Source organism: Rhyacophila brunnea, unplaced genomic scaffold (assembly GCF_057557595.1).
Source record: "Rhyacophila brunnea isolate RB1 unplaced genomic scaffold, BYU_Rbru_1.0 scaffold_24, whole genome shotgun sequence".
NCBI lineage: Eukaryota > Metazoa > Arthropoda > Insecta > Trichoptera > Rhyacophilidae > Rhyacophila > Rhyacophila brunnea.
This window is the reverse complement of record NW_028232904.1, coordinates 14789249-14861337: the sequence shown is the minus strand read 5'-3', so window position 1 is coordinate 14861337 and position 72089 is coordinate 14789249. Positions and strand designations below refer to the sequence as shown.

Below are 72089 nucleotides of genomic sequence, written 5' to 3'. Positions count from 1 at the left end.
AAAAGGTAAAAGAGGATAAGTTTTGATAAAATTGAGTTTTCATATTTCGACGCTTGTTCCCTATTACCTTTCAAACGCTGTCAACCGCAGGCTGTCCATGAATAAAAGGTAAAAGAGGATAAGTTTTGATAAAATTGAGTTTTCATATTTCGACGCTTGTTCCCTATTACCTTTCAAACGCTGTCAACCGCAGGCTGTTCATGAGTGAAAGGTAAACGAGGATAAGTTTTGATGAAATTGAGTTTTCATATTTCGACGCTTATTCCCTATTACCTTTCAAACGCTGTCAACCGCAGGCTGTCCATGAATGAAAGGTAAAAGAGGATAAGTTTTGATAAAATTGAGTTTTCATATTTCGACGCTTGTTCCCTATTACCTTTCAAACGCTGTCAACCGCAGGCTGTCCATGAATAAAAGGTAAAAGAGGATAAGTTTTGATAAAATTGAGTTTTCATATTTCGACGCTTGTTCCCTATTACCTTTCAAACGCTGTCAACCGCAGGCTGTCCATGAATAAAAGGTAAAAGAGGATAAGTTTTGATAAAATTGAGTTTTCATATTTCGACGCTTGTTCCCTATTACCTTTCAAACGCTGTCAACCGCAGGCTGTTCATGAGTGAAAGGTAAACGAGGATAAGTTTTGATGAAATTGAGTTTTTATATTTCGACGCTTATTCCCTATTACCTTTCAAACGCTGTCAACCGCAGGCTGTCCATGAATGAAAGGTAAAAGAGGATAAGTTTTGATAAAATTGAGTTTTCATATTTCGACGCTTGTTCCCTCTAACCTTTCAAACGCTGTCAACCGCAGGCTGTCCATGAATAAAAGGTAAAAGAGGATAAGTTTTGATAAAATTGAGTTTTCATATTTCGACGCTTGTTCCCTATTACCTTTCAAACGCTGTCAACCGCAGGCTGTTCATGAGTGAAAGGTAAACGAGGATAAGTTTTGATGAAATTGAGTTTTCATATTTCGACGCTTATTCCCTATTACCTTTCAAACGCTGTCAACCGCAGGCTGTCCATGAATGAAAGGTAAAAGAGGATAAGTTTTGATAAAATTGAGTTTTCATATTACGACGCTTGTTCCCTATTACCTTTCAAACGCTGTCAACCGCAGGCTGTCCATGAATAAAAGGTAAAAGAGGATAAGTTTTGATAAAATTGAGTTTTCATATTTCGACGCTTGTTCCCTATTACCTTTCAAACGCTGTCAACCGCAGGCTGTCCATGAATGAAAGGTAAAAGAGGATAAGTTTTGATAAAATTGAGTTATCATTCCACACAAGTATATTTCGCATATCTAAAATTTTTTTAATACTGTTATAAATATACATAAATAATAACTTACTTCGCATGCTTGTACGTTGGTTCTGTTTCGACATCTCCACAATCATTACATCTTCAAAACATTGTTTATATGCAAATATGAAAGCCTGCGGTTGACAGCGTTTGAAAAGTAATAGGGAACAAGCGTCGAAATATGAAATCTCAATTTTATCAAAACTTATCCTCTTTTACCTTTCATTCATGGACAGCCTGCGGTTGACAGCGTTTGAAAGGTATTAGGGAACAAGCGTCGAAATATGAAAACTCAATTTCATCAATCGATCATGACGATAAGAATGCCAAAACTATATCCGTCTTCTTTTCAGTGACGAAGGGTGGACGTAGGTCGTGCATATCGGGTATACATAGTGCATACTAAATTTTTTCAGTCAAACATAACATAAGTTTTCATTGAACTCTAAATTGCAATGTTTACTTAGTTTAACTAAGATTTTAAAATTCAATTAAATCCTACTGATCTAAGCGATATAATACTAAAAAAATATTCGACTATTAGCTGCTGTCTTTCTAATGATTTTTTATTACCACCTTTAAAATGCACGTTAATTACATCGATCGGCCGCCTGGTAATTACGCGCCAGGTGCGTCTTCAGCGTCCAAAGTATAAATAGGATGTATTCTTAATTCAACGAAAATAAATAAATACGACTGTAAACGAGTGCACCATTTTCGTCGGGTCGCGCATAGCACACCTGAACTATAATGGTTTGGAGAAGGCAGGGCTTAATTGAATTTTAAAAACTAACAGCACCATCTGCCTGTATTCTTAGTTCAATGAAAACAAATAATTATGACTGACAAAAAGTATAGTGCGCACTATTTATGTTGCATCTCAACAGCCTACCTCCACTTCTCGCCACTGCCATTAGACACAGAGATCCATAATTAAAGCTATTAGTAAAAAAAACTTCATCATTTGATATTAAAATATATAAGTAATAATATACTTACAAATAAACTATCACACACATATAATTATGTGTAAACTTACCTACATATGAAACGTAATATCTGCTTCTTACTTCTCAGTACGGCTATTATAATTTTCAGTTAGACCCCTTTTTCTGATTCTATTTTTGTGACCGAATTGCATAAGCGACACTAATTCTTAAATTGAGTCATATTTTTAAAAAGTATGAACACCACCACTTAGACACAATCTTCAGAACCTTATAAAAGTGCAAATTTTAAAAATCGAACCATTGGGTGATTTAGAATGATTTTTTTTCCAAAATTCTTAACTTTTGAACATTTTGTATTTTGTCGGTTATTCCCGATAGCCTTTCACACGCCGTCGACGTATGAAAGGCTTAAAGGAATAAGCGACAGTTTTGATGAAATGGAGTTCTATGTAATGGATGTTCTTTTTCATGTGTAAATAAAACTAGCTTAACGGTGCATAAAAAACATACAAACTATTAAATTTCCATATGTACCTATGTGATAGTTTAATACCTATTAAATGTGTTTTTAAATAAACAGTTCGGTTGTTTTTACAACGTTTTTCTTAGCTTGTATTCTTATTTGTCCGGTGATGCTTTGTCCGGTACAAATCTTGCAATCGATTTATAACTAATTTCCCGACTAGCTAGACATTTGAAACTTTTAGAATATATCAGAACACGATGCCAATGCATTCTTTTAATACTTTTAGCCCTTTAAGTAGAATTGAATTCATTTTCAGTTAATTCTGTTTTGTATGAAAAGTTATTTCGACACCATTATCGGTTGCTAGGGGTCTGGGGTCCTAGCAACTAAATTATTAATATATACGTGCCTTACTATTGAAATCATTATGACATATTGTCAAGTACTTACATTTTTTTTAAATCGTTTAAGCTAGTCAAGTCAAGTTGATATGTTTCAACAGAATTTAAAAACGTTGTATATAAAAAGTTCTTTTTTATCTTGTTATTATTTTTATATAGGTAATATTTTATCTTAACAAATCCAGTATTCTCAAAATATAAATTCATTTTAAATCAAAAATGATGCTTTAGGTAAGTAAGTAGGTACCTAGGTATATACCTAATTCATTTTGCTATTGTCAAAATATATTTTCCTTTCAAGGCTGTCCATGAATGAAAGGTAAAAGAGGATATGTTTTGATAAAATTGAGTTTTCATATTTCGACGCTTGTTCCCTATTACCTTTCAAACGCTGTCAACCGCAGGCTGTCCATGAATGAAAGGTAAAAGAGGATAAGTTTTGATAAAATTGAGTTTTTATATTTCGACGCTTGTACCCTATTACCTTTCAAACGCTGTCAACCGCAGGCTGTCTATGAATGAAAGGTAAACGAGGATAAGTTTTGATGAAATTGAGTTTTCATATTTTGACGCTTGTTCCCTATTACCTTTCAAACGCTGTCAACCGCAGGCTGTCCATGAATGAAAGGTAAAAGAGGATAAGTTTTGATAAAATTGAGTTTTCATATTTCGACGCTTGTTCCCTATAACCTTTCAAACGCTGTCAACCGCAGGCTGTCCATGAATGAATGGTAAAAGAGGATAAGTTTTGATAAAATTGAGTTATCATTCCACACAAGTATATTTCGAATATCTAAAATTTTTTTAATACTGTAATAAATATACATAAATAATTACTTACTTCGCATGCTTGTACGTTGGTTCTGTTTCGATATCTCCACAATCATAACCTCTTCAAAACATTGTTTATATGCAAATATGAACCACCAAACACAACACACAAAATTGCTAACTGGACAGTAGAAGACCAACACAACCCCATCTCAGACCACAACCCAACCACCTTTACTTGGAATAATACAATTAGCGTACTCTCACCCATGACCGACTCAACACGCATTTTTATAACAAATGAAAAAACCGACTGGAGAAAAATAAATGAATTGACAAGGGAAAACATGGCCGAGTTTAACATAGATAAACAGTTCCTTGAAAACATACATACAACTCCTGAACTCGACACTGCAGTGGAAACGGTCACCTCGGCAATCTCTATCGCATGCCATAAAATACTCCCACAAAAACGCAACATAATATCAGGAAAAATCCAATCTGGTGGAACGCTGAATTAACAAAAATGAAAAGAATAACTCTCAGATCAAAACGGAAATTACAGAACTCAAGTGACATCATGCGACCACAAAAGCTCACTGACTATATCGACAAAAGAGAAGCATACAAAACAGCCATTGAGGAAGCAAAAATTAAAAGCGCTAAATTATTTTATGAATCTCAGACGCCAATGACAGCATGGTCTTCGCTATACAAAATAACAAAAAAAACTAATGCCAGCAATATTCAATCGACACTTACTACAGAGGGAGTAAAGCACTCATCCGCAAAAGACTCTGCAAAAGCCCTAATGGAAAAATTCTTTCCATACGATGATCCAACAACAGATACACCGATTCAACACTACATCAGATACACATCAGACAACCATATTCCGGCCGGAGAGGATGATATCCAATTCACACTTACTGAGATTCTATCCGCCTTACAGAATATGACTCCAAAAAAGGCACCTGGACACGACAACCTCACATTAGATATCTGCCAAAATTTCGCAAAAAACTTCCCTGAAGAAATTCTACTACTATACAATAAATGTCTGACACTCGTTCACTTCCCGAAATCCTGGAAAATAGCGATCATTAAGGCCGTTCCTAAGCCTGGGAAAGATGCTATGGACACAAAATCGTACAGGCCTATCGGCCTCCTTCCCGTTTTCGGAAAAGTGCTAGAAAAACTAGCAATTCAGAGAGTGCACTGGCATCTTACAAAAAACAACAAATTGAGCACTAAACAGTTTGGCTTTACGCCTCAAACATCAACAGAACACGCACTAAACAAAGCCGTACACATAATCTCAACGCATCTCGAATTGAAAGAATCACTCATAGCAATTTCCCTAGACATTCAAGGTGCATTTGATAACGCATGGTGGCCACACATAAAAAACGCCCTTGCAATCAAGTCAACACCGCCTAACTTGTACAAACTGTTTTGCAGTTATCTACAAGATAGGGAAGTAAAACTAAAGTATGCAGACGAAGAAATAAAACAAGACCAAACCCAAGGTTGCATCCAAGGCTCAACTTGTGGCCCAACACTATGGAATATCGCCTTAGACAGTCTATTAACAATACTCTTACCCCACAATACACACATACAAGCCTTTGCTGACGATGTGTTAATATTGATAGCAGCAAAAGACACCGACGAACTGGAATTAAAAACCAATAGCGTGCTTCAAAAAGTAAACTCATGGGGTGAAGACGTAAAACTAACCTTCTCAGATAATAAGACAAATATAATGTTTATCAACAAAAGGAAAATACGAACACCAGAAATCCAGTGGAAAGGAAAACCGAAAGAGTTGGTCGATTCCTTTAAAATTCTTGGCATAATACTAGACAGGCACATCAATTGGGCGAAACACGTCGACTACATATGTAAGAAAGCAGCTCAAATGGGAAAATTCTTTTTAAAAACAGCAAGAGCCACTTGGGGGGCGTCTCCTGAAGTTTTAAAAATTATATATCATGGAGCTGTGGAGCCAACCTTAACTTACGCGGCATCGGTCTGGAATAAAGCAACTCACAGAAAGTCGATCCAAAAAAGACTGAATTCCGCGCAAAGACCTTTCGCAATATCAATTTGCAAGGGATATCGCACAATATCGCTAACGTCAGCACAAGCCCTGGCAGGAATAGCGCCAATAGATATAAAAATACAAGAACTTACAGGAATATACCAAGTTAAAACAAGCCACATACTTCCCCGACACTTAACTACAGACAGAACATACGAAAACAAAATACACTACACACAACTTCCACATCCTGGCAACAGACATCTAGAAAATATAGAACACATAGGAACAGTTGACGAAGACACTAAAACAAAATACCACATCACAGGATTGGAGATCTACACAGATGGCAGTCTAATCGATAACAAAGTAGGGGCAGCTTTTGTAGCCTACGAAAATGGAACATTAATAACACCCCGAAAATTTAAGCTCGAAAGCTTCTGCACTGTTTTCCAAGCAGAAATATTTGCTATCAGAGAATCTCTCGAGTGGACACTCAAAAGATTAAAGTTACACAGACACGACTATGTAAACATATTCTCAGATAGCCAATCCAGTCTGGTAGCTCTCCAAAACCCATCATCGACACACCCACTTGTAAGAGACATTTTAACACTGTCAACACAGCTTCGAATGATAGGAACAAACCCCAGATTCTTCTGGATAAGAAGTCACACAGGGATAGCCGAAAACGAGGAAGCTGATAAATACGCTAAACAAGCCACAACAGACAAAAGACCTTTAACCTATACACACTTCCCTCTGAGTTACGCAAAAATAAAACTAAACGAAGATACCATAGAGCTATGGAACCACAGATACACAACATCCGCCACAGGATCAATAACGCAGAAATTTATTCCAAACATAAACTGTGCCATCACTCTTGCCAGGAACTTAAAAATATCACACGAACTCACACAGATACTAACAGGCCACGGATCGGTGCGAGCTTATCTAAAAAGATTTAAATTGAGGGATGACGACTGTTGTCCATGTGACGGCAACACATCTCAAACTGTGTGGCATGTCATCAACGACTGCCCTATACTAGAAAGGGAGCGATGGACTCTCAGGACTCGATGTAGACAACATAATCACGAAATTGACCTCCAAAAGCCTCACGAAGCACTAAGCAATAGAACAACACAAGAACACTACACAAAATATTTAATCCTGGCCATAAAGAAAATTAAAGATATAAATGGAGGCACCTAATTAGCCCCAGATCAATGCAACTAACCCACCCAACCACCTTGTACGAAAAAGCAAGGGTATGGTTATTATTAAAAAAAAAAAAAAAAAAAAAAGAACCGATAGCAAGTGTTTACTTAAGTCAAATTGACATCTTACGCCAAACTAAAAATTACGAAATTTCCATAAACTAAACTTTATGTCGGTGTCATAAAGACGAAACGCCGCTTACGCCGAACTGTCCTTAATCAATCGGCATTAATGTCAGTCACACAGGCGTAAAAAGGTGTTCGCCTATATGAAACTAAAATTCCATATTGATTTGTAGATACGCCGAGTAATGTCTGGCAAACCGCTATACGTACGAGTTTCATCTTTGTACATATAATAGAACTGCGTTCTAGCAAGACAATGCAATATTTAACTCAAAACAGCCATTTTGTAATTTCGCCCTTATGATCCTAGAACCCCGATTTAATGTCAACGACACGCATACTCTTGCGCAGCCCTTATGAATGAGAGCTTGGCGCATGGAACTCAGAAATAGTAAAAGTTCTATGGCTTGGCGTAATAAGGAAATTTGTTTAGAGTCAATAAATCGGCGAACTATATTTCTGTAGACGATAAGAATGCCAAAACTATATCCGTCTTCTTTTCAGTGACGAAGGGTGGACGTAGGTCGTGCATATCGGGTATACATAGTTCATACTAAATTTTGTCAGTCAAACATAACATAAGTTTTCATTGAACTCTAAATTGCAATGTTTACTAAGTTTAACTAAAATTTTAAAATTCAATTAAATCCTACTGATCTAAGCGATATGATACTAAATAACGGTGCATAAAAAATATACAAACTATTAAATTTCCATATGTACCTATGTAATAGTTTAATACCTATTAAATGTGTTTTCAAATAAACAGTTCGGTTGTTTTTACAACGTTTTTCTTAGCTTGTATTCTTATTTGTCCGGTACAAATCTTGCAATCGATTTTTAACTAATTTCCCGACTAGCTAGACATTTAAAAGTTTTAGAATATATCAGAACACGATGCCAATGCATTCATTTAATACTTTTAGCTCTTTAAGTAGAATTGAATTCATTTTCAGTTAATTCTGTTTTGTATGAAAAGTTATTTCGACACCATTATCGGTTGCTAGGGGTCTGGGGTCCTAGCAACTAAAGTATTAATATAAACGTGCCTTACTATTGAAATCATTATGACATATTGTCAAGTACTTACAATTTTTTTTAAATCGTTTAAGCTAGTCAAGTCAAGTTGATATGGTTCAACAGAATTTAAAAACGTTGTATATATAAAGTTCTTTTTTATCTTGTAATTATTTTTATATAGGTAATATTTTATCCTAACAAATCCAGTATTCTCAAAATATAAATTCATTTTAAATCAAAAATGATGCTTTAGGTAAGTGAGTAGGTACCTAGGTACATACCTAATTCATTTTGCTATTGTCAAAATATATTTTCCTTTCAAGGCTGTCCATGAATGAAAGGTAAAAGAGGATAAGTTTTGATAAAATTGAGTTTTCATATTTCGACGCATGTTCCCTATTACCTTTCAAACGCTGTCAACCGCAGGCTGTCCATAAATGAAAGGTAAACGAGGATAAGTTTTGATGAAATTGAGTTTTCATATTTCGACGCTTATTCCCTATTACCTTTCAAACGCTGTCAACCGCAGGCTGTCCATGAATGAAAGGTAAAAGAGGATAAGTTTTGATAAAATTGAGTTTTCATATTTCGACGCTTGTTCCCTATTACCTTTCAAACGCTGTCAACCGCAGGCTGTCCATGAATGAAAGGTAAAAGAGAATAAGTTTTGATAAAATTGAGTTATCATTCCACACAAGTATATTTCGCATATCTAAAATTTTTTTAATACTGTTATAAATATACATAAATAATAACTTACTTCGCATGCTTGTACGTTGGTTCTGTTTCGACATCTCCACAATCATTACCTCTTTAAAACATTGTTTATATGCAAATATGACAGCCTGCGGTTGACAGTGTTTGAAAAGTAATAGGGAACAAGCGTCGAAATATGAAATCTCAATTTTATCAAAACTTATCCTCTTTTACCTTTCATTCATGAACAGCCTGCGGTTGACAGCGTTTGAAAGGTAATAGGGAACAAGCGTCAAAATATGAAAACTCAATTTTATCAAAACTTATCCTCTTTTACCTTTCATTCATGGACAGCCTGCGGTTGACAGCGTTTGAAAGGTAATAGGGAACAAGCGTCGAAATATGAAAACTCAATTTCATCAATCGATCATGACGATAAGAATGCCAAAACTATATCCGTCTTCTTTTCAGTGACGAAGGGTGGACGTAGGTCGTGCATATCGAGTAAACATAGTGCATACTCAATTTTGTCAGTCAAACATTACATAAGTTTTCATTGAACTCTAAATTGCAATGTTTACTAAGTTTAACTAAGATTTTAAAATTCAATTAAATCCTACTGATCTAAGCGATATAATACTAAAAAAATATTCGACTATTAGCTGCTGTCTTTCTAATGATTTTTTATTACCACCTTTAAAATGCACGTTAATCACATCGATCGGCCGCCTGGTCATTACGCGCCAGGTGCGTCTTCAGCGTCCAAAGTATTAATAGGATGTATTCTTAATTCAACGAAAATAAATAAATACGACTGTAAACGAGTGCACCATTTTCGTCGGGTCGCGCATAGCACACCTGAACTATAATGGTTTGGAGAAGGCAGGGCTGAATTGAATTTTAAAAACTAACAGCACCATCTGCCTGTATTCTTAGTTCAATGAAAACAAATAATTATGACTGACAAAAAGTATAGTGCGCACTATTTATGTTGCATCTCAACAGCCTACCTCCACTCCTCGCCACTGCCATTAGACACAGAGATCCATAATTAAAGCTATTAGTAAAAAAAACTTCATCATTTGATATTAAAATATATAAGTAATAATATACTTACAAATAAACTATCACACACATATAATTATGTGTAAACTTACCTACATATGAAACGTAATATCTGCTTCTTACTTCTCAGTACGGCGATTATAATTTTTAGTTAGACCCCTTTTTCTGATTCTATTTTTGTGACCGAATTGCATAAGCGACACTAATTCTTAAATTGAGTCATATTTTTAAAAAGTATGAACACCACCACTTAGACACAATCTTCAGGACCTTATAAAAGTGTAAATTTAAAAAATCGAACCATTGGGTGATTTAGAATGATTTTTTTTCCAAAATTCTTAACTTTTGAACATTTTGTATTTTGTCGGTTATTCCCGATAGCCTTTCACACGCCGTCGACGTATGAAAGGCTTAAAGGAATAAGCGACAGTTTTGATGAAATGGAGTTCTATGTAATGGATGTTCTTTTTCATGTGTAAATAAAACTAGCTTAACGGTGCATAAAAAACATACAAACTATTAAATTTCCATATGTACCTATGTGATAGTTTAATACCTATTAAATGTGTTTTTAAATAAACAGTTCGGTTGTTTTTACAACGTTTTTCTTAGCTTGTATTCTTATTTGTCCGGTGATGCTTTGTCCGGTACAAATCTTGCAATCGATTTTTAACTAATTTCCCGACTAGCTAGACATTTGAAACTTTTATAATATATCAGAACACGATGCCAATGCATTCTTTTAATACTTTTAGCCCTTTAAGTAGAATTAAATTCATTTTCAGTTAATTCTGTTTTGTATGAAAAGTTATCTCGACACCATTATCGGTTGCTGGGGGTCTGGGGTCCTAGCAACTAAATTATTAATATATACGTGCCTTACTATTGAAATCATTATGACATATTGTCAAGTACTTACAATTTTTTTTAAATCGTTTAAGCTAGTCAAGTCAAGTTGATATGGTTCAACAGAATTTAAAAACGTTGTATATATAAAGTTCTTTTTTTATCTTGTAATTATTTTTATATAGGTAATATTTTATCTTAACAAATCCAGTATTCTCAAAATATAAATTCATTTTAAATCAAAAATGATGCTTTAGGTAAGTAAGTAGGTACCTAGGTACATACCTAATTCATTTTGCTATTGTCAAAATATATTTTCCTTTCAAGGCTGTCCATGAATGAAAGGTAAAAGAGGATAAGTTTTGATAAAATTGAGTTTTCATATTTCGACGCTTGTTCCCTATTACCTTTCAAACGCTGTCAACCGCAGGCTGTCCATGAATGAAAGGTAAACGATGATAAGTTTTGATGAAATTGAGTTTTCATATTTCGACGCTTATTCCCTATTACCTTTCAAACGCTGTCAACCGCAGGCTGTCCATGAATGAAAGGTAAAAGAGGATAAGTTTTGATAAAATTGAGTTTTCATATTTCGACGCTTGTTCCCTATTACCTTTCAAACGCTATCAACCGCAGGCTGTCCATGAATGAAAGGTAAAAGAGAATAAGTTTTGATAAAATTGAGTTATCATTCCACACAAGTATATTTCGCATATCTAAATTTTTTTTAATACTGTTATAAATATACATAAATAATAACTTACTTCGCATGCTTGTACGTTGGTTCTGTTTCGACATCTCCACAATCATTACCTCTTCAAAACATTGTTTATATGCAAATATGACAGCCTGCGGTTGACAGCGTTTGAAAAGTAATAGGGAACAAGCGTCGAAATATGAAATCTCAATTTTATCAAAACTTATCCTCTTTTACCTTTCATTCATGAACAGCCTGCGGTTGACAGCGTTTGAAAGGTAATAGGGAACAAGCGTCAAAATATGAAAACTCAATTTTATCAAAACTTATCCTCTTTTACCTTTCATTCATGGACAGCCTGCGGTTGACAGCGTTTGAAAGGTAATAGGGAACAAGCGTCGAAATATGAAAACTCAATTTCATCAATCGATCATGACGATAAGAATGCCAAAACTATATCCGTCTTCTTTTCAGTGACGAAGGGTGGACGTAGGTCGTGCATATCGAGTATACATAGTGCATACTAAATTTTGTCAGTCAAACATAACATAAGTTTTCATTGAACTCTAAATTGCAATGTTTACTAAGTTTAACTAAGATTTTAAAATTCAATTAAATCCTACTGATCTAAGCGATATAATACTAAAAAAATATTCGACTATTAGCTGCTGTCTTTCTAATGATTTTTTATTACCACCTTTAAAATGCACGTTAATCACATCGATCGGCCGCCTGGTCATTACGCGCCAGGTGCGTCTTCAGCGTCCAAAGTATTAATAGGATGTATTCTTAATTCAACGAAAATAAATAAATACGACTGTAAACGAGTGCACCATTTTCGTCGGGTCGCGCATAGCACACCTGAACTATAATGGTTTGGAGAAGGCAGGGCTTAATTGAATTTTAAAAACTAACAGCACCATCTGCCTGTATTCTTAGTTCAATGAAAACAAATAATTATGACTGACAAAAAGTATAGTGCGCACTATTTATGTTGAATCTCAACAGCCTACCTCCACTCCTCGCCACTGCCATTAGACACAGAGATCCATAATTAAAGCTATTAGTAAAAAAAACTTCATCATTTGATATTAAAATATATAAGTAATAATATACTTACAAATAAACTATCACACACATATAATTATGTGTAAACTTACCTACATATGAAACGTAATATCTGCTTCTTACTTCTCAGTACGGCTATTATAATTTTCAGTTAGACCCCTTTTTCTGATTCTATTTTTGTGACCGAATTGCATAAGCGACACTAATTCTTAAATTGAGTCATATTTTTAAAAAGTATGAACACCACCACTTAGACACAATCTTCCGGACCTTATAAAAGTGCAAATTTTAAAAATCGAACCATTGGGTGATTTAGAATGATTTTTTTTCCAAAATTCTTAACTTTTGAACATTTTGTATTTTGTCGGTTATTCCCGATAGCCTTTCACACGCCGTCGACGTATGAAAGGCTTAAAGGAATAAGCGACAGTTTTGATGAAATGGAGTTCTATGTAATGGATGTTTTTTTCATGTGTAAATAAAACTAGCTTAACGGTGCATAAAAAACATACAAACTATTAAATTTCCATATGTACCTATGTGATAGTTTAATACCTATTAAATGTGTTTTTAAATAAACAGTTCGGTTGTTTTTACAACGTTTTTCTTAGCTTGTATTCTTATTTGTCCGGTGATGCTTTGTCCGGTACAAATCTTGCAATCGATTTTTAACTAATTTCCCGACTAGCTTGACATTTGAAACTTTTATAATATATCAGAACACGATGCCAATGCATTCTTTTAATACTTTTAGCCCTTTAAGTAGAATTGAATTCATTTTCAGTTAATTCTGTTTTGTATGAAAAGTTATTTCGACACCATTATCGGTTGCTAGGGGTCTGGGGTCCTAGCAACTAAATTATTAATATATACGTGCCTTACTATTGAAATCATTATGACATATTGTCAAGTACTTACAATTTTTTTTAAATCGTTTAAGCTAGTCAAGTCAAGTTGATATGGTTCAACAGAATTTAAAAACGTTGTATATATAAAGTTCTTTTTTATCTTGTAATTATTTTTATATAGGTAATATTTTATCTTAACAAATCCAGTATTCTCAAAATATAAATTCATTTTAAATCAAAAATGATGCTTTAGGTAAGTAAGTAGGTACCTAAGTACATACCTAATTCATTTTGCTATTGTCAAAATATATTTTCCTTTCAAGGCTGTCCATGAATGAAAGGTAAAAGAGGATAAGTTTTGATAAAATTGAGTTTTCATATTTCGACGCTTGTTCCCTATTACCTTTCAAACGCTGTCAACCGCAGGCTGTCCATGAATGAAAGGTAAACGAGGATAAGTTTTGATGAAATTGAGTTTTCATATTTCGACGCTTATTCCCTATTACCTTTCAAACGCTGTCAACCGCAGGCTGTCCATGAATGAAAGGTAAAAGAGGATAAGTTTTGATAAAATTGAGTTTTCATATTTCGACGCTTGTTCCCTATTACCTTTCAAACGCTGTCAACCGCAGGCTGTCCATGAATGAAAGGTAAAAGAGAATAAGTTTTGATAAAATTGAGTTATCATTCCACACAAGTATATTTCGCATATCTAAATTTTTTTTAATACTGTTATAAATATACATAAATAATAACTTACTTCGCATGCTTGTACGTTAGTTCTGTTTCGACATCTCCACAATCATTACCTCTTCAAAACATTGTTTATATGCAAATATGACAGCCTGCGGTTGACAGCGTTTGAAAAGTAATAGGGAACAAGCGTCGAAATATGAAATCTCAATTTTATCAAAACTTATCCTCTTTTACCTTTCTTTCATGAACAGCCTGCGGTTGACAGCGTTTGAAAGGTAATAGGGAACAAGCGTCAAAATATGAAAACTCAATTTTATCAAAACTTATCCTCTTTTACCTTTCATTCATGGACAGCCTGCGGTTGACAGCGTTTGAAAGGTAATAGGGAACAAGCGTCGAAATATGAAAACTCAATTTCATCAATCGATCATGACGATAAGAATGCCAAAACTATATCCGTCTTCTTTTCAGTGACGAAGGGTGGACGTAGGTCGTGCATATCGAGTATACATAGTGCATACTAAATTTTGTCAGTCAAACATAACATAAGTTTTCATTGAACTCTAAATTGCAATGTTTACTAAGTTTAACTAAGATTTTAAAATTCAATTAAATCCTACTGATCTAAGCGATATAATACTAAAAAAATATTCGACTATTAGCTGCTGTCTTTCTAATGATTTTTTATTACCACCTTTAAAATGTACGTTAATTACATCGATCGGCCGCCTGGTCATTACGCGCCAGGTGCGTCTTCAGCGTCCAAAGTATTAATAGGATGTATTCTTAATTCAACGAAAATAAATAAATACGACTGTTAACGAGTGCACCATTTTCGTCGGATCGCGCATAGCACACCTGAACTATAATGGTTTGGAGAAGGCAGGGCTTTATTGAATTTTAAAAACTAGCAGCACCATCTGCCTGTATTCTTAGTTCAATGAAAACAAATAATTATGACTGACAAAAAGTATAGTGCGCACTATTTATGTTGCATGTCAACAGCCTACCTCCACTCCTCGCCACTGCCATTAGACACAGAGATCCATAATTAAAGCTATTAGTAAAAAAAACTTCATCATTTGATATTAAAATATATAAGTAATAATATACTTACAAATAAACTATCACACACATATAATTATGTGTAAACTTACCTACATATGAAACGTAATATCTGCTTCTTACTTCTCAGTACGGCTATTATAATTTTTAGTTAGACCCCTTTTTCTGATTCTATTTTTGTGACCGAATTGCATAAGCGACACTAATTCTTAAATTGAGTCATATTTTTAAAAAAGTATGAACACCACCACTTAGTCACAATCTTCAGGACCTTATAAAAGTGCAAATTTTAAAAATCGAACCATTGGGTGATTTAGAATGATTTTTTTTCCAAAATTCTTAACTTTTGAACATTTTGTATTTTGTCGGTTATTCCCGATAGCCTTTCACACGCCGTCGACGTATGAAAGGCTTAAAGGAATAAGCGACAGTTTTGATGAAATGGAGTTCTATGTAATGGATGTTCTTTTTCATGTGTAAATAAAACTAGCTTAACGGTGCATAAAAAACATACAAACTATTAAATTTCCATATGTACCTATGTGATAGTTTAATACCTATTAAATGTGTTTTTAAATAAACAGTTCGGTTGTTTTTACAACGTTTTTCTTAGCTTGTATTCTTATTTGTCCGGTGATGCTTTGTCCGGTACAAATCTTGCAATCGATTTTTAACTAATTTCCCGACTAGCTAGACATTTGAAACTTTTAGAATATATCAGAACACGATGCCAATGCATTCTTTTAATACTTTTAGCCCTTTAAGTAGAATTGAATTCATTTTCAGTTAATTCTGTTTTGTATGAAAAGTTATTTCGACACCATTATCGGTTGCTAGGGGTCTGGGGTCCTAGCAACTAAATTATTAATATATACGTGCCTTACTATTGAAATCATTATGACATATTGTCAAGTACTTACAATTTTTTTAAAATCGTTTAAGCTAGTCAAGTCAAGTTGATATGGTTCAACAGAATTTAAAAACGTTGTATATATAAAGTTCTTTTTTATCTTGTAATTGTAGTGGCCGAATAATAACTATCAAATTCATCTATTGTTTATAAAAATATCAAGTTACTTTGCAGCGATACATTCCCACTGAATGTATTTTCTAGTAAACAACATACAGATCGTCAGCGAAATTAGAGACGGTGTAGTATTACATATAACAATACTTAATTAGTATTACGGCGTATTGAGCTAAGTAAACGTTTCCCATAGTATTTGCTTACAACTATAATAACATAATATCATAGCGCATTATAACATTACTATATTAGTTGAATAATCAGTTTTCTCGTAGTGTCATATTTTATAACAAATAATATTTCATTTCACTATTCGATTTAAAACGCTGATGCTTATACTTAGTCTAATGTAATTGTATACCTATTATATTTTATATTGTGTAAATTTTGTGTTGACGTGTTACTTTGGTATTGTATAAATAAGGGAAAACAATTCAACACAATGTCACTCAAATCAAGTCACTCGACTCAGAGTAATTAGCAAGTAACTATCATTGTATAAATACGCTGCTAAATAAATCTCACCATACGACATCGAAGACTTCGTTATTACTATCATCCTCTACCTACGCATCGACACCACACATCAGTGACCACCAACAGTGGCGACCAACAGCCAACAGTGGTGACCCCGACGTGATCTACTCTCTATACACACGCAACTTCGGATTCCATCCCTTACTTGAATCTTTGGTGGTCAAGCATTCAATAAATCGGCTTACGTCACCCTTGCCAAAGTGGTGACCCCGCGAAAAAAATAAACCGACTTTACGCCATCCCTTGCGACAGTGGTGAACCCGACGTTCCACGCAACCGCAAATTCAACATTCAAGACAATGCCGAGAGGATATGATGACACCTACAGCCCCGCCGCAACCAGTCACAGCGAACCTTCAAAGGCCGTCGGAGAAGTCAATAGAGTCGCTGTACGAATACCACCCTTTTGCCCAGAAGATCCGGAGATGTGGTTCTGCATGGCAGAAAGGAGCTTTACAGCATCAGGAGTCGTAACGGAGGAGACGAGGTTCGGGTACATCTTAGGAGCATTGGACCCACGGTACGCTTCCGAAGTGCGAGACATCATACTAAACCCACCAGACGACGGAGCATACAAACTCTTGAAAAAGGAATTGATTCGTCGCTTCAGCTCCACTCAAGAGCAAAAAACAAGACGTCTTCTAGAACACGAAGAGATGGGAGATCGAAAACCGTCACAGTTCCTACGACATTTAAGGACGCTTGCCGGTACCGCCATCTCCGATGAAGTTCTAAGAACTTTATGGATGGGTAGATTGCCACACACAATGCAGGTAGTGCTCGCCACCCAAAAGGACACAGATCTGGATAAAGTGGCGGACCTAGCTGATGCCATGGTAGAAGCCACAGAAAGACCGTCAATCTCGGAGGTTTCCATGGAAGCACTGATTGAGACTAGGATGCGGAAACTCACAGTCTCATTACAGGAGCAGATGACAAGTATACGAAACGAAATCGCCAGCATCCATAGCCGTGACTCACGCCCACGAGCAAAGAACTACGACCGTCGATTCAATAACCGCTCACGAAGCCGTACACGTTCATCCAGTCGCAACAGAGAAGATACCCAAGGCAAATGTTGGTACCATCATAGGTTCGGAGCAGCTGCACAGAAGTGCAGACAACCCTGCAGCCATCAAGAGGGAAACGCTCCGGGCAATCACTGATAGCGGCCAGCGAATACAGCCCGATGTCAAGCCGCTTATTTGTCACCGACCGCAACACGAAAACGCAATTTCTAGTAGACACAGGTGCCGATCTCTGTGTGTACCCACGTTCTAAGGTTCCAGGACGTCCAACAAAAACGACATACGAACTGTCAGCGGCAAACGGAACAGTAATCGCTACATACGGAAACCTTCCGCTGACATTAAACTTGGGCCTAAGACGAGACTTCACATGGAGGTTCGTCATTGCCGATGTTAGTAAGCCCATCATTGGAATTGACTTTTTAATCCATTTTGGATTGTTAGTCGATGCCAAGAATAGACGTCTGTTGGACCAAACCACTCATCTCACAACTTCCGGAAACCGCAGTACTGGAGAGGTTCTGTCGATCAAAACCGTTTCAGGCATGTCTGCGTATCACGACCTGTTGCAACAGTTTCCAGACCTCACACGTCCTGATGGCACAGTCAAAACGCCGCATCACACAACGAAACACCATATCGAAACAACACCGGGACCACCAGTGGCTGCTCGCCCAAGACGACTCGCCCCAGATAAATTACAGATTGCGAAGAGGGAGTTTCAGAATATGATGAGACTTGGAATCGCTCGACCATCAAGTAGCAGTTGGGCATCACCGTTACACCTGGTCGCCAAATCGAACGAACAATGGCGTCCATGTGGTGACTACCGAAGTCTGAACGCCAGAACCATACCAGATCGGTATCCGGTACGTCACATCCAAGATTTTTCCCAAGCTCTCCGCGGGAGGAAAGTATTTTCCACCATCGACCTAGTCCGAGCATACAATCAAATTCCAGTCGCCGAAGAAGACATACCGAAGACTGCCATTACGACACCTTTTGGCCTCTTCGAGTTCCCATATATGTCGTTTGGCCTCCAAAACGCAGCGCAAACTTTTCAAAGATTCATCGACGAAGTACTACAAGGCATGGACTTTTGCTATGCCTACATTGACGACATCTTGATCGCTTCAAACTCAGAAGAGGAACACCTCCAACACCTGAAAACGCTCTTTACACGTTTGCAGGAGTACGGAGTTGTGGTAAACTCAAGGAAATGTGACTTTGGTAACTCCACGGTCAAGTTCCTCGGATATCTCGTATCTGCGGATGGCATCTGTCCACTACCCGACAAGGTGGAAGCCATTCGGGAGTACAGCCGCCCAGAGAATGCCAAAAGCCTACGCCGATTTTTGGGTATTTTGAACTTCTATAGAAGGTTCATACCCAATGCTGCAGGTACTCAAGCACCTCTGCACACACTTCTCCAGGGTAAGGTAAAAGGCAAGCAGCCTATTCCATGGACTCCCGAGACTATCAAAGCATTTGAAGCATGCAAGAAAAGTTTAGCTGATGCAACACTACTAGCTCATCCGAAAAATGACGCACCTCTAGCTATCATCAGTGACGCCTCAGACACAAGTGTTGGCGCAGCACTCCACCAATTGATCGATGATCAATGGGAACCACTCGCGTTTTTCTCCAAGAAACTCAGCCCAGCCGAGCAGAAGTATGGAGCTTACGACCGTGAACTTCTAGCGATCTACATGGCAGTCAAGTATTTCCGACACATGGTAGAAGCCCGATCATTCGTCATATACACGGACCACAAGCCCATCACTTTTGCATTCAAGCAGAAAGCCGAGAAATGTACTCCACGACAGTTTCGGCATTTAGACTTCATCGGACAATTTTCAACCGACATCCGCCACATTTCTGGCAAGGATAATGTCGTTGCCGACGCTCTTTCCAGAGTAGAAGCGATTTCCGAAAATCCACTCGATTACGCAAGCCTGGCAGCTGATCAACAAAAAGATGAAGAGCTAAAGATATTCCTACGCGACGGATCTGCCTTACAACTCAAACAGGTGCAGATTCCGGAAGCTAACGTAGCTATCTTTTGTGACGTGTCTACTGCATATGCAAGACCTTTCATCACCAAGCCGTTCCGTGAAGCTGCATTCAATGCAATACACCGACTTTCACATCCTGGCATTACCGCAACCACGAAACTCGCAACACAGCGTTTTGTGTGGCCTTCTATCGAAAAAGACTGCAAGCAATGGGCTCGCAATTGCATTCAATGTCAGAAAAATAAAGTCACACGCCATGTCTCAGCACCATTAGGCACGTTTGTGCCACCGTCAACTAGATTTGAGCACGTCCACATCGACATCGTCATCCTACCACCGTCGGAGGGATATCGATACTGTTTAACATGTGTAGACCGCTTTACTAGATGGCCAGAAGCCTTCCCGTTGAAAGACCAAGAAGCAGAGACAGTAGCACGAGCATTTTACTCCGGATGGATCACGCGATTTGGAACTCCAGTACGAATTACTACGGACCAAGGAAGACAGTTTGAGTCACAGCTGTTCAGACAACTAAATCGTCTGGCAGGTACAACTCACATTCACACCACCGCATACCATCCCGCAGCAAATGGCATGGTCGAGAGATTACATCGACAAATGAAAGCAGCCATCAAATGCCATCAAAACACGCGTTGGACAGAGACACTGCCCACAGTCTTGATGGGAATCAGAGCAGCTTGGCGAGAAGATCTCAAAACTACCTCAGCCGAGCTGGTCTATGGCAAACCTCTACGGTTACCTGGCGAATTCTTAGGTTCAAAGCAACCCAACGACTGTGAACCAGCTAATTTTGTCAGATATCTCCGACAACATTTTTATGAATTGCAACCCGCCAAAACAACGCACCACGGCAGGAAACAATCATTTATATTCAAAGATTTGGATAAAACCACGCATGTGCTACTCCGAGATGATACTGTCAAAAGACCTTTACAGTCGCCATACACTGGCCCACACGAAGTAATCAGCAGGAATACTCGAACCTACGTCATTCGCGTTCGAGGCAAGGACATTACAGTCACTGTAGACCGCCTTAAACCTGCATACATCATGGCAGAAGAGGACGACAACTCATCAAAAGAGAAACCGACATTGAACGATCCAGTACCAGAAGACATCAGACAGCATGATAACGTTACACGTGCAGGCAGACGTGTACACTTCCCTGATCGTCTAGGCTACTGAAAAACATCCCAAAAGTGCATATTCCATAGTGCTACGGAACATATATCGTTATATCGTTTATACATGAGCGAATCATTTAGGTTAACACGTAATTAAATTCCATTGTTATATCCATTTTTTTTTCAACAACAAAAAACCCACTCAATTATATCATATAGTATCGAAATTAGTAAATTTCTGGAAAGGGGGTATGTAGTGGCCGAATAATAACTATCAAATTCATCTATTGTTTATAAAAATATCAAGTTACTTTGCAGCGATACATTCCCACTGAATGTATTTTCTAGTAAACAACATACAGATCGTCAGCGAAATTAGAGACGGTGTAGTATTACATATAACAATACTTAATTAGTATTACGGCGTATTGAGCTAAGTAAACGTTTCCCATAGTATTTGCTTACAACTATAATAACATAATATCATAGCGCATTATAACATTACTATATTAGTTGAATAATCAGTTTTCTCGTAGTGTCATATTTTATAACAAATAATATTTCATTTCACTATTCGATTTAAAACGCTGATGCTTATACTTAGTCTAATGTAATTGTATACCTATTATATTTTATATTGTGTAAATTTTGTGTTAACGTGTTACTTTGGTATTGTATAAATAAGGGAAAAACATTCAACACAATGTCACTCAAATCAAGTCACTCGACTCAGAGTAATTAGCAAGTAACTATCATTGTATAAATACGCTGCTAAATAAATCTCACCATACGACATCGAAGACTTCGTCATTACTATCATCCTCTACCTACGCATCGACACCACACATCAGTGACCACCAACAGTGGCGACCAACAGCCAACATTTTATATAGGTAATATATATATATAATATATAGGTAATATATATAACATTATATATATATAACATTTTATATAGGTAATATATATATAATATATAGGTAATATATAGGTATATTTTTATATAGGTAATATTTTATCTTAACAAATCCAGTATTCTCAAAATATAAATTCATTTTAAATCAAAAATGATGCTTTAGGTAAGTAAGTAGGTACCTAGGTACATACCTAATTCATTTTGCTATTGTCAAAATATATTTTCCTTTCAAGGCTGTCCATGAATGAAAGGTAAAAGAGGATAAGTTTTGATAAAATTGAGTTTTCATATTTTGACGCTTGTTCCCTATTACCTTTCAAACGCTGTCAACCGCAGGCTGTCCATGAATGAAAGGTAAACGAGGATAAGTTTTGATGAAATTGAGTTTTCATATTTCGACGCTTATTCCCTATTACCTTTCAAACGCTGTCAACCGCAGGCTGTCCATGAATGAAAGGTAAAAGAGGATAAGTTTTGATAAAATTGAGTTTTCATATTTCGACGCTTGTTCCCTATTACCTTTCAAACGCTGTCAACCGCAGGCTGTCCATGAATGAAAGGTAAAAGAGAATAAGTTTTGATAAAATTAAGTTATCATTCCACACAAGTATATTTCGCATATCTAAAATTTTTTTAATACTGTTATAAATATACATAAATAATAACTTACTTCGCATGCTTGTACGTTGGTTCTGTTTCGACATCTCCACAATCATTACCTCTTCAAAACATTGTTTATATGCAAATATGACAGCCTGCGGTTGACAGCGTTTGAAAAGTAATAGGGAACAAGCGTCGAAATATGAAATCTCAATTTTATCAAAACTTATCCTCTTTTACCTTTCATTCATGAACAGCCTGCGGTTGACAGCGTTTGAAAGGTAATAGGGAACAAGCGTCAAAATATGAAAACTCAATTTTATCAAAACGTATCCTCTTTTACCTTTCATTCATGGACAGCCTGCGGTTGACAGCGTTTGAAAGGTAATAGGGAACAAGCGTCGAAATATGAAAACTCAATTTCATCAATCGATCATGACGATAAGAATGCCAAAACTATATCCGTCTTCTTTTCAGTGACGAAGGGTGGACGTAGGTCGTGCATATCGAGTATACATAGTGCATACTAAATTTTGTCAGTCAAACATAACATAAGTTTTCATTGAACTCTAAATTGCAATGTTTACTAAGTTTAACTAAGATTTTAAAATTCAATTAAATCCTACTGATCTAAGCGATATAATACTAAAAAAATATTCGACTATTAGCTGCTGTCTTTCTAATGATTTTTTATTACCACCTTTAAAATGCACGTTAATTACATCGATCGGCCGCCTGGTCATTACGCGCCAGGTGCGTCTTCAGCGTCCAAAGTATTAATAGGATGTATTCTTAATTCAACGAAAATTAATAAATACGACTGTAAACGAGTGCACCATTTTCGTCGGGTCGCGCATAGCACACCTGAACTATAATGGTTTGGAGAAGGCAGGGCTTAATTGAATTTTAAAAACTAACAGCACCATCTGCCTGTATTCTTAGTTCAATGAAAACAAATAATTATGACTGACAAAAAGTATAGTGCGCACTATTTATGTTGCATGTCAACAGCCTACCTCCACTCCTCGCCACTGCCATTAGACACAGAGATCCATAATTAAAGCTATTAGTAAAAAAAACTTCATCATTTGATATTAAAATATATAAGTAATAATATACTTACAAATAAACTATCACACACATATAATTTTGTGTAAACTTACCTACATATGAAACGTAATATCTGCTTCTTACTTCTCAGTACGGCTATTATAACTTTTAGTTAGACCCCTTTTTCTGATTCTATTTTTGTGACCGAATTGCATAAGCGACACTAATTCTTAAATTGAGTCATATTTTTAAAAAGTATGAACACCACCACTTAGTCACAATCTTCAGGACCTTATAAAAGTGCAAATTTTAAAAATCGAACCATTGGGTGATTTAGAATGATTTTTTTTCCAAAATTCTTAACTTTTGAACATTTTGTATTTTGTCGGTTATTCCCGATAGCCTTTCACACGCCGTCGACGTATGAAAGGCTTAAAGGAATAAGCGACAGTTTTGATGAAATGGAGTTCTATGTAATGGATGTTCTTTTTCATGTGTAAATAAAACTAGCTTAACGGTGCATAAAAAACATACAAACTATTAAATTTCCATATGTACCTATGTGATAGTTTAATACCTATTAAATGTGTTTTTAAATAAACAGTTCGGTTGTTTTTACAACGTTTTTCTTAGCTTGTATTCTTATTTGTCCGGTGATGCTTTGTCCGGTACAAATCTTGCAATCGATTTTTAACTAATTTCCCGACTAGCTAGACATTTGAAACTTTTAGAATATATCAGAACACGATGCCAATGCATTCTTTTAATACTTTTAGCCCTTTAAGTAGAATTGAATTCATTTTCAGTTAATTCTGTTTTGTATGAAAAGTTATTTCGACACCATTATCGGTTGCTAGGGGTCTGGGGTCCTAGCAACTAAATTATTAATATATACGTGCCTTACTATTGAAATCATAATGACATATTGTCAAGTACTTACAATTTTTTTTAAATCGTTTAAGCTAGTCAAGTCAAGTTGATATGGTTCAACAGAATTTAAAAACGTTGTATATATAAAGTTCTTTTTTATCTTGTAATTATTTTTATATAGGTAATATTTTATCTTAACAAATCCAGTATTCTCAAAATATAAATTCATTTTAAATCAAAAATGATGCTTTAGGTAAGTAAGTAGGTACCTAGGTACATACCTAATTCATTTTGCTATTGTCAAAATATATTTTCCTTTCAAGGCTGTCCATGAATGAAAGGTAAAAGAGGATAAGTTTTGATAAAATTGAGTTTTCATATTTCGACGCTTGTTCCCTATTACCTTTCAAACGCTGTCAACCGCAGGCTGTCCATGAATGAAAGGTAAACGAGGATAAGTTTTGATGAAATTGAGTTTTCATATTTCGACGCTTATTCCCTATTACCTTTCAAACGCTGTCAACCGCAGGCTGTCCATGAATGAAAGGTAAAAGAGGATAAGTTTTGATAAAATTGAGTTTTCATATTTCGACGCTTGTTCCCTATTACCTTTCAAACGCTGTCAACCGCAGGCTGTCCATGAATGAAAGGTAAAAGAGAATAAGTTTTGATAAAATTGAGTTATCATTCCACACAAGTATATTTCGCATATCTAAAATTTTTTTAATACTGTTATAAATATACATAAATAATAACTTACTTCGCATGCTTGTACGTTGGTTCTGTTTCGACATCTCCACAATCATTACCTCTTCAAAACATTGTTTATATGCAAATATGACAGCCTGCGGTTGACAGCGTTTGAAAAGTAATAGGGAACAAGCGTCGAAATATGAAATCTCAATTTTATCAAAACTTATCCTCTTTTACCTTTCATTCATGAACAGCCTGCGGTTGACAGCGTTTGAAAGGTAATAGGGAACAAGCGTCAAAATATGAAAACTCAATTTCATCAATCGATCATGACGATAAGAATGCCAAAACTATATCCGTCTTCTTTTCAGTGACGAAGGGTGGACGTAGGTCGTGCATATCGAGTATACATAGTGCATACTAAATTTTGTCAGTCAAACATAACATAAGTTTTCATTGAACTCTAAATTGCAATGTTTACTAAGTTTAACTAAGATTTTAAAATTCAATTAAATCCTACTGATCTAAGCGATATAATACTAAAAAAATATTCGACTATTAGCTGCTGTCTTTCTAATGATTTTTTATTACCACCTTTAAAATGCACGTTAATTACATCGATCGGCCGCCTGGTCATTACGCGCCAGGTGCGTCTTCAGCGTCCAAAGTATTAATAGGATGTATTCTTAATTCAACGAAAATAAATAAATACGACTGTAAACGAGTGCACCATTTTCGTCGGGTCGCGCATAGCACACCTGAACTATAATGGTTTGGAGAAGGCAGGGCTTAATTGAATTTTAAAAACTAACAGCACCATCTGCCTGTATTCTTAGTTCAATGAAAACAAATAATTATGACTGACAAAAAGTATAGTGCGCACTATTTATGTTGCATGTCAACAGCCTACCTCCACTCCTCGCCACTGCCATTAGACACAGAGATCCATAATTAAAGCTATTAGTAAAAAAAACTTCATCATTTGATATTAAAATATATAAGTAATAATATACTTACAAATAAACTATCACACACATATAATTATGTGTAAACTTACCTACATATGAAACGTAATATCTGCTTCTTACTTCTCAGTACGGCTATTATAATTTTCAGTTAGACCCCTTTTTCTGATTCTATTTTTGTGACCGAATTGCATAAGCGACACTAATTCTTAAATTGAGTCATATTTTTAAAAAGTATGAACACTACCACTTAGACACAATCTTCAGGACCTTATAAAAGTGTAAATTTTAAAAATCGAACCATTGGGTGATTTAGAATGATTTTTTTTCCAAAATTCTTAACTTTTGAACATTTTGTATTTTGTCGGTTATTCCCGATAGCCTTTCACACGCCGTCGACGTATGAAAGGCTTAAAGGAATAAGCGACAGTTTTGATGAAATGGAGTTCTATGTAATGGATGTTCTTTTTCATGTGTAAATAAAACTAGCTTAACGGTGCATAAAAAACATACAAACTATTAAATTTCCATATGTACCTATGTGATAGTTTAATACCTATTAAATGTGTTTTTAAATAAACAGTTCGGTTGTTTTTACAACGTTTTTCTTAGCTTGTATTCTTATTTGTCCGGTGATGCTTTGTCCGGTACAAATCTTGCAATCGATTTTTAACTAATTTCCCGACTAGCTAGACATTTGAAACTTTTATAATATATCAGAACACGATGCCAATGCATTCTTTTAATACTTTTAGCCCTTTAAGTAGAATTGAATTCATTTTCAGTTAATTCTGTTTTGTATGAAAAGTTATTTCGACACCATTATCGGTTGCTAGGGGTCTGGGGTCCTAGCAACTAAATTATTAATATATACGTGCCTTACTATTGAAATCATTATGACATATTGTCAAGTACTTACAATTTTTTTTAAATCGTTTAAGCTAGTCAAGTCAAGTTGATATGGTTCAACAGAATTTAAAAACGTTGTATATATAAAGTTCTTTTTTATCTTGTAATTATTTTTATATAGGTAATATTTTATCTTAACAAATCCAGTATTCTCAAAATATAAATTCATTTTAAATCAAAAATGATGCTTTAGGTAAGTAAGTAGGTACCTAGGTACATACCTAATTCTTTTTGCTATTGTCAAAATATATTTTCCTTTCAAGGCTGTCCATGAATGAAAGGTAAAAGAGGATAAGTTTTGATAAAATTGAGTTTTCATATTTCGACGCTTGTTCCCTATTACCTTTCAAATGCTGTCAACCGCAGGCTGTCCATGAATGAAAGGTAAACGAGGATAAGTTTTGATGAAATTGAGTTTTCATATTTCGACGCTTATTCCCTATTACCTTTCAAACGCTGTCAACCGCAGGCTGTCCATGAATGAAAGGTAAAAGAGGATAAGTTTTGATAAAATTGAGTTTTCATATTTCGACGCTTGTTCCCTATTACCTTTCAAACGCTGTCAACCGCAGGCTGTCCATGAATGAAAGGTAAAAGAGAATAAGTTTTCATTGAACTCTAAATTGCAATGTTTACTAAGTTTAACTAAGATTTTAAAATTCAATTAAATCCCACTGATCTAAGCGATATAATACTAAAAAAATATTCGACTATTAGCTGCTGTCTTTCTAATGATTTTTTTATTACCACCTTTAAAATGCACGTTAATTACATCGATCGGCCGCCTGGTCATTACGCGCCAGGTGCGTCTTCAGCGTCCAAAGTATTAATATGATGTATTCTTAATTCAACGAAAATAAATAAATACGACTGTAAACGAGTGCACCATTTTCGTCGGGTCGCGCATAGCACACCTGAACTATAATGGTTTGGAGAAGGCAGGGCTTAATTGAATTTTAAAAACTAACAGCACCATCTGCCTGTATTCTTAGTTCAATGAAAACAAATAATTATGACTGACAAAAAGTATAGTGCGCACTATTTATGTTGCATGTCAACAGCCTACCTCCACTCCTCGCCACTGCCATTAGACACAGAGATCAATAATTAAAGCTATTAGTAAAAAAAACTTCATCATTTGATATTAAAATATATAAGTAATAATATACTTACAAATAAACTATCACACACATATAATTATGTGTAAACTTACCTACATATGAAACGAAATATCTGCTTCTTACTTCTCAGTACGGCTATTATAATTTTTAGTTAGACCCCTATTTCTGATTCTATTTTTGTGACCGAATTGCATAAGCGACACTAATTCTTAAATTGAGTCATATTTTTAAAAAGTATGAACACCACCACTTAGACACAATGTTCAGGACCTTATAAAAGTGCAAATTTTTAAAATCGAACCATTGGGTGATTTAGAATGATTTTTTTTCCAAAATTCTTAACTTTTGAACATTTTGTATTTTGTCGGTTATTCCCGATAGCCTTTCACACGCCGTCGACGTATGAAAGGCTTAAAGGAATAAGCGACAGTTTTGATGAAATGGAGTTCTATGTAATGGATGTTCTTTTTCATGTGTAAATAAAACTAGCTTAACGGTGCATAAAAAACATACAAACTATTAAATTTCCATATGTACCTATGTGATAGTTTAATACCTATTAAATGTGTTTTTAAATAAACAGTTCGGTTGTTTTTACAACGTTTTTCTTAGCTTGTATTCTTATTTGTCCGGTGATGCTTTGTCCGGTACAAATCTTGCAATCGATTTTTAACTAATTTCCCGACTAGCTAGACATTTGAAACTTTTAGAATATATCAGAACACGATGCCAATGCATTCTTTTAATACTTTTAGCCCTTTAAGTAGAATTGAATTCATTTTCAGTTAATTCTGTTTTGTATGAAAAGTTATTTCGACACCATTATCGGTTGCTAGGGGTCTGGGGTCCTAGCAACTAAATTATTAATATATACGTGCCTTACTATTGAAATCATTATGACATATTGTCAAGTACTTACAATTTTTTTTAAATCGTTTAAGCTAGTCAAGTCAAGTTGATATGGTTCAACAGAATTTAAAAACGTTGTATATATAAAGTTCTTTTTTATCTTGTAATTATTTTTATATAGGTAATATTTTATCTTAACAAATCCAGTATTCTCAAAATATAAATTCATTTTAAATCAAAAATGATGCTTTAGGTAAGTAAGTAGGTACCTAGGTACATACCTAATTCATTTTGCTATTGTCAAAATATATTTTCCTTTCAAGGCTGTCCATGAATGAAAGGTAAAAGAGGATAAGTTTTGATAAAATTGAGTTTTCATATTTCGACGCTTGTTCCCTATTACCTTTCAAACGCTGTCAACCGCAGGCTGTCCATGAATGAAAGGTAAACGAGGATAAGTTTTGATGAAATTGAGTTTTCATATTTCGACGCTTATTCCCTATTACCTTTCAAACGCTGTCAACCGCAGGCTGTCCATGAATGAAAGGTAAAAGAGGATAAGTTTTGATAAAATTGAGTTTTCATATTTCGACGCTTGTTCCCTATTACCTTTCAAACGCTGTCAACCGCAGGCTGTCCATGAATGAAAGGTAAAAGAGAATAAGTTTTGATAAAATTGAGTTATCATTCCACACAAGTATATTTCGCATATCTAAAATTTTTTTAATACTGTTATAAATATACATAAATAATAACTTACTTCGCATGCTTGTACGTTGGTTCTGTTTCGACATCTCCACAATCATTACCTCTTCAAAACATTGTTTATATGCAAATATGACAGCCTGCGGTTGACAGCGTTTGAAAAGTAATAGGGAACAAGCGTCGAAATATGAAATCTCAATTTTATCAAAACTTATCCTCTTTTACCTTTCATTCATGAACAGCCTGCGGTTGACAGCGTTTGAAAGGTAATAGGGAACAAGCGTCAAAATATGAAAACTCAATTTTATCAAAACGTATCCTCTTTTACCTTTCATTCATGGACAGCCTGCGGTTGACAGCGTTTGAAAGGTAATAGGGAACAAGCGTCGAAATATGAAAACTCAATTTCATCAATCAATCATGACGATAAGAATGCCAAAACTATATCCGTCTTCTTTTCAGTGACGAAGGGTGGACGTAGGTCGTGCATATCGAGTATACATAGTGCATACTAAATTTTGTCAGTCAAACATAACATAAGTTTTCATTGAACTCTAAATTGCAATGTTTACTAAGTTTAACTAAGATTTTAAAATTCAATTAAATCCTACTGATCTAAGCGATATAATACTAAAAAAATATTCGACTATTAGCTGCTGTCTTTCTAATGATTTTTTATTACCACCTTTAAAATGCACGTTAATTACATCGATCGGCCGCCTGGTCATTACGCGCCAGGTGCGTCTTCAGCGTCCAAAGTATTAATAGGATGTATTCTTAATTCAACGAAAATAAATAAATACGACTGTAAACGAGTGCACCATTTTCGTCGGGTCGCGCATAGCACACCTGAACTATAATGGTTTGGAGAAGGCAGGGCTTAATTGAATTTTAAAAACTAACAGCACCATCTGCCTGTATTCTTAGTTCAATGAAAACAAATAATTATGACTGACAAAAAGTATAGTGCGCACTATTTATGTTGCATCTCAACAGCCTACCTCCACTCCTCGCCACTGCCATTAGACACAGAGATCCATAATTAAAGCTATTAGTAAAAAAAACTTCATCATTTGATATTAAAATATATAAGTAATAATATACTTACAAATAAACTATCACACACATATAATTATGTGTAAACTTACCTACATATGAAACTTAATATCTGCTTCTTACTTCTCAGTACGGCGATTATAATTTTTAGTTAGACCCCTTTTTCTGATTCTATTTTTGTGACCGAATTGCATAAGCGACACTAATTCTTAAATTGAGTCATATTTTTAAAAAGTATGAACACCACCACTTAGACACAATCTTCAGGACCTTATAAAAGTGTAAATTTTAAAAATCGAACCATTGGGTGATTTAGAATGATTTTTTTTCCAAAATTCTTAACTTTTGAACATTTTGTATTTTGTCGGTTATTCCCGATAGCCTTTCACACGCCGTCGACGTATGAAAGGCTTAAAGGAATAAGCGACAGTTTTGATGAAATGGAGTTCTATGTAATGGATGTTCTTTTTCATGTGTAAATAAAACTAGCTTAACGGTGCATAAAAAACATACAAACTATTAAATTTCCATATGTACCTATGTGATAGTTTAATACCTATTAAATGTGTTTTTAAATAAACAGTTCGGTTGTTTTTACAACGTTTTTCTTAGCTTGTATTCTTATTTGTCCGGTGATGCTTTGTCCGGTACAAATCTTGCAATCGATTTTTAACTAATTTCCCGACTAGCTAGACATTTGAAACTTTTATAATATATCAGAACACGATGCCAATGCATTCTTTTAATACTTTTAGCCCTTTAAGTAGAATTGAATTCATTTTCAGTTAATTCTGTTTTGTATGAAAAGTTATTTCGACACCATTATCGGTTGCTAGGGGTCTGGGGTCCTAGCAACTAAATTATTAATATATACGTGCCTTACTATTGAAATCATTATGACATATTGTCAAGTACTTACAATTTTTTTTAAATCGTTTAAGCTAGTCAAGTCAAGTTGATATGGTTCAACAGAATTTAAAAACGTTGTATATATAAAGTTCTTTTTTATCTTGTAATTATTTTTATAAAGGTAATATTTTATCTTAACAAATCCAGTATTCTCAAAATATAAATTCATTTTAAATCAAAAATGATGCTTTAGGTAAGTAAGTAGGTACCTAGGTACATACCTAATTCATTTTGCTATTGTCAAAATATATTTTCCTTTCAAGGCTGTCCATGAATGAAAGGTAAAAGAGGATAAGTTTTGATAAAATTGAGTTTTCATATTTCGACGCTTGTTCCCTATTACCTTTCAAATGCTGTCAACCGCAGGCTGTCCATGAATGAAAGGTAAACGAGGATAAGTTTTGATGAAATTGAGTTTTCATATTTCGACGCTTATTCCCTATTACCTTTCAAACGCTGTCAACCGCAGGCTGTCCATGAATGAAAGGTAAAAGAGGATAAGTTTTGATAAAATTGAGTTTTCATATTTCGACGCTTGTTCCCTATTACCTTTCAAACGCTGTCAACCGCAGGCTGTCCATGAATGAAAGGTAAAAGAGAATAAGTTTTCATTGAACTCTAAATTGCAATGTTTACTAAGTTTAACTAAGATTTTAAAATTCAATTAAATCCCACTGATCTAAGCGATATAATACTAAAAAAATATTCGACTATTAGCTGCTGTCTTTCTAATGATTTTTTTATTACCACCTTTAAAATGCACGTTAATTACATCGATCGGCCGCCTGGTCATTACGCGCCAGGTGCGTCTTCAGCGTCCAAAGTATTAATAGGATGTATTCTTAATTCAACGAAAATAAATAAATACGACTGTAAACGAGTGCACCATTTTCGTCGGGTCGCGCATAGCACACCTAAACTATAATGGTTTGGAAAAGGCAGGGCTTAACTGAATTTTAAAAACTAACAGCACCATCTGCCTGTATTCTTAGTTCAATGAAAACAAATAATTATGACTGACAAAAAGTATAGTGCGCACTATTTATGTTGCATGTCAACAGCCTACCTCCACTCCTCGCCACTGCCATTAGACACAGAGATTCATAATTAAAGCTATTAGTAAAAAAAACTTCATCATTTGATATTAAAATATATAAGTAATAATATACTTACAAATAAACTATCACACACATATAATTATGTGTAAACTTACCTACATATGAAACGTAATATCTGCTTCTTACTTCTCAGTACGGCTATTATAATTTTTAGTTAGACCCCTATTTCTGATTCTATTTTTGTGACCGAATTGCATAAGCGACACTAATTCTTAAATTGAGTCATATTTTTAAAAAGTATGAACACCACCACTTAGACACAATCTTCAGAACCTTATAAAAGTGCAAATTTTTAAAATCGAACCATTGGGTGATTTAGAATGATTTTTTTTCCAAAATTCTTAACTTTTGAACATTTTGTATTTTGTCGGTTATTCCCGATAGCCTTTCACACGCCGTCGACGTATGAAAGGCTTAAAGGAATAAGCGACAGTTTTGATGAAATGGAGTTCTATGTAATGGATGTTCTTTTTCATGTGTAAATAAAACTAGCTTAACGGTGCATAAAAAACATACAAACTATTAAATTTCCATATGTACCTATGTGATAGTTTAATACCTATTAAATGTGTTTTTAAATAAACAGTTCGGTTGTTTTTACAACGTTTTTCTTAGCTTGTATTCTTATTTGTCCGGTGATGCTTTGTCCGGTACAAATCTTGCAATCGATTTTTAACTAATTTCCCGACTAGCTAGACATTTGAAACTTTTAGAATATATCAGAACACGATGCCAATGCATTCTTTTAATACTTTTAGCCCTTTAAGTAGAATTGAATTCATTTTCAGTTAATTCTGTTTTGTATGAAAAGTTATTTCGACACCATTATCGGTTGCTAGGGGTCTGGGGTCCTAGCAACTAAATTATTAATATATACGTGCCTTACTATTGAAATCATTATGACATATTGTCAAGTACTTACAATTTTTTTTAAATCGTTTAAGCTAGTCAAGTCAAGTTGATATGGTTCAACAGAATTTAAAAACGTTGTATATATAAAGTTCTTTTTTATCTTGTAATTATTTTTATATAGGTAATATTTTATCTTAACAAATCCAGTATTCTCAAAATATAAATTCATTTTAAATCAAAAATGATGCTTTAAGTAAGTAAGTAGGTACCTAGGTACATACCTAATTCATTTTGCTATTGTCAAAATATATTTTCCTTTCAAGGCTGTCCATGAATGAAAGATAAAAGAGGATAAGTTTTGATAAAATTGAGTTTTCATATTTCGACGCTTGTTCCCTATTACCTTTCAAATGCTGTCAACCGCAGGCTGTCCATGAATGAAAGGTAAACGAGGATAAGTTTTGATGAAATTGAGTTTTCATATTTCGACGCTTATTCCCTATTACCTTTCAAACGCTGTCAACCGCAGGCTGTCCATGAATGAAAGGTAAAAGAGGATAAGTTTTGATAAAATTGAGTTTTCATATTTCGACGCTTGTTCCCTATTACCTTTCAAACACTGTCAACCGCAGGCTGTCCATGAATGAAAGGTAAAAGAGAATAAGTTTTGATAAAATTGAGTTATCATTCCACACAAGTATATTTCGCATATCTAAAATTTTTTTAATACTGTTATAAATATACATAAATAATAACTTACTTCGCATGCTTGTACGTTGGTTCTGTTTCGACATCTCCACAATCATTACCTCTTCAAAACATTGTTTATATGCAAATATGACAGCCTGCGGTTGACAGCGTTTGAAAAGTAATAGGGAACAAGCGTCGAAATATGAAATCTCAATTTTATCAAAACTTATCCTCTTTTACCTTTCATTCATGAACAGCCTGCGGTTGACAGCGTTTGAAAGGTAATAGGGAACAAGCGTCAAAATATGAAAACTCAATTTTATCAAAACGTATCCTCTTTTACCTTTCATTCATGGACAGCCTGCGGTTGACAGCGTTTGAAAGGTAATAGGGAACAAGCGTCGAAATATGAAAACTCAATTTCATCAATCGATCATGACGATAAGAATGCCAAAACTATATCCGTCTTCTTTTCAGTGACGAAGGGTGGACGTAGGTCGTGCATATCGAGTATACATAGTGCATACTAAATTTTGTCAGTCAAACATAACATAAGTTTTCATTGAACTCTAAATTGCAATGTTTACTAAGTTTAACTAAGATTTTAAAATTCAATTAAATCCTACTGATCTAAGCGATATAATACTAAAAAAATATTCGACTATTAGCTGCTGTCTTTCTAATGATTTTTTATTACCACCTTTAAAATGCACGTTAATTACATCGATCGGCCGCCTGGTCATTACGCGCCAGGTGCGTCTTCAGCGTCCAAAGTATTAATAGGATGTATTCTTAATTCAACGAAAATAAATAAATACGACTGTAAACGAGTGCACCATTTTCGTCGGGTCGCGCATAGCACACCTGAACTATAATGGTTTGGAGAAGGCAGGGCTTAATTGAATTTTAAAAACTAACAGCACCATCTGCCTGTATTCTTAGTTCAATGAAAACAAATAATTATGACTGACAAAAAGTATAGTGCGCACTATTTATGTTGCATCTCAACAGCCTACCTCCACTCCTCGCCACTGCCATTAGACACAGAGATCCATAATTAAAGCTATTAGTAAAAAAAACTTCATCATTTGATATTAAAATATATAAGTAATAATATACTTACAAATAAACTATCACACACATATAATTATGTGTAAACTTACCTACATATGAAACGTAATATCTGCTTCTTACTTCTCAGTACGGCGATTATAATTTTTAGTTAGACCCCTTTTTCTGATTCTATTTTTGTGACCGAATTGCATAAGCGACACAAATTCTTAAATTGAGTCATATTTTTAAAAAGTATGAACACCACCACTTAGACACAATCTTCAGGACCTTATAAAAGTGTAAATTTTAAAAATCGAACCATTGGGTGATTTAGAATGATTTTTTTTCCAAAATTCTTAACTTTTGAACATTTTGTATTTTGTCGGTTATTCCCGATAGCCTTTCACACGCCGTCGACGTATGAAAGGCTTAAAGGAATAAGCGACAGTTTTGATGAAATGGAGTTCTATGTAATGGATGTTCTTTTTCATGTGTAAATAAAACTAGCTTAACGGTGCATAAAAAACATACAAACTATTAAATTTCCATATGTACCTATGTGATAGTTTAATACCTATTAAATGTGTTTTTAAATAAACAGTTCGGTTGTTTTTACAACGTTTTTCTTAGCTTGTATTCTTATTTGTCCGGTGATGCTTTGTCCGGTACAAATCTTGCAATCGATTTTTAACTAATTTCCCGACTAGCTAGACATTTGAAACTTTTATAATATATCAGAACACGATGCCAATGCATTCTTTTAATACTTTTAGCCCTTTAAGTAGAATTGAATTCATTTTCAGTTAATTCTGTTTTGTATGAAAAGTTATTTCGACACCATTATCGGTTGCTAGGGGTCTGGGGTCCTAGCAACTAAATTATTAATATATACGTGCCTTACTATTGAAATCATTATGACATATTGTCAAGTACTTACAATTTTTTTTAAATCGTTTAAGCTAGTCAAGTCAAGTTGATATGGTTCAACAGAATTTAAAAACGTTGTATATATAAAGTTCTTTTTTATCTTGTAATTATTTTTATATAGGTAATATTTTATCTTAACAAATCCAGTATTCTCAAAATATAAATTCATTTTAAATCAAAAATGATGCTTTAGGTAAGTAAGTAGGTACCAAGGTACATACCTAATTCATTTTGCTATTGTCAAAATATATTTTCCTTTCAAGGCTGTCCATGAATGAAAGGTAAAAGAGGATAAGTTTTGATAAAATTGAGTTTTCATATTTCGACGCTTGTTCCCTATTACCTTTCAAATGCTGTCAACCGCAGGCTGTCCATGAATGAAAGGTAAACGAGGATAAGTTTTGATGAAATTGAGTTTTCATATTTCGACGCTTATTCCCTTTTACCTTTCAAACGCTGTCAACCGCAGGCTGTCCATGAATGAAAGGTAAAAGAGGATAAGTTTTGATAAAATTGAGTTTTCATATTTCGACGCTTGTTCCCTATTACCTTTCAAACGCTGTCAACCGCAGGCTGTCCATGAATGAAAGGTAAAAGAGAATAAGTTTTCATTGAACTCTAAATTGCAATGTTTACTAAGTTTAACTAAGATTTTAAAATTCAATTAAATCCCACTGATCTAAGCGATATAATACTAAAAAAATATTCGACTATTAGCTGCTGTCTTTCTAATGATTTTTTAATTACCACCTTTAAAATGCACGTTAATTACATCGATCGGCCGCCTGGTCATTACGCGCCAGGTGCGTCTTCAGCGTCCAAAGTATTAATAGGATGTATTCTTAATTCAACGAAAATAAATAAATACGACTGTAAACGAGTGCACCATTTTCGTCGGGTCGCGCATAGCACACCTGAATTATAATGGTTTGGAGAAGGCAGGGCTTAATTGAATTTTAAAAACTAACAGCACCATCTGCCTGTATTCTTAGTTCAATGAAAACAAATAATTATGACTGACAAAAAGTATAGTGCGCACTATTTATGTTGCATGTCAACAGCCTACCTCCACTCCTCGCCACTGCCATTAGACACAGAGATCCATAATTAAAGCTATTAGTAAAAAAAACTTCATCATTTGATATTAAAATATATAAGTAATAATATACTTACAAATAAACTATCACACACATATAATTATGTGTAAACTTACCTACATATGAAACGTAATATCTGCTTCTTACTTCTCAGTACGGCTATTATAATTTTTAGTTAGACCACTATTTCTGATTCTATTTTTGTGACCGAATTGCATAAGCGACACTAATTCTTAAATTGAGTCATATTTTTAAAAAGTATGAACACCACCACTTAGACACAATGTTCAGGACCTTATAAAAGTGAAAATTTTAAAAATCGAACCATTGGGTGATTTAGAATGATTTTTTTTCCAAAATTCTTAACTTTTGAACATTTTGTATTTTGTCGGTTATTCCCGATAGCCTTTCACACGCCGTCGACGTATGAAAGGCTTAAAGGAATAAGCGACAGTTTTGATGAAATGGAGTTCTATGTAATGGATGTTCTTTTTCATGTGTAAATAAAACTAGCTTAACGGTGCATAAAAAACATACAAACTATTAAATTTCCATATGTACCTATGTGATAGTTTAATACCTATTAAATGTGTTTTTAAATAAACAGTTCGGTTGTTTTTACAACGTTTTTCTTAGCTTGTATTCTTATTTGTCCGGTGATGCTTTGTCCGGTACAAATCTTGCAATCGATTTTTAACTAATTTCCCGACTAGCTAGACATTTGAAACTTTTAGAATATATCAGAACACGATGCCAATGCATTCTTTTAATACTTTTAGCCCTTTAAGTAGAATTGAATTCATTTTCAGTTAATTCTGTTTTGTATGAAAAGTTATTTCGACACCATTATCGGTTGCTAGGGGTCTGGGGTCCTAGCAACTAAATTATTAATATATACGTGCCTTACTATTGAAATCATTATGACATATTGTCAAGTACTTACAATTTTTTTTAAATCGTTTAAGCTAGTCAAGTCAAGTTGATATGGTTCAACAGAATTTAAAAACGTTGTATATATAAAGTTCTTTTTTATCTTGTAATTATTTTTATATAGGTAATATTTTATCTTAACAAATCCAGTATTCTCAAAATATAAATTCATTTTAAATCAAAAATGATGCTTTAGGTAAGTAAGTAGGTACCTAGGTACATACCTAATTCATTTTGCTATTGTCAAAATATATTTTCCTTTCAAGGCTGTCCATGAATGAAAGGTAAAAGAGGATAAGTTTTGATAAAATTGAGTTTTCATATTTCGACGCTTGTTCCCTATTACCTTTCAAACGCTGTCAACCGCAGGCTGTCCATGAATGAAAGGTAAACGAGGATAAGTTTTGATGAAATTGAGTTTTCATATTTCGACGCTTATTCCCTATTACCTTTCAAACGCTGTCAACCGCAGGCTGTCCATGAATGAAAGGTAAAAGAGGATAAGTTTTGATAAAATTGAGTTTTCATATTTCGACGCTTGTTCCCTATTACCTTTCAAACGCTGTCAACCGCAGGCTGTCCATGAATGAAAGGTAAAAGAGAATAAGTTTTGATAAAATTGAGTTATCATTCCACACAAGTATATTTCGCATATCTAAAATTTTTTTTAATACTGTTATAAATATACATAAATAATAACTTACTTCGCATGCTTGTACGTTGGTTCTGTTTCGACATCTCCACAATCATTACCTCTTCAAAACATTGTTTATATGCAAATATGACAGCCTGCGGTTGACAGCGTTTGAAAAGTAATAGGGAACAAGCGTCGAAATATGAAATCTCAATTTTATCAAAACTTATCCTCTTTTACCTTTCATTCATGAACAGCCTGCGGTTGACAGCGTTTGAAAGGTAATAGGGAACAAGCGTCAAAATATGAAAACTCAATTTTATCAAAACGTATCCTCTTTTACCTTTCATTCATGGACAGCCTGCGGTTGACAGCGTTTGAAAGGTAATAGGGAACAAGCGTCGAAATATGAAAACTCAATTTCATCAATCGATCATGACGATAAGAATGCCAAAACTATATCCGTCTTCTTTTCAGTGACGAAGGGTGGACGTAGGTCGTGCATATCGAGTATACATAGTGCATACTAAATTTTGTCAGTCAAACATAACATAAGTTTTCATTGAACTCTAAATTGCAATGTTTACTAAGTTTAACTAAGATTTTAAAATTCAATTAAATCCTACTGATCTAAGCGATATAATACTAAAAAAATATTCGACTATTAGCTGCTGTCTTTCTAATGATTTTTTATTACCACCTTTAAAATGCACGTTAATTACATCGATCGGCCGCCTGGTCATTACGCGCCAGGTGCGTCTTCAGCGTCCAAAGTATTAATAGGATGTATTCTTAATTCAACGAAAATAAATAAATACGACTGTAAACGAGTGCACCATTTTCGTCGGGTCGCGCATAGCACACCTGAACTATAATGGTTTGGAGAAGGCAGGGCTTAATTGAATTTAAAAAACTAACAGCACCATCTGCCTGTATTCTTAGTTCAATGAAAACAAATAATTATGACTGACAAAAAGTATAGTGCGCACTATTTATGTTGCATCTCAACAGCCTACCTCCACTCCTCGCCACTGCCATTAGACACAGAGATCCATAATTAAAGCTATTAGTAAAAAAAACTTCATCATTTGATATTAAAATATATAAGTAATAATATACTTACAAATAAACTATCACACACATATAATTATGTGTAAACTTACCTACATATGAAACGTAATATCTGCTTCTTACTTCTCAGTACGGCTATTATAATTTTCAGTTAGACCCCTTTTTCTGATTCTATTTTTGTGACCGAATTGCATAAGCGACACTAATTCTTAAATTGAGTCATATTTTTAAAAAGTATGAACACCACCACTTAGACACAATCTTCAGGACCTTATAAAAGTGCAAATTTTAAAAATCGAACCATTGGGTGATTTAGAATGATTTTTTTTCCAAAATTCTTAACTTTTGAACATTTTGTATTTTGTCGGTTATTCCCGATAGCCTTTCACACGCCGTCGACGTATGAAAGGCTTAAAGGAATAAGCGACAGTTTTGATGAAATGGAGTTCTATGTAATGGATGTTCTTTTTCATGTGTAAATAAAACTAGCTTAACGGTGCATAAAAAACATACAAACTATTAAATTTCCATATGTACCTATGTGATAGTTTAATACCTATTAAATGTGTTTTTAAATAAACAGTTCGGTTGTTTTTACAACGTTTTTCTTAGCTTGTATTCTTATTTGTCCGGTGATACTTTGTCCGGTACAAATCTTGCAATCGATTTTTAACTAATTTCCCGACTAGCTAGACATTTGAAACTTTTAGAATATATCAGAACACGATGCCAATGCATTCTTTTAATACTTTTAGCCCTTTAAGTAGAATTGAATTCATTTTCAGTTAATTCTGTTTTGTATGAAAAGTTATTTCGACACCATTATCGGTTGCTAGGGGTCTGGGGTCCTAGCAACTAAATTATTAATATATACGTGCCTTACTATTGAAATCATTATGACATATTGTCAAGTACTTACAATTTTTTTTAAATCGTTTAAGCTAGTCAAGTCAAGTTGATATGGTTCAACAGAATTTAAAAACGTTGTGTATATAAAGTTCTTTTTTATCTTGTAATTATTTTTATATAGGTAATATTTTATCTTAACAAATCCAGTATTCTCAAAATATAAATTCATTTTAAATCAAAAATGATGCTTTAGGTAAGTAAGTAGGTACCTAGGTACATACCTAATTCATTTTGCTATTGTCAAAATATATTTTCCTTTCAAGGCTGTCCATGAATGAAAGGTAAAAGAGGATAAGTTTTGATAAAATTGAGTTTTCATATTTCGACGCTTGTTCCCTATTACCTTTCAAACGCTGTCAACCGCAGGCTGTCCATGAATGAAAGGTAAAAGAGGATAAGTTTTGATAAAATTGAGTTTTCATATTTCGACGCTTGTTCCCTATAACCTTTCAAACGCTGTCAACCGCAGGCTGTCCATGAATGAATGGTAAAAGAGGATAAGTTTTGATAAAATTGAGTTATCATTCCACACAAGTATATTTCGAATATCTAAAATTTTTTTAATACTGTAATAAATATACATAAATAATTACTTACTTCGCATGCTTGTACGTTGGTTCTGTTTCGATATCTCCACAATCATAACCTCTTCAAAACATTGTTTATATGCAAATATGAACCACCAAACACAACACACAAAATTGCTAACTGGACAGTAGAAGACCAACACAACCCCATCTCAGACCACAACCCAACCACCTTTACTTGGAATAATACAATTAGCGTACTCTCACCCATGACCGACTCAACACGCATTTTTATAACAAATGAAAAAACCGACTGGAGAAAAATAAATGAATTGACAAGGGAAAACATGGCCGAGTTTAACATAGATAAACAGTTCCTTGAAAACATACATACAACTCCTGAACTCGACACTGCAGTGGAAACGGTCACCTCGGCAATCTCTATCGCATGCCATAAAATACTCCCACAAAAACGCAACATAATATCAGGAAAAATCCAATCTGGTGGAACGCTGAATTAACAAAAATGAAAAGAATAACTCTCAGATCAAAACGGAAATTACAGAACTCAAGTGACATCATGCGACCACAAAAGCTCACTGACTATATCGACAAAAGAGAAGCATACAAAACAGCCATTGAGGAAGCAAAAATTAAAAGCGCTAAATTATTTTATGAATCTCAGACGCCAATGACAGCATGGTCTTCGCTATACAAAATAACAAAAAAAACTAATGCCAGCAATATTCAATCGACACTTACTACAGAGGGAGTAAAGCACTCATCCGCAAAAGACTCTGCAAAAGCCCTAATGGAAAAATTCTTTCCATACGATGATCCAACAACAGATACACCGATTCAACACTACATCAGATACACATCAGACAACCATATTCCGGCCGGAGAGGATGATATCCAATTCACACTTACTGAGATTCTATCCGCCTTACAGAATATGACTCCAAAAAAGGCACCTGGACACGACAACCTCACATTAGATATCTGCCAAAATTTCGCAAAAAACTTCCCTGAAGAAATTCTACTACTATACAATAAATGTCTGACACTCGTTCACTTCCCGAAATCCTGGAAAATAGCGATCATTAAGGCCGTTCCTAAGCCTGGGAAAGATGCTATGGACACAAAATCGTACAGGCCTATCGGCCTCCTTCCCGTTTTCGGAAAAGTGCTAGAAAAACTAGCAATTCAGAGAGTGCACTGGCATCTTACAAAAAACAACAAATTGAGCACTAAACAGTTTGGCTTTACGCCTCAAACATCAACAGAACACGCACTAAACAAAGCCGTACACATAATCTCAACGCATCTCGAATTGAAAGAATCACTCATAGCAATTTCCCTAGACATTCAAGGTGCATTTGATAACGCATGGTGGCCACACATAAAAAACGCCCTTGCAATCAAGTCAACACCGCCTAACTTGTACAAACTGTTTTGCAGTTATCTACAAGATAGGGAAGTAAAACTAAAGTATGCAGACGAAGAAATAAAACAAGACCAAACCCAAGGTTGCATCCAAGGCTCAACTTGTGGCCCAACACTATGGAATATCGCCTTAGACAGTCTATTAACAATACTCTTACCCCACAATACACACATACAAGCCTTTGCTGACGATGTGTTAATATTGATAGCAGCAAAAGACACCGACGAACTGGAATTAAAAACCAATAGCGTGCTTCAAAAAGTAAACTCATGGGGTGAAGACGTAAAACTAACCTTCTCAGATAATAAGACAAATATAATGTTTATCAACAAAAGGAAAATACGAACACCAGAAATCCAGTGGAAAGGAAAACCGAAAGAGTTGGTCGATTCCTTTAAAATTCTTGGCATAATACTAGACAGGCACATCAATTGGGCGAAACACGTCGACTACATATGTAAGAAAGCAGCTCAAATGGGAAAATTCTTTTTAAAAACAGCAAGAGCCACTTGGGGGGCGTCTCCTGAAGTTTTAAAAATTATATATCATGGAGCTGTGGAGCCAACCTTAACTTACGCGGCATCGGTCTGGAATAAAGCAACTCACAGAAAGTCGATCCAAAAAAGACTGAATTCCGCGCAAAGACCTTTCGCAATATCAATTTGCAAGGGATATCGCACAATATCGCTAACGTCAGCACAAGCCCTGGCAGGAATAGCGCCAATAGATATAAAAATACAAGAACTTACAGGAATATACCAAGTTAAAACAAGCCACATACTTCCCCGACACTTAACTACAGACAGAACATACGAAAACAAAATACACTACACACAACTTCCACATCCTGGCAACAGACATCTAGAAAATATAGAACACATAGGAACAGTTGACGAAGACACTAAAACAAAATACCACATCACAGGATTGGAGATCTACACAGATGGCAGTCTAATCGATAACAAAGTAGGGGCAGCTTTTGTAGCCTACGAAAATGGAACATTAATAACACCCCGAAAATTTAAGCTCGAAAGCTTCTGCACTGTTTTCCAAGCAGAAATATTTGCTATCAGAGAATCTCTCGAGTGGACACTCAAAAGATTAAAGTTACACAGACACGACTATGTAAACATATTCTCAGATAGCCAATCCAGTCTGGTAGCTCTCCAAAACCCATCATCGACACACCCACTTGTAAGAGACATTTTAACACTGTCAACACAGCTTCGAATGATAGGAACAAACCCCAGATTCTTCTGGATAAGAAGTCACACAGGGATAGCCGAAAACGAGGAAGCTGATAAATACGCTAAACAAGCCACAACAGACAAAAGACCTTTAACCTATACACACTTCCCTCTGAGTTACGCAAAAATAAAACTAAACGAAGATACCATAGAGCTATGGAACCACAGATACACAACATCCGCCACAGGATCAATAACGCAGAAATTTATTCCAAACATAAACTGTGCCATCACTCTTGCCAGGAACTTAAAAATATCACACGAACTCACACAGATACTAACAGGCCACGGATCGGTGCGAGCTTATCTAAAAAGATTTAAATTGAGGGATGACGACTGTTGTCCATGTGACGGCAACACATCTCAAACTGTGTGGCATGTCATCAACGACTGCCCTATACTAGAAAGGGAGCGATGGACTCTCAGGACTCGATGTAGACAACATAATCACGAAATTGACCTCCAAAAGCCTCACGAAGCACTAAGCAATAGAACAACACAAGAACACTACACAAAATATTTAATCCTGGCCATAAAGAAAATTAAAGATATAAATGGAGGCACCTAATTAGCCCCAGATCAATGCAACTAACCCACCCAACCACCTTGTACGAAAAAGCAAGGGTATGGTTATTATTAAAAAAAAAAAAAAAAAAAAAGAACCGATAGCAAGTGTTTACTTAAGTCAAATTGACATCTTACGCCAAACTAAAAATTACGAAATTTCCATAAACTAAACTTTATGTCGGTGTCATAAAGACGAAACGCCGCTTACGCCGAACTGTCCTTAATCAATCGGCATTAATGTCAGTCACACAGGCGTAAAAAGGTGTTCGCCTATATGAAACTAAAATTCCATATTGATTTGTAGATACGCCGAGTAATGTCTGGCAAACCGCTATACGTACGAGTTTCATCTTTGTACATATAATAGAACTGCGTTCTAGCAAGACAATGCAATATTTAACTCAAAACAGCCATTTTGTAATTTCGCCCTTATGATCCTAGAACCCCGATTTAATGTCAACGACACGCATACTCTTGCGCAGCCCTTATGAATGAGAGCTTGGCGCATGGAACTCAGAAATAGTAAAAGTTCTATGGCTTGGCGTAATAAGGAAATTTGTTTAGAGTCAATAAATCGGCGAACTATATTTCTGTAGACGATAAGAATGCCAAAACTATATCCGTCTTCTTTTCAGTGACGAAGGGTGGACGTAGGTCGTGCATATCGGGTATACATAGTTCATACTAAATTTTGTCAGTCAAACATAACATAAGTTTTCATTGAACTCTAAATTGCAATGTTTACTAAGTTTAACTAAAATTTTAAAATTCAATTAAATCCTACTGATCTAAGCGATATGATACTAAATAACGGTGCATAAAAAATATACAAACTATTAAATTTCCATATGTACCTATGTAATAGTTTAATACCTATTAAATGTGTTTTCAAATAAACAGTTCGGTTGTTTTTACAACGTTTTTCTTAGCTTGTATTCTTATTTGTCCGGTACAAATCTTGCAATCGATTTTTAACTAATTTCCCGACTAGCTAGACATTTAAAAGTTTTAGAATATATCAGAACACGATGCCAATGCATTCATTTAATACTTTTAGCTCTTTAAGTAGAATTGAATTCATTTTCAGTTAATTCTGTTTTGTATGAAAAGTTATTTCGACACCATTATCGGTTGCTAGGGGTCTGGGGTCCTAGCAACTAAAGTATTAATATAAACGTGCCTTACTATTGAAATCATTATGACATATTGTCAAGTACTTACAATTTTTTTTAAATCGTTTAAGCTAGTCAAGTCAAGTTGATATGGTTCAACAGAATTTAAAAACGTTGTATATATAAAGTTCTTTTTTATCTTGTAATTATTTTTATATAGGTAATATTTTATCCTAACAAATCCAGTATTCTCAAAATATAAATTCATTTTAAATCAAAAATGATGCTTTAGGTAAGTGAGTAGGTACCTAGGTACATACCTAATTCATTTTGCTATTGTCAAAATATATTTTCCTTTCAAGGCTGTCCATGAATGAAAGGTAAAAGAGGATAAGTTTTGATAAAATTGAGTTTTCATATTTCGACGCATGTTCCCTATTACCTTTCAAACGCTGTCAACCGCAGGCTGTCCATAAATGAAAGGTAAACGAGGATAAGTTTTGATGAAATTGAGTTTTCATATTTCGACGCTTATTCCCTATTACCTTTCAAACGCTGTCAACCGCAGGCTGTCCATGAATGAAAGGTAAAAGAGGATAAGTTTTGATAAAATTGAGTTTTCATATTTCGACGCTTGTTCCCTATTACCTTTCAAACGCTGTCAACCGCAGGCTGTCCATGAATGAAAGGTAAAAGAGAATAAGTTTTGATAAAATTGAGTTATCATTCCACACAAGTATATTTCGCATATCTAAAATTTTTTTAATACTGTTATAAATATACATAAATAATTACTTACTTCGCATGCTTGTACGTTGGTTCTGTTTCGACATCTCCACAATCATTACCTCTTTAAAACATTGTTTATATGCAAATATGACAGCCTGCGGTTGACAGTGTTTGAAAAGTAATAGGGAACAAGCGTCGAAATATGAAATCTCAATTTTATCAAAACTTATCCTCTTTTACCTTTCATTCATGAACAGCCTGCGGTTGACAGCGTTTGAAAGGTAATAGGGAACAAGCGTCAAAATATGAAAACTCAATTTTATCAAAACTTATCCTCTTTTACCTTTCATTCATGGACAGCCTGCGGTTGACAGCGTTTGAAAGGTAATAGGGAACAAGCGTCGAAATATGAAAACTCAATTTCATCAATCGATCATGACGATAAGAATGCCAAAACTATATCCGTCTTCTTTTCAGTGACGAAGGGTGGACGTAGGTCGTGCATATCGAGTAAACATAGTGCATACTCAATTTTGTCAGTCAAACATTACATAAGTTTTCATTGAACTCTAAATTGCAATGTTTACTAAGTTTAACTAAGATTTTAAAATTCAATTAAATCCTACTGATCTAAGCGATATAATACTAAAAAAATATTCGACTATTAGCTGCTGTCTTTCTAATGATTTTTTATTACCACCTTTAAAATGCACGTTAATCACATCGATCGGCCGCCTGGTCATTACGCGCCAGGTGCGTCTTCAGCGTCCAAAGTATTAATAGGATGTATTCTTAATTCAACGAAAATAAATAAATACGACTGTAAACGAGTGCACCATTTTCGTCGGGTCGCGCATAGCACACCTGAACTATAATGGTTTGGAGAAGGCAGGGCTGAATTGAATTTTAAAAACTAACAGCACCATCTGCCTGTATTCTTAGTTCAATGAAAACAAATAATTATGACTGACAAAAAGTATAGTGCGCACTATTTATGTTGCATCTCAACAGCCTACCTCCACTCCTCGCCACTGCCATTAGACACAGAGATCCATAATTAAAGCTATTAGTAAAAAAAACTTCATCATTTGATATTAAAATATATAAGTAATAATATACTTACAAATAAACTATCACACACATATAATTATGTGTAAACTTACCTACATATGAAACGTAATATCTGCTTCTTACTTCTCAGTACGGCTTTTATAATTTTTAGTTAGACCCCTTTTTCTGATTCTATTTTTGTGACCGAATTGCATAAGCGACACTAATTCTTAAATTGAGTCATATTTTTAAAAAGTATGAACACCACCACTTAGACACAATCTTCAGGACCTTATAAAAGTGCAAATTTTAAAAATCGAACCATTGGGTGATTTAGAATGATTTTTTTTCCAAAATTCTTAACTTTTGAACATTTTGTATTTTGTCGGTTATTCCCGATAGCCTTTCACACGCCGTCGACGTATGAAAGGCTTAAAGGAATAAGCGACAGTTTTGATGAAATGGAGTTCTATGTAATGGATGTTCTTTTTCATGTGTAAATAAAACTAGCTTAACGGTGCATAAAAAACATACAAACTATTAAATTTCCATATGTACCTATGTGATAGTTTAATACCTATTAAATGTGTTTTTAAATAAACAGTTCGGTTGTTTTTACAACGTTTTTCTTAGCTTGTATTCTTATTTGTCCGGTGATGCTTTGTCCGGTACAAATCTTGCAATCGATTTTTAACTAATTTCCCGACTAGCTAGACATTTGAAACTTTTATAATATATCAGAACACGATGCCAATGCATTCTTTTAATACTTTTAGCCCTTTAAGTAGAATTGAATTCATTTTCAGTTAATTCTGTTTTGTATGAAAAGTTATCTCGACACCATTATCGGTTGCTGGGGGTCTGGGGTCCTAGCAACTAAATTATTAATATATACGTGCCTTACTATTGAAATCATTATGACATATTGTCAAGTACTTACAATTTTTTTTAAATCGTTTAAGCTAATCAAGTCAAGTTGATAAGGTTCAACAGAATTTAAAAACGTTGTATATATAAAGTTCTTTTTTTATCTTGTAATTATTTTTATATAGGTAATATTTTATCTTAACAAATCCAGTATTCTCAAAATATAAATTCATTTTAAATCAAAAATGATGCTTTAGGTAAGTAAGTAGGTACCTAGGTACATACCTAATTCATTTTGCTATTGTCAAAATATATTTTCCTTTCAAGGCTGTCCATGAATGAAAGGTAAAAGAGGATAAGTTTTGATAAAATTGAGTTTTCATATTTCGACGCTTGTTCCCTATTACCTTTCAAACGCTGTCAACCGCAGGCTGTCCATGAATGAAAGGTAAACGAGGATAAGTTTTGATGAAATTGAGTTTTCATATTTCGACGCTTATTCCCTATTACCTTTCAAACGCTGTCAACCGCAGGCTGTCCATGAATGAAAGGTAAAAGAGGATAAGTTTTGATAAAATTGAGTTTTCATATTTCGACGCTTGTTCCCTATTACCTTTCAAACGCTGTCAACCGCAGGCTGTCCATGAATGAAAGGTAAAAGAGAATAAGTTTTGATAAAATTGAGTTATCATTCCACACAAGTATATTTCGCATATCTAAAATTTTTTTAATACTGTTATAAATATACATAAATAATAACTTACTTCGCATGCTTGTACGTTGGTTCTGTTTCGACATCTCCACAATCATTACCTCTTCAAAACATTGTTTATATGCAAATATGACAGCCTGCGGTTGACAGCGTTTGAAAAGTAATAGGGAACAAGCGTCGAAATATGAAATCTCAATTTTATCAAAACTTATCCTCTTTTACCTTTCATTCATGAACAGCCTGCGGTTGACAGCGTTTGAAAGGTAATAGGGAACAAGCGTCAAAATATGAAAACTCAATTTTATCAAAACGTATCCTCTTTTACCTTTCATTCATGGACAGCCTGCGGTTGACAGCGTTTGAAAGGTAATAGGGAACAAGCGTCGAAATATGAAAACTCAATTTCATCAATCGATCATGACGATAAGAATGCCAAAACTATATCCGTCTTCTTTTCAGTGACGAAGGGTGGACGTAGGTCGTGCATATCGAGTATACATAGTGCATACTAAATTTTGTCAGTCAAACATAACATAAGTTTTCATTGAACTCTAAATTGCAATGTTTACTAAGTTTAACTAAGATTTTAAAATTCAATTAAATCCTACTGATCTAAGCGATATAATACTAAAAAAATATTCGACTATTAGCTGCTGTCTTTCTAATGATTTTTTATTACCACCTTTAAAATGCACGTTAATTACATCGATCGGCCGCCTGGTCATTACGCGCCAGGTGCGTCTTCAGCGTCCAAAGTATTAATAGGATGTATTCTTAATTCAACGAAAATAAATAAATACGACTGTAAACGAGTGCACCATTTTCGTCGGGTCGCGCATAGCACACCTGAACTATAATGGTTTGGAGAAGGCAGGGCTTAATTGAATTTAAAAAACTAACAGCACCATCTGCCTGTATTCTTAGTTCAATGAAAACAAATAATTATGACTGACAAAAAGTATAGTGCGCACTATTTATGTTGCATCTCAACAGCCTACCTCCACTCCTCGCCACTGCCATTAGACACAGAGATCCATAATTAAAGCTATTAGTAAAAAAAACTTCATCATTTGATATTAAAATATATAAGTAATAATATACTTACAAATAAACTATCACACACATATAATTATGTGTAAACTTACCTACATATGAAACGTAATATCTGCTTCTTACTTCTCAGTACGGCTATTATAATTTTCAGTTAGACCCCTTTTTCTGATTCTATTTTTGTGACCGAATTGCATAAGCGACACTAATTCTTAAATTGAGTCATATTTTTAAAAAGTATGAACACCACCACTTAGACACAATCTTCAGGACCTTATAAAAGTGCAAATTTTAAAAATCGAACCATTGGGTGATTTAGAATGATTTTTTTTCCAAAATTCTTAACTTTTGAACATTTTGTATTTTGTCGGTTATTCCCGATAGCCTTTCACACGCCGTCGACGTATGAAAGGCTTAAAGGAATAAGCGACAGTTTTGATGAAATGGAGTTCTATGTAATGGATGTTCTTTTTCATGTGTAAATAAAACTAGCTTAACGGTGCATAAAAAACATACAAACTATTAAATTTCCATATGTACCTATGTGATAGTTTAATACCTATTAAATGTGTTTTTAAATAAACAGTTCGGTTGTTTTTACAACGTTTTTCTTAGCTTGTATTCTTATTTGTCCGGTGATACTTTGTCCGGTACAAATCTTGCAATCGATTTTTAACTAATTTCCCGACTAGCTAGACATTTGAAACTTTTAGAATATATCAGAACACGATGCCAATGCATTCTTTTAATACTTTTAGCCCTTTAAGTAGAATTGAATTCATTTTCAGTTAATTCTGTTTTGTATGAAAAGTTATTTCGACACCATTATCGGTTGCTAGGGGTCTGGGGTCCTAGCAACTAAATTATTAATATATACGTGCCTTACTATTGAAATCATTATGACATATTGTCAAGTACTTACAATTTTTTTTAAATCGTTTAAGCTAGTCAAGTCAAGTTGATATGGTTCAACAGAATTTAAAAACGTTGTATATATAAAGTTCTTTTTTATCTTGTAATTATTTTTATATAGGTAATATTTTATCTTAACAAATCCAGTATTCTCAAAATATAAATTCATTTTAAATCAAAAATGATGCTTTAGGTAAGTAAGTAGGTACCTAGGTACATACCTAATTCATTTTGCTATTGTCAAAATATATTTTCCTTTCAAGGCTGTCCATGAATGAAAGGTAAAAGAGGATAAGTTTTGATAAAATTGAGTTTTCATATTTCGACGCTTGTTCCCTATTACCTTTCAAACGCTGTCAACCGCAGGCTGTCCATGAATGAAAGGTAAAAGAGGATAAGTTTTGATAAAATTGAGTTTTCATATTTCGACGCTTGTTCCCTATAACCTTTCAAACGCTGTCAACCGCAGGCTGTCCATGAATGAATGGTAAAAGAGGATAAGTTTTGATAAAATTGAGTTATCATTCCACACAAGTATATTTCGAATATCTAAAATTTTTTTAATACTGTAATAAATATACATAAATAATTACTTACTTCGCATGCTTGTACGTTGGTTCTGTTTCGATATCTCCACAATCATAACCTCTTCAAAACATTGTTTATATGCAAATATGAACCACCAAACACAACACACAAAATTGCTAACTGGACAGTAGAAGACCAACACAACCCCATCTCAGACCACAACCCAACCACCTTTACTTGGAATAATACAATTAGCGTACTCTCACCCATGACCGACTCAACACGCATTTTTATAACAAATGAAAAAACCGACTGGAGAAAAATAAATGAATTGACAAGGGAAAACATGGCCGAGTTTAACATAGATAAACAGTTCCTTGAAAACATACATACAACTCCTGAACTCGACACTGCAGTGGAAACGGTCACCTCGGCAATCTCTATCGCATGCCATAAAATACTCCCACAAAAACGCAACATAATATCAGGAAAAATCCAATCTGGTGGAACGCTGAATTAACAAAAATGAAAAGAATAACTCTCAGATCAAAACGGAAATTACAGAACTCAAGTGACATCATGCGACCACAAAAGCTCACTGACTATATCGACAAAAGAGAAGCATACAAAACAGCCATTGAGGAAGCAAAAATTAAAAGCGCTAAATTATTTTATGAATCTCAGACGCCAATGACAGCATGGTCTTCGCTATACAAAATAACAAAAAAAACTAATGCCAGCAATATTCAATCGACACTTACTACAGAGGGAGTAAAGCACTCATCCGCAAAAGACTCTGCAAAAGCCCTAATGGAAAAATTCTTTCCATACGATGATCCAACAACAGATACACCGATTCAACACTACATCAGATACACATCAGACAACCATATTCCGGCCGGAGAGGATGATATCCAATTCACACTTACTGAGATTCTATCCGCCTTACAGAATATGACTCCAAAAAAGGCACCTGGACACGACAACCTCACATTAGATATCTGCCAAAATTTCGCAAAAAACTTCCCTGAAGAAATTCTACTACTATACAATAAATGTCTGACACTCGTTCACTTCCCGAAATCCTGGAAAATAGCGATCATTAAGGCCGTTCCTAAGCCTGGGAAAGATGCTATGGACACAAAATCGTACAGGCCTATCGGCCTCCTTCCCGTTTTCGGAAAAGTGCTAGAAAAACTAGCAATTCAGAGAGTGCACTGGCATCTTACAAAAAACAACAAATTGAGCACTAAACAGTTTGGCTTTACGCCTCAAACATCAACAGAACACGCACTAAACAAAGCCGTACACATAATCTCAACGCATCTCGAATTGAAAGAATCACTCATAGCAATTTCCCTAGACATTCAAGGTGCATTTGATAACGCATGGTGGCCACACATAAAAAACGCCCTTGCAATCAAGTCAACACCGCCTAACTTGTACAAACTGTTTTGCAGTTATCTACAAGATAGGGAAGTAAAACTAAAGTATGCAGACGAAGAAATAAAACAAGACCAAACCCAAGGTTGCATCCAAGGCTCAACTTGTGGCCCAACACTATGGAATATCGCCTTAGACAGTCTATTAACAATACTCTTACCCCACAATACACACATACAAGCCTTTGCTGACGATGTGTTAATATTGATAGCAGCAAAAGACACCGACGAACTGGAATTAAAAACCAATAGCGTGCTTCAAAAAGTAAACTCATGGGGTGAAGACGTAAAACTAACCTTCTCAGATAATAAGACAAATATAATGTTTATCAACAAAAGGAAAATACGAACACCAGAAATCCAGTGGAAAGGAAAACCGAAAGAGTTGGTCGATTCCTTTAAAATTCTTGGCATAATACTAGACAGGCACATCAATTGGGCGAAACACGTCGACTACATATGTAAGAAAGCAGCTCAAATGGGAAAATTCTTTTTAAAAACAGCAAGAGCCACTTGAGGGGCGTCTCCTGAAGTTTTAAAAATTATATATCATGGAGCTGTGGAGCCAACCTTAACTTACGCGGCATCGGTCTGGAATAAAGCAACTCACAGAAAGTCGATCCAAAAAAGACTGAATTCCGCGCAAAGACCTTTCGCAATATCAATTTGCAAGGGATATCGCACAATATCGCTAACGTCAGCACAAGCCCTGGCAGGAATAGCGCCAATAGATATAAAAATACAAGAACTTACAGGAATATACCAAGTTAAAACAAGCCACATACTTCCCCGACACTTAACTACAGACAGAACATACGAAAACAAAATACACTACACACAACTTCCACATCCTGGCAACAGACATCTAGAAAATATAGAACACATAGGAACAGTTGACGAAGACACTAAAACAAAATACCACATCACAGGATTGGAGATCTACACAGATGGCAGTCTAATCGATAACAAAGTAGGGGCAGCTTTTGTAGCCTACGAAAATGGAACATTAATAACACCCCGAAAATTTAAGCTCGAAAGCTTCTGCACTGTTTTCCAAGCAGAAATATTTTGTCAAATTAAGGAAAAATGGAAAAAGGTGTATAAATGTATATAGTTTGAATGATAGTAAAAGAAGTTTAACAATTGTATTGCACAATTATTAAACATAGAGTGCCAACTAAATCAACCGATAAAACCTGAAATATTTAATACAATTAATCTCAGAGCTTATTAGATTCGGCTTTCTGCCAACTTAACCCTGTGTAAAGAATGCCTTATAAATCACTTATCTACCTCAAATAAAATGTCATTTGTAAACTCGTTGAAATATTAAATTATAATTTTTGGGCGCCTTGAAATATGTGTAATTACAAATTAAATATAACAGTATAAAAAATAAGAACACAGCTTAATCGTTAATAGTGTTATTTAATTACACAAACCATTGAAATTTAAAAACATACGGAAACAAATTTTTAATACAACTTTGAGGATCGTTTACTTGGTATGGAACATAAGAATATCTTTTAAGATGTAGTAATTACTTAGCTTTATGTTATGATGGTTGGAATCCGCCTCCTTGTCGTCTCGTTCGAAAGAAAAAAGGCGTCATCTTGCTTTTGAAACTGTCTCTATACTTTAACCAGTGACATCCGTCCAGCTCTGATACTATTCCCGGAGTGATGATATTCTGGGCGGAAATAAGTATTGTTGATGGGACGCTTTCAAAAACGCGCGAAGGAACCTGATTGGCCCCTGTCATTGTTTAAGAAACAAGGTTGACACAAACTTTAAACAAGGTTGTGCCAAATTTTGTTAATTAAATTAACATTTTTTTTTTTTATATCTGCGTTTTAAATGTAGCCATGTTACGTAAAATGTAACATGACAATACCCTCGTTCCGCAATAGATGAAAAATCTGGAACTCCTCCCCAGGGTGTCCAAAGTCAGTCGACAGTAGTCGCAGGCACCTCATGTGGAAGCAGTATCCAACAGATTGTTAGAATAATGTAGTGACTCAGCATAGTTTTGTCCATCAAAGGAAGGTAGTGTTGTCCTTCAAAAGAAGATCATTTTGTACATCGGAGAAGATTGTGTCGTACATCGGAGAAGATCGTGTCATCCTTCAGGTCTTCGCTTTTCATTCTTGTTTAGAACTAGCTAAGGTTTCACTTTCTTTCCTTCAATAGGAACTATCTACACTTGCACTGAACTTGAAATTATATTTATTCTTCTCGTCGTCGAAAAAGTTGTTTAAAAATTATATATTATACCATACTCTTATGTACCATACCAATCGAAGAAAACAGATATACAATTATAATTAATAATCACATATAAATCAGGTTATAAAAATGTACATGCAAGTACAAACAAAATTTTTAAAATAGGGTAAAATTTAGAGGAAAATTGTAAATATAGTTAATTATGCAAAAATTTGAAAAAGAAACAATCTTAAACATTTTTCTTTTATAACAAAAGCGGAATACTTATTGTTAATCAGTCATTTTAGGTGATAACATATCATAGTAAACATAGTATTATAATAAAATAAAGAATTGTGGAAAGTTACGGTAGTACTTTTGGAAAGTACGCCAACAAATTTGAACAAGAAATCCACAATCATTTACTTAAATTACAGAAATTTATTTATATATATAGTGATAACATTTTTTGGATAATTAGAATTCCATTATCATTAGTAATATGTGGTTGTTATAACAAAATTGTGGCGATTTATGGTAGTTCTATGAAAAGAACGCCTAAAAATTGAAAAAAGCGCCACAATCTTATCAAACAATACCTTTTTGAGTTATAATTATAATTACCACGATATTCCATTTAAATATCGGTAATAAAATCAAGAAATAATAGTTATTTAATACTATTTGAACATTGGTAATAAAATATAGAAATACTATTTAATACCATTTAAATATCATCATTTTAAATACTGGTAATAAAATTCAATAGACAATAGTTGCTTCCATTTAAATATCATTCAAATAATGGTAACAAAATTAAGAGATATTTCCATACTATATCATCATAATAATGGAAATAAAGTTAAAAGATTTAGAGATTAAGTTGCTTCCATGCTATACCATTATAATATACATTATTATTGACAATAAGAACAAAAAAATTACAATAACTTTATACAATCCAAGTTATATTGGATGAAAAGAAAATTTTAATTTATAGAATTATACTATAAATTATTTTTTAAAGAGACATTTAAGTTTTACGATCATTCCTGTTGCATTGTAATTTAATTTAATAAGAAATATTTTACTTTTAACCATATTAATTTACAGGTTAAATATCATCAAATTACAATTGTAAGAAGAAAAATTATACAATAATTAATTATTATGCACAATTAAGAGAAATCAATATGTTTACATTCATATTGATTAAGTATTTATTTGAAAACAACTGCGAATCAACGTGTAAAATATGACTATTCATTATGAATATACATTTGTTAGAGAAAAAAGCACGATAAAATTCAACAGGGTTAATTCAATAGAAATTCTGAGAAAGGTACCAAACATATGGGTGTCTGAGAAGATTAAGCAAGTACTAAACTGATATTCCCTTCGCTCCAGGTCCCAGAAGGCAATTACAGGCTACAAAAAGAACACAATCCAGTACCAACTTGTAATTTATAAACATTTACACTTGTAAAATATTTAAAGAGAAATTCGAAAATATGAAAAAAAAGAACGCCCATATATTTAGTGATAGGAATAACTCGACTTAGGGTTTTCAACTCGACGGTATATACTAACTTACCATTCAGCAAGCTGTCCGTACATTTATAATTAATAGTTAACATAGCAACAAAATATTTAGATGAGTTTGTGGTCTTTTGTGTCATTTACCGGGATTAACGCAATGAATGGTTCAGTTACTCTCAATAGCATCGAACAACATTTCCTAAACGATTAGACATTCTACGACTAATAAAATTATCATGATATTCGCATGACACGACAAAACAAAACCTTCACCGAAGTTATTATACATACAAAAATTAATCAATAATAATGTTTCCAGTTTTAATTGGCTCGGACATCCCTAACTATGGCCCAGTCTTCATGACTACACTATTCTAACATACCATACAATTTCAGCACTTTCATACATCATCTGCTGCTTCTATTCATCATCTTTTATTGCTCCACCGGTTAGTTAAGCCAAGATCAATCCAAACACAAAAACAATCTCAAAGTCTTTTATATTCCTCCTTTAGATTCAACTGCTTTAACTAAATAATTCAGCAAAGTTGCTGGATCGATCGGAAGGTATAATTAACAAAGAAATTAAAAAAAAAGAAAGCTATGAAAATATCATCTGAACCCACAAAAATAATCAAAAACATTACATTAAACGTCCGAAGTTAATTTGTAATTAAGTTTTTGAACTCCACCAGCGAAATTCGAAGCAACAAACACTTTGTCATGTTGTTACCTCTTTGCAAAGAACGAATTTAGTGACACAAAATAAGAAGCATTCGAGCCTCTACCATGCCTTTTTACAATAAAAACATTTCGAGTAAGAACTTAATTTAGTGACCAATTCCCAGGCTTGTTTCCTATTCTGAGCTCGAAAAAAATAGCATACCGTGAGATCACGTAATATATGCCCCATTGAGTAAAGAATCCCCTCTCTATGTTCGCAACTCAATGGTAAGAAATAGAATCGTTGCAACTTAATAAAATTTTCGCGATTTCATAAGCTAACAAACAATCCATAAAAAATACACGAAGGCGCTGGCTAACATAAGTTACACCAGTCTATCCGACATGCCGAGCTACAGAAGAGAAATTGTATAACCTCGTTCAATAAGGTTAAATAACTAGAAATTATCACCATGAACGAGAAAAAAGAGAAAAAAAAAAATACCCATGAATCTAGATAACTTCATCAAGCTCTCTACTCTCAAAAAAAAACTTTTAGCAGTATTAAAAATATAAAGAAAATTAACCCATAAGCAAAATTAAACCTTTCTCTCAGAATATAATGTAAGTTATAGAAATAATCCAAACAATATTAGGATTATAACAGTATTGTTAATACAAAACAAAAAATTGACAATCGTACCTGTCAGAATCCACGCAGAAAACCTCTCAACAACTACAACCAAGCAATTAAAACCGATACCTGTCAATATACTGAAATACATTATTTTATAAGTGTTTTTTATACATTCATTAAGCAAAGTATACCATTTTTTAGGACAACAATTTGTATCAGGTTGCAATTCCACAGTCAAAGCGCCGGAAAGCTGCCGCCTTGAATTCCACAAGTAGACTGTACTTCATTCATAGTACTTCAGGATCGACATTATCAACCTTGAATAAAAAAACAAAAATATGTAGTTTAAAACAGTTTAAACAATTTACATAGAAGATTTATTTAATTAGAGTTATACAATATTAAGGAGTTTCTATAATATATTGAATAACGGAGAAATGATAAGGTAATTGTTGCAAAGCGCAACGATTATTACAACAAGAATGACAGTTTTGTTTAATAGACAGACTTTTAGTCTTTGACATCAATACATACACAAAGAATTGTTAGTAATACAAAATTACTTGTATTAAAAATGAATCTAAAAATAAGTGTCTATACAATGTATAGAGTTACCCCTTTTATTGAATAGAAAGGAATAAATAACTTTCTTATTAAAGTAAGTAAGTTCATTTAATTTAAATAGTTTAAATCATTAATTAATGTATTCAATCATTAATTCTTTAGAGTTAAATTAACAATTAAATACTTTTTTTAATATCTTTTATGTGGAATTTTCCAAGTGGTTTTAAATTCATATCTCCCAGAATATACATTACAGGTGAAATCTTTTTAAGTACTATATTTTTAACAAAGCGAGGTGCTAATTTCGACGAAAAGAAATCTATAGCTCTCGATTGAATGAAGTTTTTACGGTAAACAATGTCACCAGTATTATATTGAACAGATTTTTTTCTTAAATTATAACGTTTTGCATCGTTATTGAAATTATTAAATAATTGCTCCTGAACAATATCAAAAATAATAGGAAGTTCTATTAATTTATTACTGAAGTTATTATAATCAATAGAAATAGGTTGAGCAGAATTTAAATTATCAGGAATTTGATGTGGAAAATGAAATCTTCCATCAAGAATGATTTCTCTGCCGTGCATAAGAAAAAATGGCGTATATTTAGTTGCTAAATTGACAGTAGCGTTAAGTGCTGTTTGAACATGAAGTAAATTATCTGCCCATAAACGTTGATTCTTACCTACGAGAATGGCTAATAATGTATTTATAGATTGATTATACCTTTCCACTGTGTTACTTTGTGGTGAATAGTACGCGTTTAGAAAAAGTTTGGGAACATGAAATTTTAATAGAAAACTCTTAAATTCTTTGGAAATGAATTGTCTTCCATTATCGGTGATTATTGTATGAGGTACGCCATATTTTAAAAATACTTCAGATTCTAAAAAATTAATTATAGGTTTTGAAGTAGCCTTTTTCAAAGCTTTTAGCCATACAAATTTTGAAAAAAACGTCTACGATTGAAAGAATAAACGTAGAACCATTAATTGCCCTTGGAAAAGGTCCAATCAAATCTATGGAAATTGTTTGTAAACAGAAAGTTTACAAATCAAATTATAAAATAATAATATTAATATATAGATAGATATAATATTAGTAGATAAGGATATATTATATAATATTAATAGATATTTGGATAATTTTAATTGCAAGTCTTCCATGTGTATTGTCTTTTGGTGACAAAAACGCACAGGTCCGGGTTTATATAATATTAATACGATAGGTATTTGGATAATTTTAATTGCAAGTCTTCCATGTGTATTGTCTTGTGATGACAATAACGCACAGGTCCGTTTATATAATATTAATAATATGATATTTTGATAATTTTAATTGCAAGTCTTCCATGTGTATTGCCTTTTTGTGACAATAACGCACAGGTCCGTAATTACTTGCATCAGTATGTAAAGAAAACTCCAATCCAAAATTTGGACAAGCAAGAACAGGTGCTGTTATAAGTGCCTGTTTTAGTGACTCAAATGCTAATTGTGCATCTGGTGACCATTTAAAATTAGAAATACCACCTTTTATACCAGTTAGTTTAGTTAAAGGTGCAGAAATAGTAGAAAAATTATTTATAAATCTTCGATAATAACTACATAAACCAACAAATGATTTAATATCTTTCGAAGACTTGGGTATTGGAAAATTCTTAACACAATCTAATTTAATAGGATCGCACTGCAAACCTTTTTCATTTACAATATAACCCAAAAATTTTAATTCTGATTTACAAAATTCGGATTTCTTAAAATTAATTGTTAAACCAGAATTTTTTAATTTAGTATACACTCTAAAGTAAAACCAAATCATTTATTGTACTGAATATATGTACAATATTATAAAATATAGCTGTGAAACTCTTCGTTTCACAACAGCTTGGACAAACCTATTCAAAAATATTGAATAAAATTGGTTCATACACAAAAAATTAAAATATTTCGCTGGTTGTCAATTATTAAGTAGGTATATAAGCTGAAAATTACAATTTATTTACTACTACATTAATAAAATTTGTTGAAATTGTTTAAATGACCAATGGACGTTAAATGAATTTCAATATAGAATTAAAATCACAACACTTGAAAATTTCAAATGTGAATCATAAAAAAAAAAATAGATTGTAAAACTATCAATAATTAAACAAACAAATATTATTTTGCTTGGTAATTTTATTAATTTATTTTAAAAAATGAGTAAGTACTTTTAATGTTGAGAAGAAGAAAAAAAAAATTTATTATAGGATTACTAAAAGTTCAATAAAAACAATTCCAATCAATTCTATTTCAATTTACTTAGCTTTTTCAGTTATTTTTCATCCAGTTCTGCTGAGAAATGTAGATTTTCTCTTCAAGATCGAAGATCCAATCAGTGCAGAGAAATGTAGAAGTGAAGTGAAGTAAAGAAGTAGTTGTAGTATCGATGTCGATGATCTCGTTGTCTCATCAATCACAATACGAACAGTTGAAAAAATCTGAAAACAGTATTTGGCATAGCGTTTTTCAGTGATTTGTAAAAAATAACGAGTTTTAAATCATTAATTTCAAAAACACTAAAACAATATAAATTTACAAAAAAAAAATTTATTAGAAGTTAACTTTAAATAATTTGAATTTGTTTAGATAGGCATTTTTTGCTTTAAAAAAAACATATAAATACTCCTTTATCTTGAAACAAGATTATAAATCATTCCCATATCTTAAAAAAAATAACCAAACATTTATGATATGAAAAGAAATCAATCCACAAAAATAAAAATATTATTTCTCAAACACTCACTTATTTGTGTGTTTGGGATAGCAACAAGACATTCTATGTACTTGTCGGATTCGGCCGGGTTTATTATTTACTATTTATTATATACTAGCTCACTAACCACATAGCATACAGAGAATAAGTACGTACAAATTGCAAGATTCTAATTTCGAATTTAATTATCATAGGATAATTTAGAAGGAGACAACAAAATTTATGATTTCTCTTTCTAAAATGTTTTATAATTTATGTAGGTATATAGGTACTATGGAACAAATTTGGCAACATTGCAAATTGGTAATTTTCCATTGAAATAATGGCATTTTAACAAATTTTAGGTTTTGCAAATGGCCGAGTTAATTTCTCTTTTCTGAAAATATTTTAACAAAACTAATAATGAATTTTTTATATATCGACTGATTTGAAATTGAAAAAAATATGACTTTATTTAACCGGATTACTATGAAATTATATCTGTTTGATCACTTCCCCAAAACACAAAGATAAAATTTAATGGTTTTTCTTCATTTATATCTTTTTCCAAACAAAAAATCTTGGAAGACAAATCGAGTAGGTACAACTAACAACAAAAACTAAAAAACAAGCGGGAATTCATGTAAGTAGGTATATAAATGCTTCTACAATGAACTCAACAATATCGTTTGCATAATATAATTTTGTTTACAAGAAATATACACATATAATGCGTGATTTGAAGTCAATGCATTATTTCGACACGGGTATTGAAAACAACAAAAAAATACGTTTTGAAACACTAGGTAACACAACGATTCTATTGTTTTGCGCGCAAAGTGTTTCATATGACAAAATGCGTAAATAATAAAGCCGTCAACAAAAAAATTATGTCTCGGCGTTTTTTATCGCGTGAGAAAGAATGGCTACGTCGTAATAATAGGAATACTTTTGTAACAGAAAGAATTAGGTATAGTCCATAATATTATTGAATATTATGAAATACAATATAGATTTATTTAATTATAGTACTCACCGTGAAATTTCTTGAATAAAACAACAAAATTGACTATGCAAATTGTAGTGTTTTGTAAGAAGGCACAAACTGAACTGGATTCATAACTAAAATGGCGTATGCTTTTATAATTATAATATTACTAATCATAGTAATTTTAGTTCAGAAAATGGCTACCTCCTTATTAACGGAAATAGCTTTAAAATTTTAATGGCAGCTATGAACATTACCATAAATTTAGTAATTATATCATATTTAATAATAATACTAAAATAGTTGAAAATTAACTAATTCTTATCGAATTTGATAAATTTGAATCAATTTAACAACCAGCTAACATTTAAATCGATTTACTTCATACTTTTCATGTTTTAATGAAAAGTATGTAGCAAAACAAACTTTATAATAAGTTTTTTATAAAGTAGGTAGGTATGCATTGAATGTCAAAAAAACGTAAAAGGAATACGAATCACATAAAATTCATGCAATAGGTAATATACAATAATAAGCAAATTGTCAACATAAATGAAATATAGCATGGAATATAATATAAAATATAATACGATATAATAGGTAATAATTAATTCAAAAGTATTGTACCAAGTAACACATCTCAAAGTTTAAAAGTCGAAACAAATTTACAGTGACATTTTATGAAATGAAAAAAAACTCTCCTTACACAAAATTATTATAACAGAAACACGTGTGTAGTAAATTTTATACTAAAAAGTGCCATACGCGTTGTCGCGCCAATTGTCAAATTAAAAAATGTGAAGGGAGTTAAATGTGTAAATAGTAAAAGAAGTTTAACAATTGTATTGCACAATTATTAAACATAGAGTGCCAACTAAATCAACCGATAAAACCTGAAATATTTAATACAATTAATCTCAGAGCTTATTAGATTCGGCTTTCTGCCAACTTAACCCTGTGTAAAGAATGCCTTATAAATCACTTATCTACCTCAAATAAAATGTCATTTGTAAACTCGTTGAAATATTAAATTATAATTTTTGGGCGCCTTGAAATATGTGTAATTACAAATTAAATATAACAGTATAAAAAATAAGAACACAGCTTAATCGTTAATAGTGTTATTTAATTACACAAACCATTGAAATTTAAAAACATACGGAAACAAATTTTTAATACAACTTTGAGGATCGTTTACTTGGTATGGAACATAAGAATATCTTTTAAGATGTAGTAATTACTTAGCTTTATGTTATGATGGTTGGAATCCGCCTCCTTGTCGTCTCGTTCGAAAGAAAAAAGGCGTCATCTTGCTTTTGAAACTGTCTCTATACTTTAACCAGTGACATCCGTCCAGCTCTGATACTATTCCCGGAGTGATGATATTCTGGGCGGAAATAAGTATTGTTGATGGGACGCTTTCAAAAACGCGCGAAGGAACCTGATTGGCCCCTGTCATTGTTTAAGAAACAAGGTTGACACAAACTTTAAACAAGGTTGTGCCAAATTTTGTTAATTAAATTAACATTTTTTTTTTTTATATCTGCGTTTTAAATGTAGCCATGTTACGTAAAATGTAACATGACAATTTGCTATCAGAGAATCTCTCGAGTGGACACTCAAAAGATTAAAGTTACACAGACACGACTATGTAAACATATTCTCAGATAGCCAATCCAGTCTGGTAGCTCTCCAAAACCCATCATCGACACACCCACTTGTAAGAGACATTTTAACACTGTCAACACAGCTTCGAATGATAGGAACAAACCCCAGATTCTTCTGGATAAGAAGTCACACAGGGATAGCCGAAAACGAGGAAGCTGATAAATACGCTAAACAAGCCACAACAGACAAAAGACCTTTAACCTATACACACTTCCCTCTGAGTTACGCAAAAATAAAACTAAACGAAGATACCATAGAGCTATGGAACCACAGATACACAACATCCGCCACAGGATCAATAACGCAGAAATTTATTCCAAACATAAACTGTGCCATCACTCTTGCCAGGAACTTAAAAATATCACACGAACTCACACAGATACTAACAGGCCACGGATCGGTGCGAGCTTATCTAAAAAGATTTAAATTGAGGGATGACGACTGTTGTCCATGTGACGGCAACACATCTCAAACTGTGTGGCATGTCATCAACGACTGCCCTATACTAGAAAGGGAGCGATGGACTCTCAGGACTCGATGTAGACAACATAATCACGAAATTGACCTCCAAAAGCCTCACGAAGCACTAAGCAATAGAACAACACAAGAACACTACACAAAATATTTAATCCTGGCCATAAAGAAAATTAAAGATATAAATGGAGGCACCTAATTAGCCCCAGATCAATGCAACTAACCCACCCAACCACCTTGTACGAAAAAGCAAGGGTATGGTTATTATTAAAAAAAAAAAAAAAAAAAAAGAACCGATAGCAAGTGTTTACTTAAGTCAAATTGACATCTTACGCCAAACTAAAAATTACGAAATTTCCATAAACTAAACTTTATGTCGGTGTCATAAAGACGAAACGCCGCTTACGCCGAACTGTCCTTAATCAATCGGCATTAATGTCAGTCACACAGGCGTAAAAAGGTGTTCGCCTATATGAAACTAAAATTCCATATTGATTTGTAGATACGCCGAGTAATGTCTGGCAAACCGCTATACGTACGAGTTTCATCTTTGTACATATAATAGAACTGCGTTCTAGCAAGACAATGCAATATTTAACTCAAAACAGCCATTTTGTAATTTCGCCCTTATGATCCTAGAACCCCGATTTAATGTCAACGACACGCATACTCTTGCGCAGCCCTTATGAATGAGAGCTTGGCGCATGGAACTCAGAAATAGTAAAAGTTCTATGGCTTGGCGTAATAAGGAAATTTGTTTAGAGTCAATAAATCGGCGAACTATATTTCTGTAGACGATAAGAATGCCAAAACTATATCCGTCTTCTTTTCAGTGACGAAGGGTGGACGTAGGTCGTGCATATCGGGTATACATAGTTCATACTAAATTTTGTCAGTCAAACATAACATAAGTTTTCATTGAACTCTAAATTGCAATGTTTACTAAGTTTAACTAAAATTTTAAAATTCAATTAAATCCTACTGATCTAAGCGATATGATACTAAATAACGGTGCATAAAAAATATACAAACTATTAAATTTCCATATGTACCTATGTAATAGTTTAATACCTATTAAATGTGTTTTCAAATAAACAGTTCGGTTGTTTTTACAACGTTTTTCTTAGCTTGTATTCTTATTTGTCCGGTACAAATCTTGCAATCGATTTTTAACTAATTTCCCGACTAGCTAGACATTTAAAAGTTTTAGAATATATCAGAACACGATGCCAATGCATTCATTTAATACTTTTAGCTCTTTAAGTAGAATTGAATTCATTTTCAGTTAATTCTGTTTTGTATGAAAAGTTATTTCGACACCATTATCGGTTGCTAGGGGTCTGGGGTCCTAGCAACTAAAGTATTAATATAAACGTGCCTTACTATTGAAATCATTATGACATATTGTCAAGTACTTACAATTTTTTTTAAATCGTTTAAGCTAGTCAAGTCAAGTTGATATGGTTCAACAGAATTTAAAAACGTTGTATATATAAAGTTCTTTTTTATCTTGTAATTATTTTTATATAGGTAATATTTTATCCTAACAAATCCAGTATTCTCAAAATATAAATTCATTTTAAATCAAAAATGATGCTTTAGGTAAGTGAGTAGGTACCTAGGTACATACCTAATTCATTTTGCTATTGTCAAAATATATTTTCCTTTCAAGGCTGTCCATGAATGAAAGGTAAAAGAGGATAAGTTTTGATAAAATTGAGTTTTCATATTTCGACGCATGTTCCCTATTACCTTTCAAACGCTGTCAACCGCAGGCTGTCCATAAATGAAAGGTAAACGAGGATAAGTTTTGATGAAATTGAGTTTTCATATTTCGACGCTTATTCCCTATTACCTTTCAAACGCTGTCAACCGCAGGCTGTCCATGAATGAAAGGTAAAAGAGGATAAGTTTTGATAAAATTGAGTTTTCATATTTCGACGCTTGTTCCCTATTACCTTTCAAACGCTGTCAACCGCAGGCTGTCCATGAATGAAAGGTAAAAGAGAATAAGTTTTGATAAAATTGAGTTATCATTCCACACAAGTATATTTCGCATATCTAAAATTTTTTTAATACTGTTATAAATATACATAAATAATTACTTACTTCGCATGCTTGTACGTTGGTTCTGTTTCGACATCTCCACAATCATTACCTCTTTAAAACATTGTTTATATGCAAATATGACAGCCTGCGGTTGACAGTGTTTGAAAAGTAATAGGGAACAAGCGTCGAAATATGAAATCTCAATTTTATCAAAACTTATCCTCTTTTACCTTTCATTCATGAACAGCCTGCGGTTGACAGCGTTTGAAAGGTAATAGGGAACAAGCGTCAAAATATGAAAACTCAATTTTATCAAAACTTATCCTCTTTTACCTTTCATTCATGGACAGCCTGCGGTTGACAGCGTTTGAAAGGTAATAGGGAACAAGCGTCGAAATATGAAAACTCAATTTCATCAATCGATCATGACGATAAGAATGCCAAAACTATATCCGTCTTCTTTTCAGTGACGAAGGGTGGACGTAGGTCGTGCATATCGAGTAAACATAGTGCATACTCAATTTTGTCAGTCAAACATTACATAAGTTTTCATTGAACTCTAAATTGCAATGTTTACTAAGTTTAACTAAGATTTTAAAATTCAATTAAATCCTACTGATCTAAGCGATATAATACTAAAAAAATATTCGACTATTAGCTGCTGTCTTTCTAATGATTTTTTATTACCACCTTTAAAATGCACGTTAATCACATCGATCGGCCGCCTGGTCATTACGCGCCAGGTGCGTCTTCAGCGTCCAAAGTATTAATAGGATGTATTCTTAATTCAACGAAAATAAATAAATACGACTGTAAACGAGTGCACCATTTTCGTCGGGTCGCGCATAGCACACCTGAACTATAATGGTTTGGAGAAGGCAGGGCTGAATTGAATTTTAAAAACTAACAGCACCATCTGCCTGTATTCTTAGTTCAATGAAAACAAATAATTATGACTGACAAAAAGTATAGTGCGCACTATTTATGTTGCATCTCAACAGCCTACCTCCACTCCTCGCCACTGCCATTAGACACAGAGATCCATAATTAAAGCTATTAGTAAAAAAAACTTCATCATTTGATATTAAAATATATAAGTAATAATATACTTACAAATAAACTATCACACACATATAATTATGTGTAAACTTACCTACATATGAAACGTAATATCTGCTTCTTACTTCTCAGTACGGCTTTTATAATTTTTAGTTAGACCCCTTTTTCTGATTCTATTTTTGTGACCGAATTGCATAAGCGACACTAATTCTTAAATTGAGTCATATTTTTAAAAAGTATGAACACCACCACTTAGACACAATCTTCAGGACCTTATAAAAGTGCAAATTTTAAAAATCGAACCATTGGGTGATTTAGAATGATTTTTTTTCCAAAATTCTTAACTTTTGAACATTTTGTATTTTGTCGGTTATTCCCGATAGCCTTTCACACGCCGTCGACGTATGAAAGGCTTAAAGGAATAAGCGACAGTTTTGATGAAATGGAGTTCTATGTAATGGATGTTCTTTTTCATGTGTAAATAAAACTAGCTTAACGGTGCATAAAAAACATACAAACTATTAAATTTCCATATGTACCTATGTGATAGTTTAATACCTATTAAATGTGTTTTTAAATAAACAGTTCGGTTGTTTTTACAACGTTTTTCTTAGCTTGTATTCTTATTTGTCCGGTGATGCTTTGTCCGGTACAAATCTTGCAATCGATTTTTAACTAATTTCCCGACTAGCTAGACATTTGAAACTTTTATAATATATCAGAACACGATGCCAATGCATTCTTTTAATACTTTTAGCCCTTTAAGTAGAATTGAATTCATTTTCAGTTAATTCTGTTTTGTATGAAAAGTTATCTCGACACCATTATCGGTTGCTGGGGGTCTGGGGTCCTAGCAACTAAATTATTAATATATACGTGCCTTACTATTGAAATCATTATGACATATTGTCAAGTACTTACAATTTTTTTTAAATCGTTTAAGCTAATCAAGTCAAGTTGATAAGGTTCAACAGAATTTAAAAACGTTGTATATATAAAGTTCTTTTTTTATCTTGTAATTATTTTTATATAGGTAATATTTTATCTTAACAAATCCAGTATTCTCAAAATATAAATTCATTTTAAATCAAAAATGATGCTTTAGGTAAGTAAGTAGGTACCTAGGTACATACCTAATTCATTTTGCTATTGTCAAAATATATTTTCCTTTCAAGGCTGTCCATGAATGAAAGGTAAAAGAGGATAAGTTTTGATAAAATTGAGTTTTCATATTTCGACGCTTGTTCCCTATTACCTTTCAAACGCTGTCAACCGCAGGCTGTCCATGAATGAAAGGTAAACGAGGATAAGTTTTGATGAAATTGAGTTTTCATATTTCGACGCTTATTCCCTATTACCTTTCAAACGCTGTCAACCGCAGGCTGTCCATGAATGAAAGGTAAAAGAGGATAAGTTTTGATAAAATTGAGTTTTCATATTTCGACGCTTGTTCCCTATTACCTTTCAAACGCTATCAACCGCAGGCTGTCCATGAATGAAAGGTAAAAGAGAATAAGTTTTGATAAAATTGAGTTATCATTCCACACAAGTATATTTCGCATATCTAAATTTTTTTTAATACTGTTATAAATATACATAAATAATAACTTACTTCGCATGCTTGTACGTTGGTTATGTTTCGACATCTCCACAATCATTACCTCTTCAAAACATTGTTTATATGCAAATATGACAGCCTGCGGTTGACAGCGTTTGAAAAGTAATAGGGAACAAGCGTCGAAATATGAAATCTCAATGTTATCAAAACTTATCCTCTTTTACCTTTCATTCATGAACAGCCTGCGGTTGACAGCGTTTGAAAGGTAATAGGGAACAAGCGTCAAAATATGAAAACTCAATTTTATCAAAACTTATCCTCTTTTACCTTTCATTCATGGACAGCCTGCGGTTGACAGCGTTTGAAAGGTAATAGGGAACAAGCGTCGAAATATGAAAACTCAATTTCATCAATCGATCATGACGATAAGAATGCCAAAACTATATCCGTCTTCTTTTCAGTGACGAAGGGTGGACGTAGGTCGTGCATATCGAGTATACATAGTGCATACTAAATTTTGTCAGTCAAACATAACATAAGTTTTCATTGAACTCTAAATTGCTATGTTTACTAAGTTTAACTAAGATTTTAAAATTCAATTAAATCCTACTGATCTAAGCGATATAATACTTAAAACATATTCGACTATTAGCTGCTGTCTTTCTAATGATTTTTTATTACCACCTTTAAAATGCACGTTAATTACATCGATCGGCCGCCTGGTCATTACGCGCCAGGTGCGTCTTCAGCGTCCAAAGTATTAATAGGATGTATTCTTAATTCAACGAAAATAAATAAATACGACTGTAAACGAGTGCACCATTTTCGTCGGGTCGCGCATAGCACACCTGAACTATAATGGTTTGGAGAAGGCAGGGCTTAATTGAATTTTAAAAACTAACAGCACCATCTGCCTGTATTCTTAGTTCAATGAAAACAAATAATTATGACTGACAAAAAGTATAGTGCGCACTATTTATGTTGCATCTCAACAGCCTACCTCCACTCCTCGCCACTGCCATTAGACACAGAGATCCATAATTAAAGCTATTAGTAAAAAAAACTTCATCATTTGATATTAAAATATATAAGTAATAATATACTTACAAATAAACTATCACACACATATAATTATGTGTAAACTTACCTACATATGAAACGTAATATCTGCTTCTTACTTCTCAGTACGGCGATTATAATTTTTAGTTAGACCCCTTTTTCTGATTCTATTTTTGTGACCGAATTGCATAAGCGACACTAATTCTTAAATTGAGTCATATTTTTAAAAAGTATGAACACCACCACTTAGACACAATCTTCAGGACCTTATAAAAGTGTAAATTTTAAAAATCGAACCATTGGGTGATTTAGAATGATTTTTTTTCCAAAATTCTTAACTTTTGAACATTTTGTATTTTGTCGGTTATTCCCGATAGCCTTTCACACGCCGTCGACGTATGAAAGGCTTAAAGGAATAAGCGACAGTTTTGATGAAATGGAGTTCTATGTAATGGATGTTCTTTTTCATGTGTAAATAAAACTAGCTTAACGGTGCATAAAAAACATACAAACTATTAAATTTCCATATGTACCTATGTGATAGTTTAATACCTATTAAATGTGTTTTTAAATAAACAGTTCGGTTGTTTTTACAACGTTTTTCTTAGCTTGTATTCTTATTTGTCCGGTGATGCTTTGTCCGGTACAAATCTTGCAATCGATTTTTAACTAATTTCCCGACTAGCTAGACATTTGAAACTTTTATAATATATCAGAACACGATGCCAATGCATTCTTTTAATACTTTTAGCCCTTTAAGTAGAATTAAATTCATTTTCAGTTAATTCTGTTTTGTATGAAAAGTTATCTCGACACCATTATCGGTTGCTGGGGGTCTGGGGTCCTAGCAACTAAATTATTAATATATACGTGCCTTACTATTGAAATCATTATGACATATTGTCAAGTACTTACAATTTTTTTTAAATCGTTTAAGCTAGTCAAGTCAAGTTGATATGGTTCAACAGAATTTAAAAACGTTGTATATATAAAGTTCTTTTTTTATCTTGTAATTATTTTTATATAGGTAATATTTTATCTTAACAAATCCAGTATTCTCAAAATATAAATTCATTTTAAATCAAAAATGATGCTTTAGGTAAGTAAGTAGGTACCTAGGTACATACCTAATTCATTTTGCTATTGTCAAAATATATTTTCCTTTCAAGGCTGTCCATGAATGAAAGGTAAAAGAGGATAAGTTTTGATAAAATTGAGTTTTCATATTTCGACGCTTGTTCCCTATTACCTTTCAAACGCTGTCAACCGCAGGCTGTCCATGAATGAAAGGTAAACGATGATAAGTTTTGATGAAATTGAGTTTTCATATTTCGACGCTTATTCCCTATTACCTTTCAAACGCTGTCAACCGCAGGCTGTCCATGAATGAAAGGTAAAAGAGGATAAGTTTTGATAAAATTGAGTTTTCATATTTCGACGCTTGTTCCCTATTACCTTTCAAACGCTATCAACCGCAGGCTGTCCATGAATGAAAGGTAAAAGAGAATAAGTTTTGATAAAATTGAGTTATCATTCCACACAAGTATATTTCGCATATCTAAATTTTTTTTAATACTGTTATAAATATACATAAATAATAACTTACTTCGCATGCTTGTACGTTGGTTCTGTTTCGACATCTCCACAATCATTACCTCTTCAAAACATTGTTTATATGCAAATATGACAGCCTGCGGTTGACAGCGTTTGAAAAGTAATAGGGAACAAGCGTCGAAATAT

General features: G+C 33.7%; 1 long non-coding RNA gene across 1 annotated transcript; it reads right to left on the bottom strand.

The window, feature by feature from the left end:
- Positions 1-54558: 54558 nt before the first annotated feature.
- On the bottom strand, positions 54559-64065 carry LOC147069100 (uncharacterized). The gene is made up of 2 exons (XR_015071268.1): positions 62531-64065; positions 54559-61240 (listed from the first exon to the last, which is right to left on the bottom strand). It is a non-coding gene; the product is annotated as an uncharacterized LOC147069100 (long non-coding RNA).
- Positions 64066-72089: the final 8024 nt, after the last annotated feature.